At 34.3% G+C, this 72,089-nt stretch overlaps 4 protein-coding genes across 6 annotated transcripts; 2 read left to right on the top strand and 2 right to left on the bottom strand.

Moving 5' to 3' along the window:
• Window positions 1-8,524: 8,524 nt before the first annotated feature.
• LOC131635410 (reticulon-like protein B8) lies at window positions 8,525-11,376 on the bottom strand. Of its 2 annotated transcripts, none has more exons than XM_058906031.1 (6): window positions 11,152-11,376; window positions 10,194-10,385; window positions 9,910-10,090; window positions 9,673-9,814; window positions 9,047-9,116; window positions 8,525-8,867 (listed from the first exon to the last, which is right to left on the bottom strand). In XM_058906031.1, exons 2-6 carry the CDS (start codon window positions 10,366-10,368, stop codon window positions 8,710-8,712), a joined length of 726 nt encoding a protein of 241 aa, XP_058762014.1. In that variant the 5' UTR covers window positions 10,369-10,385; window positions 11,152-11,376; the 3' UTR covers window positions 8,525-8,709. The 2 variants fall into 2 exon arrangements, with proteins under 2 accessions (XP_058762014.1, XP_058762012.1); XM_058906029.1 differs by having other exon boundaries at window positions 10,194-10,389; window positions 11,152-11,372.
• A 6,382-nt stretch (window positions 11,377-17,758) lies between these two features.
• On the bottom strand, window positions 17,759-18,495 carry LOC131635416 (predicted GPI-anchored protein 58). The gene is made up of 2 exons (XM_058906036.1): window positions 18,001-18,495; window positions 17,759-17,899 (listed from the first exon to the last, which is right to left on the bottom strand). Exons 1-2 carry the CDS (start codon window positions 18,493-18,495, stop codon window positions 17,759-17,761), a joined length of 636 nt encoding a protein of 211 aa, XP_058762019.1.
• A 16,809-nt stretch (window positions 18,496-35,304) lies between these two features.
• On the top strand, window positions 35,305-37,475 carry LOC131635412 (oxygen-evolving enhancer protein 2, chloroplastic). Its single transcript, XM_058906033.1, has 4 exons — window positions 35,305-35,611; window positions 35,916-36,148; window positions 36,832-36,882; window positions 37,102-37,475. Exons 1-4 carry the CDS (start codon window positions 35,377-35,379, stop codon window positions 37,360-37,362), a joined length of 780 nt encoding a protein of 259 aa, XP_058762016.1. The 5' UTR covers window positions 35,305-35,376; the 3' UTR covers window positions 37,363-37,475.
• A 12,321-nt stretch (window positions 37,476-49,796) lies between these two features.
• On the top strand, window positions 49,797-53,218 carry LOC131635424 (WD repeat-containing protein 26 homolog). Of its 2 annotated transcripts, XM_058906046.1 has the most exons (3): window positions 49,803-49,953; window positions 50,754-50,851; window positions 52,079-53,218. In XM_058906046.1, the coding sequence occupies exon 3, from the start codon at window positions 52,105-52,107 to the stop codon at window positions 53,020-53,022; it is 918 nt and encodes a 305-aa protein (XP_058762029.1). In that variant the 5' UTR covers window positions 49,803-49,953; window positions 50,754-50,851; window positions 52,079-52,104; the 3' UTR covers window positions 53,023-53,218. The 2 variants fall into 2 exon arrangements, with proteins under 2 accessions (XP_058762028.1, XP_058762029.1); XM_058906045.1 differs by lacking the exon at window positions 50,754-50,851 and having other exon boundaries at window positions 49,797-49,953.
• Window positions 53,219-72,089: the final 18,871 nt, after the last annotated feature.

Raw genomic sequence — 72,089 nt, 5'->3', positions numbered from 1 at the left:
GATTGTTTGAATTAATGTAGGCTTATGTGATAATTGGAAGTTGTGTTATACGCAATGATTGTGAAACTTATTTAATTATGAAGTGTAATAAATTTGTTGGATTGTTGTGTACTATTTCCATTGTTCATATAATATGTATCTATTATGATGTGAATTCTCACCCATCTGTTTGAATGATGTTCATTGCGACATACGCAGTTTCCGACGAGTAGCGTGCTTGCACGAGGATTTAGCCGAGGAGCTTATTGATTATTTCATTTTGATTTAGGTAGTGAGTTAATGCTCTGATAATGTAACCTTAAGGTGTATTTGAACTCATGTTTTGGATGTTTTGAATACTGTTATCCTTATTGTATTTGACATGGTATTTTGGATATATTACGTTTGATGGCCTTGGTCCCTATGTACTGAATTTATAAGACATGTTAATGGTATAATATGGTCATTTTGGTTAATTATTATAGTATCAGATGTAATCATTGAATTATATTGAGAAGTTATATTCCGTTGCGTTTTGCATATTGTTGAAACATGAAGATTTTCAAATGTGTTATAAATATGATCAGGTGCATGTTAAATTGTATTTGTGTGTTTGGTTTTCAGTTGTTTTGGAAACAACACGTGAAGCCCTTTTGATATATTCTTTATTACTCTGTTATTATATATGAAATATATGGGGTTTAGAAAAGGGGTGTTACAGCTCGTGCAAAATTTGGTCAATGACTGCCTATTGAAAATTCATGTGATGAATTTCTCAATTAAACCAACTATAATGATCTAATTCATTTAGACCCACTAGTAGCTTTTGTAATCAGACAAATGGTAAGAATGGACTTAGTTATGTTGCTATTAGACTTGACAGAGTCAAATGTAATGGATGGACCTTTGGAAGAATGCAAATATATGTAAACTTCCTAAAAGTTTATCTAAACCTCACCCTTTATTTCTCTCCAATGAAATGGAAATATATGACTTCCCATAACTTCTTAATGTTCCTTAAGATGTGGAATCTGAATTATTCTTGTAGGAAGGTACATAAATTTGTTGCTTTTTATTGATTTTACTAGTAATGCATTTTTTCCCCTTTTTGTCGGTTTTAACAAAAAGATTCAAAAGAATCGTGGACCTAACGAGACAAATTTCATAATGTTTTCCTGTGAAATTTACAATGAAGAAGTAAGGAGGAAAATGGAACGCGGAGAACAGAGGAAAATTAGATAAGGAAGTAAAGAGTAGGAAAATCATGACACATTTATATACGAAAACCCCATGATTCAACAACCACTACTACGGAAAAAACCTTTCATAACATAATATTACAACGTCCCCCATGTTAACTGTGGTAATAACTCGTTTTTGGGTGCTTTTTTGTATTTATCAAAAGAAAATTTACTACGATCATAGTTAAAAACCGTAGTGAAACGTATCAGGAGTTACAGGATTCGAATCTCTGCTCCAACAATATTCCATTTATCGTCACAAATTGGAATTGTCCTTGTATATCACCACGGTTCTTTTAGTCAATCGTGGTGTAAAGTTTAATCATTTCATCACGGTTCGACTTATCAAATATGGTGAAAGGCGAGACTTATTTATAAGCGAAATTATCTCTTTCTCAGTACATAAAAATTGTTTCTCTCAAAATAAAATCCTAACATATTTCACTTTTCTCTCTCAAAACAAAACCCTAACATATATGTCACTCAACTCACTCATATTTATACCCCAAACATGTGTAGCAATTTTGTTTTCTTCAAACCTATGGCTACCTTAAGGTTTTTCTTCACCAAACTTATGCAGCAATTTTGATTTGTTTATCTTTTTATTTATGTTTCTGTTTTTGGTATGTCTTCACACATCTCATCTCTTGTTTTTCTCATAATTTTTTGACTTGCTTATGTTTCTGCTTGTTTTGACTTGTAGGTATGGATGGATGGGTTAATAAAAAAATTAACGAGGATGAAGTGAAAGTGAGCGCAGAAAACTTGTGTGAGCGTTGTAAGCTTATCGATTAACACATGTTTGTCGCTCTCACTCCAGCTTCATCCTCCTTTCCTTTCATTTTGGATTCCATTAGGGGACGGGTACGTTTCTGACATATTTTATAATTTGATGTTGTTGTTACATATAAAATTTCTATGTTGTTTAAGGCTTACCGTTGATGAATGATGTTGTTAATATTTGTTTTAGATGAATTTATTATATCTTATGTGGTTTACTTGTTTTTCCAACACCTTACCAAATATATAACTTTTCGGATTGCATTAGAAAATTGTAATATGATAGATAAAGTTATATTAGAAAACTAGTTACACGTTTAATTCTAAACAAGAATTCTTCAAACCATTATCTACATTTCGCTCTTTAATCATTAGAACATGGTTTAATGCTTCTAGTTCCTCAATCTCCCCGTCCTACACCTCTAATTTAGTTTGCAAAGTAAAGAATATGTTGCAAAATGAACTAGAGGTGAAGGAATGGGGGTTGAAGAACTAGGAGCATTAAAAAAAATTCTAATGAATAAAGAGCGAAATATGGATAAGAATCTGAAAATTTCTTTTTCAGCATTGAACGTGTAACTTGTTTTTCTAATAGGATTTAATTTGTCATATTATAATATTCTAGATCAGACTGAAAGGTTATATGTTTAGTGAGCATTGGCGAAATAAACATTCCACATAAATTATAATAAACTCAGTGTATATATCACAACAGTTGTTTAGATACATATAATCACCCCTTATGATAGTTAGTGCGCTTCTTGACATATAATCACGGTGGCACGACAATGGTGAAAAGCATCATACATATAACCACCTCTTACCTTACAACAGTTGGTCAGCGGTTGTGGTATCCCTTTTCCAACAGTTATGGTGTTCCTTTTCCATAGTAGTGAACAAAAGGATACAAAGGCACGCCAAAGGCACACCGACGAGATCTCAACTTTCTGCCAAGACAAAAATGCATTTTAAAGTTTGTTTTTAAATTCTCCTCCATAATCATTTCTAACTATTGAAATTTTGAAGTATTTTTCAACTTGTACTTGTTTGAAAAATACTGAGAACACAAAATTTGGCCCATCTTTGTGTTTAAGGAATTTTTCTGATGTTCATCTTCTATAATCATTAATAATGACTAGTCATAACCATTGATTGGAAAATTTTAATTCATTGGCCAAAATGGATATATATGGAAAAGTTCAAATGGTCTTGTGAATAAAACAATGTTTTTAGAGTGAAAAGAAATTTTCACATGTTTCTTTCTTTCACATGCCAAGCCTCTCACACTAGATTGACATATGCTCATTAAGTTATACATGAGTCCTTCAACTAAAATGATGTGATTAATAGACTGGAACAAATTGTTATCAAATATTCTAGAAGCTATGATTCTACCTTTTTGGTTTCCTCTGAAACCAACGCTTCCTTTGTTTTTCATATTGAGTCATTGAAACATAAGTATTTCACATGTCATGTGTTGCGAATATCCATTGTCCAAATAATATGAATGTTGTTAAAATTTTGTTTTTAAGTACTCAGGTCTTCCTGGGTCCTCTTTGGTAAGTTTTTTGATGTTTCTTGTATCCACATATTTTTAACATTGGACAAGTTCTTTGGTCATGACATTCTTTCAAACACTAAGAGTACAAAATATTAGAATCACAAGCTTAAATCATTTGCGTACCAACATATCCTTAACCTATTTTATTGTTCTTACTTACACCATATACTATTAAAACCACTGTGTGTGTCTATATATATATATATATATATATATATATATATATATATATATATATATATATATATATATATATATATATATATATATATATATATATATATATATATATATATATATATATATATATATATATATATATATATATATATATATATATGAGGAGGGATATATTTACTCCAAATCTTAATCATTAATTTTCATTAATCTAACGGTTTTAATTGATCATTTAATCAAATTATTTTTAGAAATATTTTTCTATATAAAAAATTAATTAAAATTTTAAGATTAATGATAATCAATGGTTAAGATTTGAAATAAGTCTTCCACACTTACTCTTGGAGTAAGTATATCTCTCCTTAATATAAGAGAACAAAACATTAGAATCACAAACTTAAATCATTTGCGTACCAACATATCTTTAACCTATTTTATTTTTCTTACTTACACCATATATCCTATTAAAATCACCTTATATATATATATATATATATAACTCTTGAAAAGTACCTTCATACTTTTTAGAGTTACACTCACTTGTTATAAAATATTGAGATATTTAATATATTAAGGAATCATTTTTAGTTTTCAAACCATCAATATCTTGTTACAAAGTTTAAATATGTTCTAATGACCTATCATAAATTTTTTAAGGCCTTTTTATTTATCAATCATTTTGTGAATCTTATAGAGTAGTTCATTTAAAGGAATAACAAGTTCATCACGAGAAAAGTTAGAAAATACATCATATTCATTTTCATCATCTGTTATATCATCTAGTTGCATATTAGAGGATATTGAAGCCAATAGAGACATATTTGCATTTCCTTCATTTTCATCATAAGATTGGTCTGATTCATTCTATATAGCCATGAGACATTTCCTTTTTCCACTAAGCACACTTCTCTTAGATCTATCATTCTCCAGATTTGGACATTTGCCCTTGAAGTGTCAAGATTCTTTGCCCTCTTGCCAGTTCTCTTCTTGTCTCTTGGATCTCTTTATTTCTTGATTTCTTTATTAGAAAATATCTACTTCATTATACTCCATAGACGTTGCACTTTTTTAGATATAAAGGGAGGTTCATTATCTTCAAACGTCTCATTAAGTTCCTTAAAATCTTCATCATCAGATTCGTCAACTTGTAGAGTTTTATCCTTGACCTTCATGCTTATACTCCAAAGCAATAGATTTTGGCTTCACTAATGTCATTTTTGGTGATTTCTATCTCATGAATTCAGAGCGAGATAATGAGATCTTCAAGAGCTAATTAAGAAACTTAAATCCTTTGCATTTTGAATGAAAGTTACCTTTGGTCTCCATTTATTTGACATACTCCTAAGGATTTTCTTTAAATGACATTAGTAGTGTAACTTCTATTAAAAACCTTATGTTCAAATACTAAAGTTTGAAATCTAAAAAATATAGTTTTCACGTCTTCTTCATCTTCCATTTTGAACAACTTTTTTCTGTCTTATCAAAGTATTTTCCTTTAACTATTTGACCTGTTTTTTAACTTCTTAGTTAATACATAAAGAATTATAAATAAACTTTATTGATGATTAAGTTTTTCTTTTTAATAGTGAAATCTTTCTCCATCAAACATTGGAGGTTTGATTGAGCAAGAAGTGTTAGTCTTTTCAGCCTTAATATATGTATGTTCATCCATTTATTTTCTCAAATATATATTGTTATATTCTCAAATAAAAGATTGAAACTTGAATGTCAATTAAATGGGAGAAAAACACAAGAAAAAAAGGTTTGAATTGTGAAGGAGTTTAAATATTTTTAAATGTTTAGAATCAAATTCAATTAAAACACAGATGTTGAATGTAAAGAGATAATGGAATAGGGATATAAACGGGGAACTTATCAGAGTTCACCCCACAAGTTGGAGTTACGTCTATTTCTCTCACACTTAAGAGATTTAAAATATAATTAAATTGACACTACTAAAAATATGACATTTGCATAAAAGATTTTACAACAGGTATTAAATTAAATGATGTAAAAAATATTTGTCAAACAATTTTACATGAGGTATTTATTTCCAATGATGTAAAAAATATATGAAAAAAATGAAAAATGAATAACACAATGGTAATATTGTAAATAAAATGGAAAAAAATAGGCGGTGGCAGAATTGTAAATAAAACAAAATTCTTTTATAAGGGATTTTACATCGGTTATATATATAAATCGATGGGAAAAATGTCATGCACAATGTAACCTTTATATTTGGCCTTGATTCTAACCGATGGGAAATGTACCATAGTGGGCCTTTACATCAGGCCAATACAAAAATCGATAGGAAATGTTAACAGAATTTTTTCCAAAAACTCTAATACTTCTTTGCTGTTGCAAATCTTTTCATTTCTCTGTTCTTCTTCTTCGTCGCCGTCACCACCCCGTTTTGCCTGCTTTCAAGCTTTTTCAAAGAACTCATTTCTCTGTTCTGTTCAAAATTTCAATAAATCTTCCTCCGAGATGTGAACAAGTCTGAACCGAATTCACTATACCCTCACCTTCATACCACACCATCAAAGCCACTAAAGTATATCTTCTAGTTCAACTAAATTATATTTTAGATTTCTCAACCACAAATAATTGACTCCAATTAAGTCTCTGGCTATGACTAATATCTTTATGAAAATATAGCCAAATAACACATAATGGTTTGTGTTTACAAATATTAGTCAACAGAGAATTTAAACAAAATTAAACACAAACACATGTGTTTAACATTTCAACAAAAAGTGTGTGTACGATAAAATCACTTAATGCTTGAGTTGATTCTTTCTTTCTTATTTTACTAGAGTTTTTTTCTCTAGATATTTGATTTTTTTAAGTTCTTTTCTTATCTTTTATTTTCTCTAAGTTGATTCTAAAAAGAATTGTTATATTCGTGTGTTATTCAATTAGGTGAATAATCCTAAGAGAATTTGAGAATGGAGAGAGTTTCCTTGATTTGAGTGTTATTTAAGGTTAATGTTAGAATTATATTTATTATGCTTTATGTATTATCAAAAAGAGGTTAATTCCACTACTTTCTACTCACACCAAAAATTGCCGCACACTACTTTATTTTATTTTTTTGCGCACAAGTTAGACAATATGTAATGTTGTTGACTATCTCTCAAATTTGAATTTCATTTTGTTGAGAGAGAAATCATCAAAATTATTATTCAAAGTCACCAAATGAAAGAATTCAAAAGAAGGTAACAAATTAATCTTCTAAAAGAAAATCAAAAGTGTTGATTTGTAGCGTTGAGTTGACCTTAAAATCGTGATAATGGCTTGAGTGGTTCTTTTCTAAAGGATACAAAGCGAGGTCTTCATGACATTTCTGCAAATGATGCTTTATCAAGATGTTTAATGATCAATGCGTTAGAAGATATCTTCCAGATTCATCTTTTGCCAAGACGATTATTAAATAGAAGTAGACTTTCACACTAAAAAATAAATTGCTAAGAATTATTTTAATAGCTCTCTGTACATGTAACACACATTAAATAATAAAATTATTCTCTTGCATCTTTTTTTCATCAAAATCAAAATTAAAGAACATTGTTCTTCAAACTAGTTTTGCTTAATATTCACGTTATTGGTTGTGATATGTTGGAGTAGTAATTTGAGCAACTCACTTTCTTCTTGTATGTTTCTGCTCAAAATGAGGATGTGTACGTGCAAAACACTCTAATGCCATTGTAAGGTAAAGTGTATGCACAGACCAACTGGTTAATTGTGTTAGTACGTAAGAGTGAACCTTTGTTTATATAATTTTTTTTATTTCTACAAAAATGATCTCTAAAAACATCTGTAAATAAACATGACTTTGTTATTGTAATTGACTTGAAAATAGGTGGTGACACCTACTAGTTTGAGTATGCTCCAAAACCACAACCACAATTATGGTATGAGCTCTGGTGTGGATTGTATTGTATGACTTTTTTTATACGAAAATGCTTTCAATTAAACAGAAGGAGGCAACTGCCTTAAATCTACAGATTCATCAGAGGGGATATCCCCCATCCAAGTCTTAGAACCATGAACATGACCAAATCCTACAAAATTATGGACTGGAACATTACAAGACCTACTAATAAACATAAAAGAAGCTAACACAAAAGATTCTAACAAACTCCTACAATCAGCAGCTATTAGTTCCAAGGCAGTAAAATCTTCCACAAAATTGAAACAGTTAATAGCATTAAGGCAATCGGGTTGCACCACAATTGGCATCAGCTTGAGGTCCTTGGCCAACTGGAGGCTTCAGCGTAATCCAAGCATCTTCTCCCAACTCAGCCAGTGAACCTTCCTCTTCCCCTCCTTCGACCCCACCAGAACTTTGCAATCATGTATTGTATGACTTAGAAAGGGGTCAAATTGGTAAATTTGGGACTTTTAACAATTTAGTTAGAAGAGAACTGTAGAACTGTTCCTCGCATGGGCCAAGCCCATTAAACAAACACACATTCACTATTTTTGTTTTTTTTTTTAAAGAAGCGAATTTGATTGTTCATGAATTTATTTCGGCACCAAGAAAGTGTATGGAAATCACTTGAAGGTAGCTTCTTGACACATGTCAAATTATTTCATTTGGGTAAGTTTTATGTAGATATTATCCGGATATAAATTCCGTTGGTGCAAGTTTTATGTGTATATTATAAAGATAAATATTGATTTAGAGACTATGAGAGCCTCATTTTGCCACTACAAGATATCCCTTTGTTCTATACCAAGACCCTCTTATCATTTCTTTGAGCACATCCATGAAGGACAGTTTGAGAAATACAATTTTTTTTATTACATTGAAAAACTAATTATTATGAGCTAGAATCAAACTCTGCATATAATTTTCACAGATGGTCAACATGAAATATCATTTACATAAATATCATATTCATAAGGAAGAAATATCTTCATCCCCCTAATTATTTCCATCAACCATTCATTTACATAACGAACCTAATCATGCTTCTTTACTTTGAGTTTTCCTTTGAGCACACCAGCATCCAGCTTTCTATAATTATGTTGCATCTGACCAATGACTTTGTACACGAATTCGTCAACTTCGTCCTCGTACTTTTCATACAGAACTGGAAGTGTATGCGCAGCAATAATACCTATTCGGATAAAAGATGTTTCAGTATTCAAGTATGTCATGAGTAATAATAAACTAGAAGCGAAAACATCGTTGAACTTCGAAAAAGGTTCCATCGATGAGAATGTTTGGTACAAATCAAATATAAACAACTATGCATAACACTGAATTATCAAAAGATGCAAAGAAATCTGATCTCACCAATATAGATGACAGTCAAGAAATTGCACCAACTCCCAATCACTGAACCAGCCCACAAACTTGCTACAGCCTGCAAGTATTTCAACCTGATCACAAATTCCAAAGACAAATATATGCAACATTTCTTTGTTACTTTGGCCTTAAGCCTCCACATACTTGGGCCGGCCCTGCTGGGCCTTAAACCCTGTAGGCTGCAATGAATGCAAGTCAAATGCTGCAATTAGGCGACTAGGGGCGGACCATAATGAAGACGGAATTTCCAACAATTGTGATGGATGTCAATATAATAAATATGGCGAAAATCGATGGAGTGTGATGTTATGATGGAGTCATACAACATACTGATAAGACACCATGGCTCAATGGATTTGACGGCTTAATCATTGGGCTCAAGTCACACACTTACTGCTAAAATTCTGGTTTCTATCACATACCAACTAAGAAAAGGTTAAAGAAGCGTTTTCCATGATACGTCAATAACAAGTCACAATTTAAAGATCATGTAAAAACATCAAAAGAAGAGAAATTGATTGAAAAACAAGCACTGAGGAAAATATGCATGTTTTAAGGTTAACTGTAGATAATAAATGGCTATATCAAGTAAATAAGCATAACTAGAAACATACAATGAGAAAAAGCTTCAAGTTTCCTTCACAAGAGATATCTTGAAGAAACTTCAATCCACGGTTAACCTCATTCCCGATTACAGTTGCAATATTAAAAAATAACTCTTCCGGGATAACAACACGGGGCACTTGAGATGGTGTACTGTCAACATAAATCACAAGTCATAATCAATTAAACTCATAAAGTTGAGAAATACATCCACAAATAATGAAAATATGTAAAGTTGCTCAAATCACCTGTTAAACAAACCAGAAGCATTTGACCATAGAAACTGCACAAGCATGCCGAGAACCAAGGCAAAGCATAGAAGAGAAATAAAATTATAATTGAGCCATTCAAATAGCACCCACACAATTGTTGCAGCACTTAAAAAACTAGCAGAGATCTTCTTGTTCCTCCATAACATAACATCCGCAGCTGTAACATTTATAACCAAAATAAAAGGCGACAAAAATTAAAATTCTTAATTGATGTCAGTACGTACATCTTATATTAAGTTGAGTATAAATAAATACCATACATTTGCCGCCTCCTAAAAGATGGTGTACGGGTTTCTCGCGTCCAAACAGTCTGTTGATCTCGGAGCTCACTGATTTTGATTTATCTTCCTCGAAGAATGATACTTTCTTTGGCCTGTCCGATAATGTATCCACAAGGTTGTGAAGGAGATTTTCCGCAGTGATTTTATCAGACATTGTTCCTGACTCCTGTGCTATCTAAGAACCAGAGTGAACATCGTCAAAAACTATAGAAAATAACTCTTACACCAAACATCAGGTTATCTTCATTAACAATCATTTACGAGAAAACCGATATGAAAAGTGAATACACATAGAGTTCAATTTTGTTCAAAGCCACATCATAAGGGATTACCATATTGCTAACTTTAAATTATGAACTTCTATGCTAAGGTTACTGCTCTAACCATTATTGTAACCAGAGTTAAAAATCGTTTCAGCCATCGAAGCAATCAAACACAAGTTAATTCTAGTAGGTCATAAATGAAACATATATAGCTAATACTTAATTTAATTTTTCTGTATTACATATTCATCAAATTTACCAAGGATATTCAAAATTTCATGATAGACATTAGGCATGATTTTGATCAGATATCACAGCGGTGGTTCGAATATGTTGACGTCCCTTTCTACCTATCTAGAATCGACACTTCAGATCAAAGTCGTGTCAGTGTCTGTGTCTGGTGTCCAAACATGTTAGTATCTGACACCGACACGACACTAATACAGATAGTTAATTCAATCAGTTATTTTAAAATTCACAAACATAACTTGTCCATGAATCCAAGTTATAAATCAATCAAAACCAGAAATTAAGATACAATTATGAAAACACAATCAGCAATAAGAATTTCAGTGCATAATATTCAAAACCCTTCAAAATAATTCAACACAACAAACACAATAAACGACCAAGAGAACAAGAAGAAAGAACACAAGAAAGTGAAATTGACTAACCAGAGAGTAAGAAGAGGCGGAGATTGAGAAGTGAAAGATGGGGTTGGTTGGTATTTGATTGAATTGAAAGTGTTAAGAAATGGAGAGAACATGTAAACGGTGAAGAATAACAATAACTGACCAAGTGGTCAACTACCAAACATACAAGTCACATGTTACTTGTTCTACCTATTCAATTCAATTTTGATTTTGGTCTCAAATGTTACAAAAGGGTCAACAATTTTTTTTTTCAAAGAAATAAAGGATCGTCAAATCATAAATTTATAATGACCCCATTATTATGACTAACATAAAGATTAGCACCTTTATGTCAAAATAAATAAAGATTAGCACCTTGTGTTAACATTTTAATCTTTCCGTTTTTGGAATCCACGTAATGATATATTTTTTTAAAAAGTTCTAAAGTAATTTTTATGGGAAAGTCTTTTTCTATCTCATAATTTAAAGAAAGACTCTTTGTAATTTCTAAAATGTTTCTCTAAAATCGGAAGTATATTTCTGGTGCGCATCATTTATTGTTAAAATTAGTTAAAAATCGAAAGTATATTTGCGGTTTTAAACTGGCACTATATTTCTGGTCTCCTAAAGAACAAGATGATTCTCAAAATCATCAAAAAGCTCATCCATATCCCTCTGTCTCTCCGTCGAAGGAGCAACTACAGCAGGATTCCGGAGAATAGTATGGGTGAACCCAAACTGACTCATCACCTCCTTAGGCATATAGACAGTCGTTTTGCGAATCCCGCAAGCCAACCAACCTTTAAACAGCGACGCATCGTCAAATGGTATCGTCTCACAGTGGTCTTCGTATGAAGAGAAGTGTACGTCCTCATGCGTCAGTCGGTCAATGTACAACCGGAACGAATCTATCGCCTGGTTCCCTCGGAAGGGGGTTGTATGCACAGGCACGAGGCTTATCTTCAGTATAACCCTCCGCAAGTGACCAACCCGAGATGCAGGGGAAATGTTGTAGGATCCATCCCTAAATTAAAAAAATTAAATAGTTAGCTTTCCGAATCAAAATAATTAACAAAGGCCACAAAGAAAAAGAAGTTATACCGTCATGAGCGACATGCTACCCATTATCTGCTTCGTATTTCACTTAATCCCTTCATCCAACTTCGTGTACAGTTATACCAGGCAAGCAGCCCCCCAGATGGTTGATCGTCTGTTGTGAAAAACGATGTCAAGAACAAAATATAGTAGGGAGTTAGGGAAGAAAATAAGAACACAAGAATTGGTTATAACTGCTATTCTTTTACTTTCTCTTAAAACAAGATTACAAGTTTATAAGAATAACAAATAACCTCTCTCACCCTAAATTAGGATTTGCAGCTTAGCAATAATGAGAGACTAGTATGCTATTTATAATAAAACCTAACATACTAACTAATGGGCTTTTTCCACAAGGCCCATTACACAAGCCAACTTAATAAACTAGCTAACTTAACAAATTAGGGTTTAAACACTAAAACCTAATTTAACATGCTAACAACCCTAGCATCTTCGACACAAGCATGTGAACAACCTTCGACTTCATGCTTAATCCTGTCGAACCAAGAAGCTACCCTTCGACCATACTAGAGTTTGATCCAATATTTCACAAATCTCCACCTTGGACCTAACTCTACAACGTCAAGGGAACAAACTAGCTTTCTTCATGCAACTTTATCAAATGCATACAGTGGAAAAACTTGTAACTCGGCAATGTCTTTGTGATCATATCAGCAGCATTGTCCTCAGTCGAAACCTTCAGCACTTGGACTTCTCCACGCTCAATTACTCCTCTGACGAAATGCAACCTCACATCAATGTGCTTAGTTCGCTCATGATAGGCTGAATTCTTCGACAGGTGTATTGCACTTTGACTATCACATTTAACAGTGATACCTCGACCTTGAAGTTTCAGCTCCTTTGCAAAACTTTCAAGCCACAATGCTTCTTTCACAGCTTCAGTTAGGGCAATATACTCCGCTTCAGTGGTTGATAGAGCAACAACCTTCTGAAGTGTTTCTTTCCAACTAATTGCAGTGCCAAACATAGTGAAAACATATCCAGAAATAGATTTTCTAGAATCCATACAACCTGCATAATCAGAGTCGACATATCCTTCGATTGCTGCTTTACTATCTTCATCCAAGGCTTCACCATAAATTAGGACCCTGTTCAGAGACCCATTTATGTACCTTAAAATCCACTTCAATGCTTGTCAGTGAGCCTTTCCAAGATTCGCCATGTACCTGCTTACAAGACTTACTGCATACGCTATGTCGGGTCTAGTACAGACCATAACATACATCAAAGAACCAACTATATTAGCATATGGGATGCTATTCATATAGACTCTTTTGACATCAGTACTAGGACACTGATCAATACTCAGCTTGAATTGAGGGTTTGTCGGAGTCACAACTGGCTTCGAATTCGACATACCAAACTTTTCGAGAAGCTTTCGTAGATATGCCTCTTGAGATAAGCATAAATTTGACTTCTTTCTATCTCTTCGAATGTCAATTCCAAGAATCCTGGAAGCAGCTCCCAGATCCTTCATATTGAACTCCTTATTGAGTTCAGCCTTCACCCTCATCACATCTTCGACATTGTTGCTTGCTATGAGAATATCATCCACATAAAGCAACAAAATAACAAATGAATTACCGTGTCGAAATCTAAAGTAAACGCATTGGTCGAACTGACTTCTAATGAAACTTATGCGTGCCATGAACTTGTCAAATCTCCTATTCCACTGTCCAGGAGATTGTTTCAGCCCATATAAAGATCTCTTTAGCTTGCACACATAATCTTCCTTTCCCTTTTCGACATACCCTTCAGGTTGCCTCATCAGGATCGTTTCATCTAAATCACCATACAAAAATGCAGTCTTCACATCCATCTGTTCTAATTCAAGGTCGAACTGTGCCACCATGGCAAGCAACATTCGAATGGACCTATGCTTCACAACAGGAGAAAACACATCATTGAAGTCGACACCTTCTTTCTGATTGAAACCCCTTGCAACTAACCTTGCCTTGTATCTTTTTGACGTCACTCCTTCAATTCCTTCCTTAACTTTGAAAATCCATTTACAGCTGACTAACCTGGCTCCAGCAGGTTTCTTAATCAGTTCCCAGGTGTGATTATCATGAAGAGATTTCATCTCATCATCCATGGCCTTCATCCATTCAGTCTTATTTCGACTACTTATAACTTCCTTATAATCTCTAGGTTCATCATCAAGAACCTCACTGGTAGAGATTAATGCATAAGCTATAAGATCTGCATACCCAAGTCTCTGAGGTGGCTTGATGACTCTTCTTGACCTATCTCTCGACAATAGGTAGTCATCAACATTTTCCTCAACTTCCTCAGCATCTTCTGCTTCTTCTTCGACTTCATTAGGGATATGCAATTCAGCATCAACTTGCTCCACCTCAACAGGAATCTCTACCTGTTCCAGCTCTTCTGCATTTCGACCATCATCATCATCAGTTTTCTTGAAAGCTATCTCAGCTTCATTGAAAACTACATCTCGACTGGTGATACACCTCTTGTGACCTGGATCTAGGCACCATAGCCTATAAGCTTTGACTCCTTCAGGGTATCCCATGAACATGCATTTCAGAGCTCTAGGTTCGACCTTGTCTTGCCTAATGTGAGCATAGGCTACGCAGCCAAATACTCTCAGTTTGTCGAGATCTGGTGGATGTCCCGACCAAACTTCTTCAGGTGTCATCATATCTAACGCTGTCGAAGGACATCTGTTTATCAGATATGTTGTTGTCCAAACAACCTCAGCCCAGAACACCTTCTTTAACCCCGCACTAGTCAACATGCATCTGACTCTCTCCAAAATAGTTCGATTAAACCTTTCAGCCAAACCATTTTGCTGTGGAGTACCTGCAGTAGTTCTATGCCTTGAAATACCACAGGCCCCACAAAAACTGTTGAATGCCTCATTGCAAAATTCAAGGTCATTGTCGGTTCTCAACCTCTTAACCTTCCTGCCAGTCTGATTTTCTACCAGAGTCTTCCAACTTTTGAAATTCTCAAAAGTTTCATCCTTAGTCTTCTAGATGAATACCCATAACTTCTTGGAATAATCATCAACTATGGATATAAAATACCTTGCTCCTGAATGTGATGGACACCTTGCAGGCCCCCAAAGATCAGCATGGATGTAATCAAGGGATCCATGTGTTCTTTGTTTACCTTTGTTGAACTTCACTCTGGAAGATTTTCCAAGTACACAGGGTTCACAAAATTTCAGCTTCTCGACTTTGTCTCCACCAAGAATATTTTGTTTCCCTAATTCGACCAGGCCCCTTTCACTGACATGGCCAATCTCATGTGCCAGATTTTTGTCTTCGACAAAGGTTTCGTGGATGCAACATTTGTCGAACCACTTACAACTTCAGCCTCAAGGGTATACAAGCCTTGTTTCATCACGCCTCTCAAGACTTCCTTCGACCCCTTCATGACTCTTAGGACATTTTTCTCTCCTTGGAAAACATATCCTTTCTTGCCGAATTCACCAAGAGAAAGTAGATTTCTCTTCAAATCAGGAACATACCTGACTTCAATCAACAACCTTATTGATTCATCATGGAGCTTGAATCTCACAGATCCAACACCTGCAATTTTGCAAGCTTTATTGTTTCCCAGCAGTACTGATCCACCATCTTGATCACATAATTCCTCGAACAAGTCTTTGTTTGGAGTCATGTGCCAAGTGCAACCTGAATCCATAATCCACTCCTTCCTAGAGTCACTGCTCGAAACCACAAGGACATCAGATGATTCGAAATCATCTTGAACAATGGCAGCATTGCCATTATCCTTACCTCCATGATCTTTCAGGCGTTCAGGGCACACCTTTCTTGTGTGACCTTCCTTCTTACAATGATAGCATCGAATGCCAGATGCTTCGCCACTGTAGGACTTCGACTGGCTTTTGTCCTTCTTCTTATCAAACTTACCATCCTTTCGTAAGAGTTTTCCTTTAACGGCCAAACCTTCACCAACTGTCGAAGGTTTATGCTCCTTTCGTTCGTTCAGGTCCTTTGAATATAGGGTTGATTGAACTTCTTCAAAGGTCAGGGACTCCCTTCCATACAAGAGAGTTTCTTTGAAGTGAGCATGTGATCGAGGCAAAGCGCACAATAGTAACAGCGCTTGATCTTCATCATCGATCTTCACATCAATATTTTCAAGATCAAGAATCAGCTTGTTGAACATATCCAACTGCTCAGCCAACACTTTGTCTTCAATCATCTTGAATGAATACAAAGCTTGCTTCAGGTAGAGTCGATTTACCAACGATTTGGTCATATACAAACTTTCAAGTTTCACCCATAACCCTGATGTCGTCGTCTCCTTTGATACCTGTCTAAGAACCTTATCACCAAGGCTCAACAAAATTACGCTGTGTGCTTTCTCGATCATATTCGTCTTCTCCGCTGCCGTCAATTCTGCATTCATGGTTGCCTCTCCCTTCAACGCTTCCAAGAAACCCTGCTGAACCAGTAGGGCTTTCATCTTCAAGCGCCACAAACCGAAATCATTCACTCCGGTGAACTTTTCAATCTCATACATTGTTGACAGCATCTTCTCCACGCTCACCGCACCAATTTATTGTGAAAAACGATGTCAAGAACAAAATATAATAAGAAATTAGGGAAGAAAAGAAGAACACAAGAATTGGTTATAACTGCTATTCTTTTACTTTCTCTTAAAACAAGATTACAAGTTTACAAGAATAACAAATAACCTCTCTCACCCTAAATTAGGATTTGCAGCTTAGCAATGATGAGAGACTAGTATGCTGTTTATAATAAAACCTAACATACTAACTAATGGGCTTTTTCCACAAGGCCCATTACACAAGCCAACTTAATAAACAAGATAACTTAACAAATTAGGGTTTAAACACCAAAACCTAATTTAACATGCTAACAAGCCTAGCATCTTCGACACAAGCATGTGAACAACCTTCGACTTTATGCTTAATCCTGTCGAACCAAGAAGCTACCCTTCGACCATACTAGAGTTTGATCCAATATTTCACAGACATGCTGCCGATTATCTGCTTCGTATTCCACTTAATCCCTTCATCCAACTTTGTGTACAGTTATTCTAGGCAAGCAGCCCCCCATTTGGTTGATCGTCTCAAAATCATCGAAATACCACACGTACATGATATCAGTGTAAGTGGCACAAATGTTCACAAAAATATGTGTGCCAACAAGATACAAAAGGTATGCTCGCATAGCATACCTCCTATGCATGGTAACCTGCTCGGCATCACCATCGGCCTCTCGTGCACGTTGTACCTCCTTCTCGAACACCTGACCAAATAACTGCACCTGACGTGACTACCTCGGGTTTTATCAATCTCTTCCAAGCCACTCTCAGGGGTATCACCCAACATCTCAACCAACACACCCAACACCTCCTCCTTACCGATCCTCTCATGATTCAAGAATCTCCCTATGATCGAAAGATGCAGCAGACACGAGACGTCATCGAGCGTGATCATCGTCTCACCATGTGGTATATGAAACGACGACGTCTCATGGTGTCACCTCTCGACAAAAGCGTTAATCATACCCTAGTTGGCCACGTTGTATCCACACAGGGCCAAATCTTTCAACCCAGTAGGCTCTAAAAGCTCATCAAACCATGGCTCTATAGAGGGTACCAGTCTACTGATCTTCCGCCCATGGCTAATGACCTTGAGTGTATCACGATCCTGCATAAATATTTTGACGAATTTAATCAACAAACCAAAATTCAAAATTCAAAAACAAAATCATAATTTAAAATGTAATAATTAAAACTCAAAATTCATACATGTCCCTCCCATATACGTCTAGCAACATGGTCAGGATAAAGAGGAAGAAAGGATAAATCAAACGGTCCAACTCCAAAAGCCTGAGGCGCCGCAGGCTGTATAGGTGCTCGCGGTGCAGGTGGTGCACGAGCCGCCTTTGGTGTCGTCTGGGTATGTGATGGAGGTTGGGATTGAGGCTCTGACTGAGGCTGAGACTGGGCCTCTGGTACCTCAAGTGTCGCCTGAGAACCTGAGGCCTCTCCTGCCTCAAATGCTGAAGGTGGAGAGGTGCGTCCGCGGGAGGACGGTGATGGAGAAGGATGGACTGGAGAATCTCGTCTGCTGTGGGAGGCCGGAGTAGTAGGAGGAACATTGGAAGATAAAGTTGTAGCTGGTGCATTCGGTACGGCCTGTCTAGATGCAAGAGGAGGCTGGGTTGCCTGACTCCTTTCTCTCTGCACAGAAGCGTGTTGTGTTACCCTGTTGTGTCTCAATTGAGATGCTCTGTCAGTCATTTCTCCTGTAGAATCACGGAAAAATGTTAACTCAATGAATAATGTTGTAAACAAACTTGAAAACACATAAGGGGAAAAACCGGAAATGCACTTCCAGTTTTGTTCTTGATGAAAACTGTAACGACCGTTTTTTATTTTAATTATTTATGTTATTGTGTGTTGTGTGAATTAATTGATGGTTATATGAATTATGTGCTTAATTGACATTATGTTATTTTATTGAGAGTTAGTGGTAAATAACATGAGTTAGTGAGATTATTAATAATAATGTAATGAGGCTAGGGATATTGGGCCTAAGTTAGTGTTAGTACGTGAGGGGTGCTAATTAGCGCCCATTAGTAATAATAAGTTAGTGAGGTTTAACAAAACAAGGGAATTTAGAGAATAGAAATTAGAATTTGCTTTTGGTGAAAGAAGAGAAGAGGAGAAAGCTAGATCAAATCCAAAGATTGAAGATTATAGTTGTCTTCAATCCAAACCTAAGGTAAGGGTGAGATTCTTTCATGATAAAGGATTGTATGGTGGTAATTATGGTGGGGTTTTGATTATATGTTGAGTATCCATGAATGTGTGAATTGAAATTATTAGGGTTTATGATAGATTTCCATGAAATTATGCTCTAAACATGTTTTTGATGATGATGATTATATGTTGAGTACCTTATGGACTTTTGCTGCCTTTACCCATTCCGGAGAGAGTTTGGGAAGACATTTCTATTGATTTCATCATAGGGCTCCCTTCTTTCCAAAGTAATACAGTGATCTTAATTGTGGTGGATCACCTATCCAAGGCTGCTCATTTTGGCATGCTACCCACTGCTTTTATGGATGTCAAAGTTGCTGAATTATTTTCTCAAATGTTTTGTAAGTTACACAGTATGCCTCCTAGCATTGTATCCGATCGTGATCCAATTTTTTGCAACTTTTGGCGTGAATTATTCACCTTAAGTGGAACTAAGTTACGCATGACAACAACATATCATCCAGAAGGGGATGGACAAACGGAGATTATCGACAAAGAACTGCAGTAGTATTTGCGTGCCTTCGTGCATGAGAAACCAAAACTTTGGGGAAAATTTCTTGTGTGGTCAGAATGGCATTACAACTCCACAATGCACTCTGCTATTGGTTTTTCTCCCTTCCAGATTGTCTATTGTAACGCCTCAATTTTATTTAAATTGTTTATCATAATTTAATAGTGTGACGTTGTGCATTTATATGCGTTGATGGGATTTTTATGTGTTGTGATGTCTTGGTGTGGGGTATTTATCTTAGAAATATAGAAATTAAGGTGTTGAGAGTGTGTGAGAAATAGTGTAGAGATGAGCGGTGCGGTGAGTAACTAATTAGCAATGTTAGTTAGTAATTATTCATTTAAATAATATAAGCTTAATATTATTTAGATTTAATAGTTAGAATTTAAAAATTATTAGTAATAATAGAATTAAATAATTATTTTATTTAGTATTATTAATATTATTAGTAATGTTGTTATTAATATTATTATTAGAATTAAGGAAAAAGAAAATATATTAGACAGAAGTTAGAAGGGATTGAGGGAAAATATAGAACACGTGAAAAGAGGAACAAAGAAGAGGAGAGAGAAAGCTATGGCTCAATGGAATATGAGAAACTCTATTGTTAAAGGCGAAGAAAGCTTGCTAGGAATTCCAAGGTTAGGGTGGGGTTTCGACTTTCTAAGGGATTGTATAATAGTTTGTATGTGGGATTTTGATTGCTTTGGTTGTATGAATTTATCCATGAGATTGTTGTTTTTGTATGTGAACCTAAATGTTAAATTGTTGACATGTTTGTGATTTAATTGGTGAAATTGATGGCATAGAATGAGTGTAATATTGTGCAATATGTATATATGAATTTGTGGGATTAAATAACATGTTTTGATATGCAAATTTGGGGTTTTGAGGTGGATTATGTGAGTTTCGTAGCATAAAAATGTATTTTTTTTACTCTAGTACAGTGGTAACCACTTACCGGTATATGGTTACCCGGTTACCACTTGAAAAATAGTGTTTCTCAGCATTTTACTGGGTGTACCTGGTTCCTAATATTTGGGTACCCGGTTACACTAGGAACGGGCAAATTTTCTTTTCTTCAAAAATTCATAACTTTCAAACCGTAACTCCGTTTGGGTTATCGTTTGAGGCATTAGAAAGCTAACGTTATATTCTTTTCAATAAAAATAGTTTAAAGTTATGAAAATAAATTTAATTTATGTGTAATGAGTTGTCTTGGCATCGGTGTATTACGTCGGTGTTTGTAGTTTTGTTAAAGCTTTGAAAATTTCGTAATTTTTTAATCGGGTGTCCGTTTGACTCATTATTTGAACCTACGAGAAGCTAAAATATTTTATAACCAATAAAAAATAATTTCAAATACAGTGAATACTTATTTATTAGTTTTCGATGCTTTTTCGTGTGAGATTTTTCATGTTATGTGAGATGGGTGTATGTTGTTATGTGTAATGATGTTGTATTGCTGTAATAATGTGACATTGTGTTATTGTTATAGAGCGTACTTGATGAATTGATAATATGCTCAATGGATGGTGATACCATGATATTATGTTTTTGTAATGTTGTTGTTATTATTGAATATAACATGATGAATTGATAACATGTGTAGTGAGTTGTGATACTATGATGTTACGTGGTTGTGACAATGTGTTATTATTATTATTAATTGTAACTTAATGAAGCAATAATATGTATGGTAATATATGATGAACTTGTGATATTTAATTGAATCTGTAATTATTCTATGGTGAATTGAGATTAATTGAATTGTATAACATTCTTGTGTGATGAAGTAATTTTAAGGGAGAGTTATGGTGAGTATGTGACTCACGGGTGATCAATGAGGATCGTGGTGTGCATAATGTTATTATGCTTATTTTTATGATGTTTCATGCATTCATATCATTATGTGTAGATGAGCTTAGGTGGGAATCCATGATGGGTGCCTAGTATTGTCCGGATTCTTGGGATAGAGTCATGTGGAGATATGTCGTAGTTTGGGGGAACGCCTAAGACTTATCCGGATTCCAATGGAAATCAGGTTCATATAATTGAACTGTATTGATTGTGTTGGTACCGCATGCATTGTGTCGTGATGGGTGAAATTCCTTTGCATACATAATTGAAATGTGAATTACACATTGAGAATGTGTGGGATGTCGTTATGTGAATTAATTGTGTATGTGATTATTGTGTTGTTTTGTATTACATAATTGTTATCATGATGGTTGAGTTGTGTGATTGGTGTATGTATTACATGATAATTGTTGATATGTGTGAGATGTGGAATGTATGAATTTGCATGATGATCTTGATATATACTTATTATAATACATTCTTTTATATTGTTGAGATATCTTACCCCTTCTGTTTGAATGTTGCCTCCACGTGGGTAACATGCAGGTAATCAGGAATTGTCTGCTATCAAAGTAGCTTAGAAGATATTTCTCTTCCTTTTTGTGTATGTTGAGTCGGCGTCATGCTCTGATACGTAACACTTGGGGAGATGAACGCTTAGTTTATTATGATGTTATTTTGAATGATTTGTTTGGAGTCTTATGAACTCCCTATTAATTGAATAAATGTTATTTGTTTGTTGGATGCTAATGGTTTTAATATGTATTAGGTTTTTTTGCTGCGTAATAAAAGTAACATTGAGGAATTATAAAGTTTGTTTTAAATCATCTGAAACTATGTTATGTATCTATAAATAATTGAGTAGGTTTAATATGTTTGAAAGTGTGACATCGTAATTGTATGTTTAGTATTTTGAAAAATTTACTCTGATTTTATATTAATAAATGTTGGGGAAATTAGGGTGTTACATCTATTGCAGAACTCCTTCATCTCTTCCCGGTTACATTAAAGGCTTAAGTCATGTGCAGGTCGTGGAAGAAACATTAGTTGGTCATGACATTATGCTGATATGAAACGTAAACCTTAGGCATTCAAGATTGGTGACTATGTTTTTGTGAAACTCGTGCCTTATAGGCAGATCTCAATTGCTGGAAAACATTTGCAGAAGCTGTCTCAACGTTTTTATGGTCCCTTCAAAATCATAGATCAATATGGTATGGTTGCTTTCAAACTTGAACTTCCATCCACTAGTAAAATACATCATGTTTTCATGCCTCCAAGTTGAAGCCATATTATGGACCTTCTGATGTTGCCTTAACATTACCTCCTGATGCTAATGGAAACCAACCAATTATTCAACCTCTTGCTACTCTTGATTGGAAAGACATGGATCTTGGAAATTCACCTAAAGTGCTAATTCAATGGGAAGGTTTATTTTCCGAAGATACTACTTGGGAGGATGTTGTTGTGATAATCTCTTTTTTCCTAATTTTCACCTTGAGGACAAGGTGGGTATCAAAGATCTAGGGGATGTTATGGGCCCATATATTGCACAAGCCCAAGTGATTAATGAAGAGGAGGATGAGACACTAGCTGCAGTATAAGAGGAGGATGAAGAAAGGTATAGCCCCATTGCTCAGATACGGGCCAAGCGCAACCATGTTAAACCCAAGTGGTTTCGTGACTTTTATCATTAGAAACCCTAGCAATGTTATTCATCATAGACTCTAGAATTTTCTATTATAGTGAGTCACTACAATGTAATATCTAGATTCCTTTTTGCCTTGGTTGTCATGAGCAGGCAGTACTATAGGTACCAAATGATTGCATTGAATAAACTATGATGAATTTACGAGAATAGCCTAGAGTAGTAAATGCTAATGTTTCCTTTCTGTGTTTGAATACTGCTTGCTGAGATACACACAGTTTGCTTGATATAATTGATTGTTTCCCTAAATTATTCCATTGCCACTGAAACCAAAACACACCACATAATAGTTTACCTAATTAAAAATGAATAAGTCGAATGTTACATGTACAAACTCGCGCTCTTACATTTAATGTTCCTACATAATTACAAATTGAGTTGACCTAATTGCATAGTTCTAAAGTATTATTTTTGTAGGGAAAAAACTTTAAATTTTTAATAAAAACATCATAATTTAATAATTTTGAAATATTAATTAATTATACTAGACAAATGTTACTATAAATGGAAAAAGAAATAAGGAATCCGTAAATCAAATCTTAATAAAGAAAAATTAAAATAAAAAGGTAAAATAATTTTACTAATATTGATGAAAATCACACTTAAAGCTAGTATTATAAACAATAAATATTTTTTATTTTTTAATAATTTTTTTTGGATGTTTTTTTATTTTATTTTGAGGACAATTCAATAAAGATTAAATTATTATTATTTTCATAACTTTTATAAAATGCACCTATCATGATAAACATTCTTTTCATATTGGTTAAAAACTTTATCATAACGAAGTAGTAAGTGTACATTTTGAGTTTCCTAGGAAATTATTATTGAATAGGTTCCACCCTAGGGATGGCACGAAGGGGTATATGGAACACGTGCTCACTTAGTGGAGGATAATAGTACAAACATACTATTAGAGGGTCGAGAACAAAGCATTTAACTTGTTACCCCCTAGTTGAATATGATATCCTCTTATATTTTAATAATTTTCAAAATGCTCATGGAGAAATTTGAGTTAAAATTCCGAACGAAATTTTCGGTAGTTCGTTCAAAATTTCCAGTATAGAAATTTTAGATAGTTCATTCAAAATTTCGGAAACATATATTTTAAAAAATTTGGTAAAAAATACAAGAGTTTTTAGTAAAAATTTCAAAGTTTCTGGTAGAAACGCACACATTTTGAAATTGCTGGTACAAAATTTCATGAGTTTTTATCGAAAATTTTAAAAATTCCTGGTATTGTTTTGAAATTTTTGATAAAAACTCATGAAAATTATGGTTTTTTATTAGAAAATTTGAAATTTGCGGTAAAAAATCATACTTTTTGAAATTTGGTAACTTTAGGCAAGAGTATAATGGTAAAAGCATGAAATATGAGGGGGGGGGGGGGTACCAGGTATAAGTGAAGGGGTGGCAAGTTAATTCATCTCGAGAAGAGAGGTACTGACTAAGTTCTTATATGGGTTACTTGTTGACCCAAATATCCGAGATGCGTATTTATGGATAACCATGAGTATCTGATAAGCATTAAAGGTATTAATTGTGTATTCCAAAAAAAATAGGCCAATATCATTATAAAATGAGGAGATCACAAGAGAGAACATCATCCACAATTTTTACTGAGAATAATGTGTGCAAATCATACTAGCTAAGCATCATTAGAGTTATCGATTAGTGTACCCATCGTGTGCATTTGACACCCATCCTAGGGATTGTTAAAATTGACTCGGGCCACACACTTCCATTCCAATAATAGTTTTTCCTCGTTTCACGACGACAAGGGTTGTTGTCAGTAACAACAACCATCAGCAAAGCAATTATTGAGTCGTCATAGCGACAATGCTCACGATTATGGAGAAATTACGTCGTCAGAAATGAAAAATTGTAGGGAAATGTACGAGGCCTATAGAAACAGCAGATGCGACCTGCAATCAAAGATTGAGAGGGTTTAATGGACCCTCAACCCTTTATGGTAAAGATCTTGGATGTACAAGTCCCAAATAATGTCAAGCTTCCCTCCTTGGAAATGTTCGACGCCAGAGTGGTCCCTAAAAACACATTATTTATAATAATACATAGATGACCACCATTGGAGCTATTGATTCCCTCAAATGAAAAATGATGTGGGAATATCGGAGAAGACAACCCTTTGTTGGTACATGAGCCTCCATAGGCTCAATATCACCATATACCAAGATCTCACAAGGAAAATGATACACCATATTTCAGCTAGCAAACATAGAAAGGTATCCACCGCCAACATCTTTAGTGTATGCCAAGGATACTCCGAGTCATCGCGAGTACTTAGCTCACTTTAACGATGAAACCATCAAGGTCGCACATCCCAATCAAGAGATATTCGTAGGGACTTTCCAGAATAACCTCAAGAAAGGACACTTAAACGAATCTTTAGCGAAAAAGCTAGCGTCCTCAATGGAGGAGATCAAGGTCGAGGCGAAATGCAACATAAAAAGGGAAAAGAGAAATACCGAGAAGAGAACAAGGGATGCATGTGATCGAGGAGTTGGAAAATCAGAGATCGATGGATAAAGAAGATACCAAAATGCGATAGAGGTTCATGATTGAGCGGTATTCAAACTCTCCTTAAAGCCCTTGGAACACTTCACTCTGTTAAACACAAAGAAAATGTGGATTCTTCAAGAAGTTTATCGTACGAAGGTTGTCCTTTAGGCATACCCACCCAAAGGAGACATTATGGGAAACAATTTAGATATATGGTGTAAATATCACAGAATAAGATCTCACCATACCGATGATTGCCATCATATGAAGCAAGAGATTGAAATATTAGTAAGGGTCGCCTACAAAAATATGTGAGTTTTAAAAAAACATTATCACAATTCTCCCCTCTTGTGTTTGAAGTCACTTGGGCAACAAAACCTTATCTACTTAAAACACTTTTAGCATCTTGAGGCATAGAGTTCTAGGACACTTATTATAATACGGTGGTAGAACTGATTTTTTGTTTTGTTATTTCCCAAAACATGTTGCGGTTAGCAAGAGTCACCACCGACTTTGATTTTATCCAATAAGGAAAGGCAAAAAGAACAGGAAAGACCTTTAAAGATTTTGAGTTCGAGGGGTAAGTTATACAAAGGGAAGTTGTTGTCACCCTTTGTATCCATGGTTATCCATGGGCTCTTAATTGCTTAGCTCACTTCATTTGATTGTTTGATTTGTGTGTGTGTGTGTGTGTGTGGTCTTTCCTATACTTTATTACTTTCTTTGGGGATAATACTATCCATACCATTTGTGGGTAGGTATTCCTATCCATTGGATGTGAAGGGACGAGCGAAGGGTCATCTATGGTCATTGAAGGCAACAGGGTAGAGATACCTTAGCAATTTAGAGGAACTATTATCATTTTTCCGAAGGTACTTCGAGGGACAAGATCAATTATTCATAGGCAACTCGTAGGGACGTCGAGGGACTATGATCTTTATTTGAAGGGACTATAATGATGTATTTAAGGTCATCTTTTGCTAAGGTACCTCTACGTTCGAGGGACATGGCCATTACAATCGAGAAGGCAACCAAGAGGGGATACCCTAGAGGTGTATGTGTGAGAGTGTGTTGTATTCAGTTATTCTTTTATCTTGGATTTAAAGGTGATCTAACAGTTGATTTTATCTTTTCATACAATCCTAAGGCATACATCTAACAAGTATCTAAAAGGTGCAGAAAGTAAAAGCAGAGGTATAGTTCTAGTTACTGTTACAAGGCCTTGGGAGAGATACATAATCATAAATCAACAATAAAAGGGGTGCGGAAAATAAATAGACCTAGACTATTACATCCCTTAGCAGTTACATTATTTAGGAAAAAAATGCAAGAATAAATCTATAATATTACATGGCCTTTTGTATGTCCTATAAAATTTTTCTAAGATTTAAATAGTGGACGAAATAAAATCAGGAGAAAATTAAAGATAAATAAGTGATTTTTAGGATTAGAAGAAAATCAGGATGAGAACTAATTAACCTAATTACTAATTAATTTAAATAATGGTAACCTAATATTTAATCGAGACGAAATAAAAATATGTACCAAATTTAAATCAAATAAAAAACCTAAAGAGAAATAATTATTTTTTGTATTTTTTATGATTAAAAACTAATTAAGCGAAATTAAATTTTGGTATTTTTAGACTAATTTTTTAATGAAAACAAAAATTGAAATAGTCCTAATTCTAAATTAACTAAAAGGCTTAATTCGGATTTGCAAGGGGACCAAAATTCTCAAAAAACTAAAATAAAGGGACTAAAATTCAGAATTTTAAAATAAGGGGACCAAAACTAAAAAAAATGATAATAGAGAGACCAAAATTGCAATTAAGCCTAACTTAAATTAGTTAATTTAAAAAAGTTAATTAAATAATTATCCTAGTCCTATTTTTTGTGATTTTGTTGTTTAATACTTAATTAAAAGACTATTAGTACAAAAGAGATTTAAACCATAATGAAAATAAAAACAAGAAAACTAGAAAAATAAAATGGCATGAGCTGGGATCGAACCCAGGTTTAGTGGTTCATCAACGTACTCTCTCCACCGTCTATGCTATTGGCCTTTGTTGATTATAAATCAAATAAGAAATAATAAATATGAAAATAAGTGCTAGTTGGGAAATTCAAAAGCAAGTCAACACTGGGCACACGCGTATGGGAGGGACGAATGAGAATGCGTGAAAATGCCACGCCACCGGTCAAAAGGTCATTATCACTATTCATCTCCTTCTTCTTTTTGAATCCAGAATCAACTACAGTTTTGCTACGCTTCTGCTGCGAATTTGCTACAATTATTTCGTAGCTATCTCCTGTAATTATTCAAACCTGCACAAATCGACCTATACAAAAAAGATAACAGGCCATATCCACTATATCAAACATTGCTAATTCAATGGTGAGATTATTTTTTATTGAAACGCCTTGTAGCCATGGACACGAAGCTTGGTCGTGATTATGCCTTAACAATGGCAGGCTACGATTTAAGGCTTAAGGTTCACATGTGATGCGTTGGACCTGCTCTAATTAACCTCTGGAACACATTAGCATCGTTAGTTCATGTTAAAATACAACAATAATTAAAATATAGAAATTTCAACATGGATGAAGATGATGATCATGGTATGTTCATCCTTAATGTTTCAAAGCATGTCTTTTGATCAGTACTTACTCTTTGATATCTTAGGAAGAGATTAGGATGGTTACTTTGGATTGAAGGTGGTTGTATTGCAAAATTTAGTACGCCCTAGTTCTTGGAACTTCTTAACAGTTTGGAAGGTGGCTGGAGCTAGGGTTTCATGGTCCTTGGCATTTGAATGTGTTATGTATATATATAGAAAGAAGAATTGGGGTAACACGTTTGAAAAGAATCATGCCTTTCATTGAAAAATATTTGATTTGATTTTTGCATATAAACTTTCCAATTTTGGCTCATTCTTGCTTGCAATATTTTTCACGTTTTCCCTGGCCCCCAAGATTGTTTTAAATTGATTAAAATATTTGGAAAATTAATCACATGATATTTAACATTTAATTTGTGATTTTACTTGATTTAATTTGAATTTAAATGAATAAATTCAAAATTAAAGAAATAAAAAAACCACAAAATAAATATAAATGGATTCATGAACTTCTCATAAGGTTTCAATCACGTTTGGAACTCAAAAATATAGGCCCATTACTCAAAAGTTCAAAATTATTCTTTGAGGTTTCATGTATTTCTCAAAATTTAACCAACTTCTACCAACCATACCTCTCACAATTTTTATCATATGGAGATGATCTTGTACTTTTTGGAAAGTTAAAATGTCTACTACAACCCCCTTTCGAACATGTTTTGCATGAAGAATTTATTTTGGTGATATTGGCTCTGACAAAAAATGGCTTTTTGTGGACTTCTAGAAGGACCTGTAATGTTTTGGATCCTATCTTTTAATTGAAGCATATATTGGGCTTGGGCCCAACATCAAAGTTGTAGAGAATTGAATTTCCTTGGGAATGAGCTTTGGTTGGGGAAAAACTGATGAAGTATGTGAAAGTTATGCCTGTTCAAAGTTGGGTTGACTTTCCTTCAAAAGTAACCAAAAACCCTAATTTAGTAACTTTTGATTTTTGATGAGTTTTGAGATGAATCATGATCAACCCTTGATCAAATTATGGATATGACTTCAAATGGTTGATGTTTACCAAAAATCTTAAGTTTTGACTGTATGTTGACCACAATTGACTTTTTGCCTGACATAGTTGACGGTTCGTCAATTAGCTGACTAATTGGGCAAACTTGTGATTCAAGGCTTGAAACTTGGTATGAGGATACTTTGAAGCATATGAGGCACCATGAAGTCCACTTGAGTCATGGGAGGCTCAATTTCCTTTGAGTAAATCAAAACCCTAGTTGTGGGCATATTGCTTAAGAAGGGTTTTGCCTGATGAAACCTTGAGTTTTCTTGAACAGTTGAGAATCTTATGAGCATGAGGAGACCAACTTGAGACAAATTATCTTGAAATATGGAGGGAAAATTTTGGGGTATAACACTTATCGTCTTCTAGATTAGACTTATGACTAAAATCTTCCTTGAATTTTCCTTTCGAGAAAAATAATAATTGTGATGTAGGTGCTCTTGCAAGCCTAACTAGGCTTCCTTTTCTACAAGTTTAATTTCTTTATTTTTATGCAAGTTATAATTCTTCGGTTAAACCATTTGAAATAATCTATTGTGATATTTAGGGACTTTAAATGGTCCTTCTCTTTCCGATGAAAAATATTTTTTAACCATTATGGATGATTTTTCTCATTTTACATGGATTTTTTTATGCATCATAAATATGAGACATAAAATTTTCTAACCAATTTTTGTTGGACACGTGACTCTCCACACAAAAGGGGATGAATTATGGAGGTTTGAAAAATATTGGTTTAAAATAAAATTATTTTGTAAATATAAGTTCGACAACATTTTGAATAAAGAGATAAGGGAAAAGATATGGCACCAGGATTTATAGAGGTTCGATCTAAATGAAGTGACCTAATGCTATCCCCAATAAGTGGGCTTGAGAGTTTCAAATATTACTTATGAGGTTTTAGCAGGTTAAGATCATGAACCCCCTTGCACTAGGAAAATGGAAGTTTCGGGTTAACTTCCAACTAAACAATGAACAGTGGGCTGAAGCAGTTAGTCTTCCTTCCAAACATGAACGAAACTTTGAGTGGTTAGTTCAAGCTTAAACCCAAGATTTTAAACAGGCTTATCTCGAACCAAGTTGGATTTTAGGACTGGCTATCATTCAAACCACAACAAGGTTTTACACGGGTTTACCATAAATCGAACCAGGGTTTTACACAGGCTGACGATAAACCGAATTGAGAATTTAAACCAGGCTAATCTCGAACCAAATTGAGATTTTACAGCAGACTGAGCTCAATAACTAATTATAATATTTTTCGTCGGTTATCTTCAAGAACCCAGAGAGATTTTCCTCAAGTGGCTCAGCTCACAAACCAAACAGAGACTTAAACTTAAATCCTAAAACAAAATTTTTAACGGGTTTAGCTTCGAGCCCAAATAAAGAATGCCTTGAGAATAAATATTCATTCAAGAGGAAAAATAACTCTCGGTGAATTTACAAGATTTTCCTTTACAAAACAAACTCACTCGCTTAAACACACATACCTTTTTCAAAGTGCTATGGCTAAATTTTAGTGAGAGAATGAGAAAAAATATTTTAGTGAGGGACTTAGGAATGTGAGAAGTATCAAATTTCTGGATGTGAAAAAGTAAAGTGAGAGGCCTCTATTTATATGCCAAAGGTTGGTACAAGAAAGAAAATTATCCATGGAAAAAATTAATGGCCCAATCAATTGGATCCTTGTCCATAATCGATTAGATGACCTAAATAAACAATTATAATTCCCATTTTGGAAACATTTGATAGAGAGTTATTATCCTTCATTAAGGCACTGTCTCAATCAATTATGGACTCATTTTCACTTTCCCAATAGATTGGGATTATGCTCAAATCGATTGGACTATTCAAAAGACATGTCCTAATCATTATGACAGTTTCCAAATTATCTAGCTAGGCAACTAAACATTTTAAAGGGATAATCTTTTAGAAATAGGGGCTTAAAAATATATTTATTTAATATGTGATTAAGCCATATTAATTTATAAAGGTTATCTGCTATTTGGCAAAAGATAAGTCACTTGGTAGAGAATGAGCGATGTGTTGTTATCATTAAAAATGGGTATAATGTAGATCTATGTGCTTGCAGGTAGACATGACAACAAAACTCGTACTTGATGGTACCCGCCCGAACCCACCCCGAGTTTGACGAGAAAAACCCGCTTGGACTAGGTTCGGGTATGAGTTTATGTTTTCCCCGGTTTTAAAATATGGGTATAGGGAGTCATACCAAACTCCTATTTCAGAAATCAGTGTCCAAGTGTAGTCTGATCAATCATGTCTATGTAATGAGGTACGGCCTCATCGTGCATACACATGCCCCCGCTTCTGTAACGTGAAAAAATGAAAGAAACTCCATTAGAATACAAAATAGTGAGAGACAGTAAATCATATTATTTGAAACCCTCGTAAACATGAAGGATGAATTTTTTCTAGTCATAATGAAATATTTTTGCTTCAATATGTACATTTAGAAATTGCAAGAAAGTAGTGAAATAGAAAAGCAAAAAGTTAAAAGCTTCCAAGAGATTGATATATGGCCACAATATATATGAGATGTAACTTACTTGTAGAATGGAGTTAACTTGCAACAAACAAACACAAAAAATATCTCAGTAAAGCCACATCATTGATAACAAATAGCCTTGAGTAATTCTAAGGAGGAGAATAAACCTGACATCTCCTTGGCATAAACATAAACATACAAAATATTTATATATTAATCTAGGAAAGTTTGTAAAAGAAGAAATCTTCATAACCATGATCCATGTTCTTTTATCATTAAAGTCTTACGCAGCAAATCTCAAGTGATTTTAATATATCTCAAGTGATTTTAATATATCAGATTCCACCGAATCTTCATAGCAAATCTTCACACATTCAAATAGTACCTTATATCTCAAGTGATTTTAATATATCAGATTCCACCGACGCCTGCATTGTTGAATATGAATTTGCATCTATATCCTGAAAAACAAACCATTGAATCATCAAATCAGCCACAAAGTATCAATTACCATGCATAAGTACTTTTATAACAAAAACAAGCAAAAGGGTGTCTCCAAAACATATAAAAATCAAAACATTATCAACGAAATACATCAAATACAGCAGTTTGAGAAAAAATAAAAATAAATTCAACGAAAATCACAAAGTCAAACCATAAAATCACAAACAAAAATATGCCGACCCTGCAAATTCAAACCGACCCTGCTTCAACTCTTCACATAACCTCGTCAATTTGCCAAAACAAAAATAAGGGCAGCGTTAGAACTTGCCTGAAATATCACATAAACTAAAACCGTATCAAAGACTTTGAAATCAACGAAAAAATTATGGATTAGGTTTTTCAATTTCATATATATAAACTGAAAGTGAAAAAACCATACCTCAACAATCTACTTCGTCATTGTTAGAGAAAGAGAAAGATTGCCTCAAAAGAGATGGAAGACGGAAAAACAAAAGAGAAAAGGATGGTGACGATGTTACCGAAACCGATTCACACATCATTCTTGTTTTGGTGGGATACAAAAATATCATATGATGGAGAAGAGGATGGTGACGATGTTACCGAATACAGAATCTCAACGATAGTGGAAGAAGATGAAGATAGATATGGTTGAGGAAGAGGAGGAAGAACAAGAACCTGTGCGCAGAGAGAGAAAGAAAAAAAAGAGGATGACAGAGAGAGAAAAGAGAGATGCAGTGAGGGTACATAGGGAGTCAGAGAAAGAAAATTTTGAATTTTGAATTTTTAATTAAAGGTCTCATTGGTTAGAAACTATTTGACATCAGCAACCCATTTAAAGAGAGGGATCAAATGCATAAAATAGTAAACATATAACTGAAATAGAAACAGATGACATCATTGGTTAGAAAAAGTAATTTTAGGACATAAAATACCCTCAATTTGGGGAGGTGGAAGATGAAGAGGTTGAGACAAATATGGATTTTCCAGAACCATTGAAGCTCTTATATGGTAGATTGTTGGAGGTAAGAGTTGAACCCATACCCTCCCCTTTGCAATTCCAGTGTCGAACCGCTAGGCTGAAAGTTTGGTTTGTGTTATTTGTCCATTGAATGGTATTACATGATATTTATAATATACTTATAGTATATTTAAAATATTGAAATATTGATAAAATATTTATAATATATTTAAATATTCAATATTTAAAATATTGAAATTAAATATATTTAAATATTTTAACATTTAAATATATATATATATATATATATATATATATATATATATATATATTATTTATTTATCTAAATATTTAAATATATTTTTTCTTTTATTTATTTATTTATTAAAATAGATAAATATTTTAATATTCAACATTTAAATATATTTCAATGTTTTATTAATTTATTTAAATATCTAAATATATTTAATTTCAATATTTGAATATTTAAATATATTTAATTTCAATATTTTAAATATGTTTAAATGTATAATTTATTCATATTTAAATATTTTATTTATTTATTTAAATATATCCGAATTATTTAAAAATATTTAAACATATTTAACTATATTTAATTTCAATATTTGAATATTTAAATATTTAAATATATTTAATTTCAATATTTGAAATATATTTCAATATTTTATTTATTTATATTTCAATATTTAAATATATTCAAGTTATTTAAATATATTTAAATATATTTAATTTCAATAATTGAACATTTAAATATTTAAATATTATTAAATATATTTAATTTAAATATTTTATTTATTTATATTTCGATACTTTATTTATTTATTTAAATATAGTTAATTTTAATATTTTAAATATATTATAAATATTTTATTAATATTTTAATATTTTAAATATATTACAAAATATTATAAATATATTATAAATGTCATGTAATAATACATTGGAATTGTAAATATAAAGAAATTATCCTAATAATACCATTCAATTCAATGCATTGATAATAAAAAGTCAAACTCTCAACCTAGTGGTTAGGATAATAAATTAAAAAATGAGAGAATCTTAAATATATTAATAAATTAAAAAAAAAAATTTAAATGTTAGGAAAATTCATAATACATTTTTTATAGAGAAATTTTCAAAAAACGCTCATGCCCATTTGGCAGAGAGAGAATAGGTATTAATCCTAAATCTTATAACCGTGATCTATATGATAATAGCTTTCAATCCAACGGTAAATTTTAGTATATAGTGTGAAGAGTTATCAGATGTGTCATATTATTAAATTTGACACATTGGTGTCATATATATATATATATATATATATATATATATATATATATATATATATATATATATATATATATATATATATATATATATATATATATATATATATATATATGAGGAGGGTTATATTGACTCCAAGAGTAAGTTATAATAACTTACTCCACATCTTGACCATTAACTCTTTTCAATCTAATGGTTAAAGATAATAAGGAATAGTTTTCTCTTTCCACATTTAATAATTTATTATTTTTAACCATTAGATTAAAAAGAATTAATGGTCAAAGATGTGGAGTAAGTTATTGTAACTTACTCTTGGAGTCAATATAACCCTTATATATATATATATATATATATATATATATATATATATATATATATATATATATATATATATATATATATATATATATATATATATATATATAACTCAATTTATAAAAAAATAGAAAAAATATATTAATAATCAGTTTTTATTTTTTCGTGTTATACTAAAGTGTTCATAACATTAATTTTTCACAAAAAATAAAGTACTATGATTAAACCCTCGTGAACATAATGGTAATGTCTTCAAGTACACAAGAAGCCAAAAACAAAATAAATGTGCAATATGCCATGTGGAACCAATCACAGCGCTTACAACCTTATCCCACATCACAAATGCAATCAAATGTTACCACTCATCCATTCCAAAATCCAATATCCAAAACCAACCACATGCTCATTGCCACATCAGATCCACCATATCTAAATCCAATTCAAAGTTCACAAGCCTTTACTCTTAGAGTGTCAAATTCACAAGAAAAAAAAAAGAAACTATAGCAGCATACTCTAAGAAAAATGGCATCTACACAATGTTTCTTGCACCACCAATATGCTCTTACTACTCCATCTAGAACCTTATCTCAACGCCAAGTTGTTACCACCAAACCAAACCATATTGTTTGCAAGGCACAGAAACAGGATGATGTTGTTGATGCTGTTGTGTCTCGTAGGTTAGCACTTTCTGTTCTCATTGGTGCTGCTGCTGTTGGCTCTAAGGTTTCTCCTGCTGATGCTGCTTATGGAGAAGCTGGTATCTTTCAAATACTCTTTTATTAATCCAACCATTTGATTAGGATATGAGTCATCTGATCTCTTGTCAAACGGTGGAGATCCGTGAATTTTCACCGTCTGACGAAGATCAGATGACATGTAGTTTTACTATATTTACTTTGAATATAATTTAGAGTTTACGTGACTGCATAGAATCCGAATTGAATCAACTATATCTTTGACATGATGATCGAAACTCATGAATGTGAAGTGAGTTTAAAGTGATATATTTTCTCATTGATTGTTGAGAAAATGCATTGTTTGATTGATTATTTTGGTTTCAGCTAATGTGTTTGGAAAGGCAAAGACAAACACAGACTACTTGCCATACAATGGAGATGGGTTCAAACTGTTGGTGCCAGCAAAGTGGAATCCAAGCAAAGAGAGAGAGTTCCCTGGTCAGGTTCTTAGATATGAGGACAATTTTGATGCAACAAGCAATGTTTCAGTTTTAGTCCAAACAACTGATAAGAAGTCCATCACTGACTATGGTTCACCTGAAGAGTTCCTATCTAAGGTTTTGAAAAATTCTTAAACTTTTGCTTCTTTTCTATGTATACTAAAATTTTGATAAAATCATTAATATAGATTTTGTTATGTTAATACATTATTTCATATTCAACCCTGCCCGATGGAGCTTGAGTTTTGTAACTTGATTATATATGGTCTAATAGTCTAATGGCCGAAATTTCACCTCATAAAGATGAATGAGTGGGATGTCGCGAGTTTGAACTTGCACCTCACAATCGAATGTCTCTGCACAGCTATCAACAGAGCTGGTTTAATGAGACTTGTGGACATGTATTTTAGTATATATTATTTGCCTCAACATGGACAATATGCCGAGACAGCTAATACATTGTATTATATCTTTATTTTCCTCCCTACGTAATGTATACAAGCATTATCCCCGTAAATTCAAATTCCTAAATCCGTCATTGGTTGGCTGCAAATAAGATTGACACTAGTAGGAGTAATCTATGGATTTCATCCGGTAAAAAGAAGTATTTTTTGATGATTTTCGTAGTGAATGGAAAAATTTGTTGTTATGTAAGGAAGGAATGTGAATTATATAAACCAATAAATGTGCATTGATTTTGAGTGAAACTTCCGATATTCAAATGAACAATGCCTTTGAGTTTTAAAGGCAAAAACAACATTTCTTTGTTGAAATTGAAGATTTGATTTTCCTCTTTGCAGGTGAACTATTTGCTTGGAAAACAAGCCTTCTTTGGACAAACTGATTCAGAGGTAATTTGTTGATGATTTATAACTACCATGGATTAAAACAATTGAAGTGATTGAATGTAAACCACGTCTACCGATGCCAAATTGATGTCAGACATTGACATGTGTCAGACACCAACATGCCTTTGGTTTTAAGTGTCTGTTGTAACCTCTTGCATTTGCAGTTCATCTTTCACTAATTTGCCCAATTCATCCAACTATTTCTTAACTTGAATTCCTCAGGGAGGTTTCGATACAAATGCTGTAGCTGTTGCAAACATCTTAGAGAGCTCAGCACCAGTGATTGGCGGGAAACAGTATTACAACATTTCGGTATTGACAAGGACTGCTGACGGAGATGAAGGTGGAAAGCATCAGCTGATTACAGCAACTGTAAATGATGGAAAACTGTACATTTGCAAGGCTCAAGCTGGTGACAAGAGGTGGTTTAAGGGAGCAAGGAAGTTTGTGGAGGACACAGCAAGTTCATTCAGTGTTGCCTAATTAAGAACTTTGGTGAAGGGATGTTATTTTGCATGTAAATCTTATTCTTAAGTAAGCAAGCACTTGGAGTTTTAATTTATAATGGCTTTTTTAACCTGCTTTTTGATTAAGAATTTCAAGTTGTTACAAGCCTTTTAAGAAGCACTATAATCTGAAAAATCATTTGATGGAAGTAATCCAGCCTCTTAAATGGATAAAACTTAAATGTGTGTCAAAGATTATCTCTTAATAAGTGGTTCAAGTTTTGTCTATGAAATGGTTTGAATGTTTTATTAGGAAGTGTGTTGAAAAGTGTGTATTTTGTTCTTTAGTAGTGTTTTTGAACAAGTGGTAAAGGTTGATCAAAATATGTTCGGAATATGCGACTCATGGGGATGTCTATGGAGTCTGATAAACAAGTGGCAACTAAAATAGATATGCACATCATGCATTAATGAAGAATAGAAAAAACTAAAAAACGAGAGTTAAATTTTATTTTTTTAGTTTTACAGGCCAGGCTGAAACTAATATATGGGCCCATAGGAAAGGAATTTGTTAGAGTGAATTTCTCTAACAAACAATAGTCAAATAATTTTAGACAATTTCTTTCTATCCTCATATGGGTGCAAACCCATCCTGAAAACCTCCAAAATATTTTTCGGAAGTGTATTTCCGAAGACACTCATTTCATATTTTTTCTAATTTTGAAAATGCATCTCCGAAATAATTTTTTTTGGATTTTTTTGGATATACATCTCCGAAAATATTTTTTTCTAATTTAAACGTTGAATTTAAAATGTCAAGTCTTTTTCGGATATGCATATCCGAAAAAACTCTTCCCAAAAGAAATTTCGGATATTGATTAGTTCGGATATGCATATCCGAAGTATTATTCCAAAAAAAAAAATTATTTTATTTTGAAAAAAAATATTTATTTATAATAGTTTATATGGTTAAAAAATTATATATATATATATATATATATATATATATATATATATATATATATATATATATATATATATATATATATATATATATATATATATATATATATATTTTCACAAATTTTAAAAAATAAAAAACCTATAATAATAATAAGATCATTTTATACATTTTATATGCGGTTAATATTGTTTATTGGAATTTATGGAATTTATATGGTTAATGTGGTTTATTGGAATTTAATAGTAATTACCTTTTAATGGAATTTAATAGTAATTATCTATAATGATTATTTTTTAAATGGTATATATTTAATATGCGGTTAAATATTTATGCAGTTAAATTATAAAAGTAATTACCTTTTTTTTAAATTATAAAATTAATTTGTCACAATATTATGCGGTTAAATATTTAATTAATTATATATCTTGATAAAAATGATATATATTTAATTATATATCTTGATTAAAATGGTATGTATTTAATTATATATTTTGGTTAAAATGGTATATATTTAATTATATATTTTGATTAATATAATTTATTATATTATAAATACAATTGATTCACCTTGATTTTAATTTTTTAATAAATATTGAGTTTTTTCGGATATGCATATCCGAAAAATCCCAAGACCAAAAATTGGGTTATTTCGGATGTGCATCTCCGAAGACACATGTTTTATAAAAAAAAAGTGTTTTCGGAAGCGCACATCCGAAATCACCTTTTTTTTAAAGAAAAGATGTGCCTTCAGAGATGCACATCTAAAATATAGGGGTATTTTAGAAATTTAACTGCGGGTGAAGGCATATGGGTGTAAAAAGAAATTGTCTAATTTTATCCAATAAAACGTTTAAACGGTAACATCCTTCTTCAAACTAGAATGGATGTTTAACATTCCTAGTTTGGTAGCCAAAAGAGTATAAGGTATCTTGTATAAAGGTTTAATGAACAGGTCTTCCACTTGATTTTTAGAGTTAATTGACATTAGGTGGATGATTTTGGATTGAATTTTGTTTCGACTAGATGACAATCTAACTCGATGTGTGTTTGTACGATCGTGAAAAACAAAGGTTGGTTGTTATGTGAGTAGCCCTTAAGCTTGTCATAGAAAATGGTGACAAGTTTAGAGTTATGAATGTAGAAATCTTCCAATAGGTATAACAATCACTAAGCCTCATAGGAAGTGTTGGACAAGGCTCTATACTTTGCTTTTGAAGAGGATTTGGAGATCACTCGTGGCTTTTTGCATTTCCAGCTGATGAGGCTTGATCCAAGGTAAAAGTTGAAACCTGTAGTTGATCTTCTTGTAGTTAGGCAGACACCTCAATCTAAATATATAAATCTTGTTAAAATGATATTTGAATCTTGCTTAAATCATAAAATGTTAAAATGAGATTTGAATCCTTCGGGTTCTAGATGATTCGACATATTGTCATCAGTTCATCGTGGACATCATGATATTTCATCTTTAAGTGGACCGTGGAGGCCACCATGTCCAGTATCGTTGTAAAGGGCCTACCTAGGATGCAGTTATAGACGCTCTTACAAGGGACTACTTAAAATTGCAGATTAATTGTCCTGATGTCCTTTCCTTCTCCAATGGTGACCATTAGTTCGATGAATCCCACGGGCGAGTAATTGTATCGTTAGAGGCTTGTAGGTCATATCCCATGTACGGTGATAACTTTTTCCTTTTCAGTTTGAGCTTCTTTATGAGGATCCAAGATACATCAAATTTGGTCTTAGTTGTGGTTATTACTAAGAGAAATATTCCAATCGAGATTCCGCCAATCATTTTGCTATTGCAGAATCTGAGGATAGGTTTCTCCGATTTCCCTTCAAAATTTATATCTCATTCTCTACTTACTTCCATTAGCTTTGCGATTCTTCTTTTAATGGTGCCCTTGAGTGAGTTTATAGGCTTGGGGAGACCCCCAATAATGAACGTGATGCAATGGTGTTTGCCTTTTCAGGCTTGTTCTACTTCACTGCTACTTTATTTCTTTCCTTTGGGCCCGCTTGCTGCCTCTAGGGTTTTTTAAGAGATCATTTTTCTCGACGAGGGGATCATTTGTTGATTTCTCTCTTTCCTTGTCATATTTTAGACTACCTTCCTAATATTATCAGGTGAGCCTCCCTTTCTTGATCAATTCTTTGATTGTGTCCTTCAAATGGTGTTATGGCTATGGCCCTTATGACAAAATCTCATTTTGTTAGTCCCGAGTGACTCTTTTACTGTATGAGGTTTCTTATTCCAACTTCTTTGAAGTTGGTATTTGCACATTCTTGTGAAATTTTCTCCCTTTAAGTGTCCAGGAAAGTATAAGAAGAGAACTTGGCTCGACAATGCTTGTAGTCTATCTCGGGTCTCTAATTGTTTCTTAGGTTTCTTATTCTCGGGCCTTTCTCGACCTCTTCGGCCAGTAGTTATTCTTCATAATTAATGCAGGGTTGGGACTTAACTAAGAGATCGTTTAAGCTACATGTTCATTCTAGCACTAGCTTCTCACAAAGCATAAAGCCCATTCTCAATCCCTTTTTGAATATCCAACACTTTAATTCATCATTCTTTCCTCATACTTCTTATGCTACTTTAGTATACAGATTAATGTACTCTCACAAGGTCTCCTTTTTCTTTTGTTGAATCCTTATAGGTACAAATATGGTGGTGGGTTGTCATTTTCAAGCAGTGAATTGAGAGGTAAAATAATCATAGAGTTCCTTCCAGGATTCTCTCGTTAGGGAGGGCATTAAACCACGTCATTTAAACTCCTTTGAGGGTTAACATGAACGATTTTCATTTCAGAACCCCCAGACATGGTAATATTCGAGCCTGATGTCTACATGGCCGATATGCTACTCTAGATCTCTTAAGCCATCATATTTGGCCAACTTTAAATTTTTTCAAGAGATTTTGGGATCCTTTTATCGAGGATGTGCTTAGATAACATTTTCCTCTTCCTTTAGAGAGTCTACAATTTGATGTCATGCCTTTCGTCTCTTTGGGAGTAGTGTGAGTGGAACCATGTTTTGCAGGTTATTGATTAAGCAAGATCACTTGAATATGCTCTAAATAATGACAACTAGTCCTTGACGATAACAACTAAAGTGCAAGCATAACAATCAGTTAAAGTGAAAGCAGGCATAGCTAGGGTTTAATGATCACTGCAAAGATCATTTGACGATATGTAACTCACCTAGAATAAATCTCAAGCGTCATCTCCAAGAAGAATTCAAGCTAGTATCTATATGACTGATTTATATGAAAAAGTCTTCAAGCTTCTAGGTATGAAAGATAAGAAGTGTGAAAGTTCGCCAAGTCACGTATGAGAGAACAATATGTTGTAAAAGCTTAAGGGGTTTCTTGTAAAGTTATACGCCTAACCACACACACACACACATTAAAACAAGTTTTATAACTTATTTTTCTTAACAAAATATTTCTAAAATCGTTTTAAAGTCACGCCGGTTGAATCGGGAGCTGTCAAAAAAGTTCTTGGCAACTCTTTGTATTGGCCAATCGATTAGCACTTATACCCAATCGATTGGGCCAGTGCAAAAATGCTTCGTAGACGTTTAGAACATTTTATTAATGAATGATGATGAATATATATCTTTTCTTTTACTTTTAAAACCCTAAACAATTAATTTTAGGCCAACCAATTGATTGGAGCATGATACCAATCGATACCCAATCGGTTCGAAGGCTCAGGCTGTTCAAAAGCTTTCATTAGTTTGAGATTAGCCTGTATTAAAAAATGAAGTTAGTTTGTGGTTATCATGTGTAAAATCTCAGTTTAAGCTCAGTCGAGTGAAAATATCCTAGGTTTGTGGTCATCTCGTCAAAATCTCGGTTTGATTCCTGAGTTCATCCCGTATTAAAAGCTCACCCAAGTTTGATATCATCCCATTTAAAACCTCAGTTTAGCTTGGGGACTAACCGTTTCAATTTTGAAAATAAAACTAACTGCTTCAATCAATCATTTGGAAGGAAGACTCGTCGCTTCTCTCCTTGTTCAATGTTTGGTTGGAAGTTAGCCATAAACCTCATTTTCCTTCTATAAGGGGCTTCGAGAGTTCAACCTACTAAAAACTTTTAAGATTTATTGGATACTCTAAAGAAAAAATCTTGGGTAGAGGATTAGTTCTTTTATTTTTTTACTGAACCTCTATAATTCCTAGTGTTATTTCTCTATCCATTAACTATTTACTTTCCGTATTTTATTTTATGCTGCTAATTTTTAAATCTTTTTAAAGTGATTTTAAACTATGAAAAATGATCCTATATTTTTTTCAAACTACCATTTTTCTAAAACCCACAATTTACCCCACTCTTGCGTGTGAAGTCATATGTCCAACAATATGATGGCAAGTGGTAGGGATGACAAATCTCTGGTGGGGCGTGACTACCTCTTATTCCCTCAAACTCACATGGCGGAGTATGTTGTTCTCAACATCAGGTGCGATCCAAGGATCGGGGAACTGCCTTGCATGAAGATATGGTATTAACAAATATCGATTCTAGCTCAACTCCCTAATTGTCGTGCGAGGCTGCCTTATGTGTGAATTATGTGGATGTACAAGGTTATAAACACTTTTAAGAATATCGTTATCCCCTTGCATACCTATATTTTCTTGTACTTGCTGGAGGCTTTAAGTAATTTCTTGTTCGTGAATCAACAATTGCAATAAAGGTTAATTTGAGGTATGGCCTTGGAGTGGCATTGAAAAGACTGGAAAATCATAAACACTTGGAATATGGTTTGGCCGATTGTTAAAAGGAATATACTAGAGGAGAAAAGGAAGAAGTCATCAGGACATGATCATCCTCGACCATAACAGGAAGCAAAGTCTCCCTTGTAAGATTAGGAGCTTTGATTGTTGTATCGGCCACAAGGGCGGTGTTGTGTTGAGCAGATGATCGAGTATCTCTTAATGTCACCATTGCTTCACGACTTTTAGCATTGATTCGAACTCGAAATATATCAAATATTTATTGAATTATGGTGAAGAGGCAGTGGTTTTTCGTGGAGTTTTGCAGGAGTTAGATGTTTGTTTCCAAATATAGAGCCATTGTTCCGTTCTGGAACCATAAATAGGTGATGACAGACTGAGGTACAATTTAGGTGCAGTGGAGTGTGCTTTTGATGCAGAGGAGCGAGATGGATATGCCAAGTTATCACTCCAACGTTCAAATCAATAAACAAATAAAAAACGCAAATTAGAATATACAAAAAGCGATATTATCTATTCAGTATTTTGATTTAATTCTGCTAATAAACTATTAAAAATATTCATTCAAAGCAAAAGAAAAGCTAATCCTGCATACTTATTCAACAAAGTATCCATCTTTTAAAAAATATTTGTATTAACTAATGATAATTAGTCATATTTAATTCATGTATACCCATAACCTTATTGATAAAAAAGGAGTTGCAGTTAGTTGGGTATATATATATTTGTGTGTGTGTGTAACTTTGTACATATATAAACCAAAACATCATAATTCGTTGTGTGACTGTTAGTTGGAGTTTTCGATACTATGGTATCAGCAAAGGAAAGAAAATATCTTTTAAGATATTACGAGTTTTTCGACAAAATAATATATTTGTTGAAATACTGTCGAAGTCACTTTTGTAAGGAAGAAGTGTTGGACATGAACTTAGAAATATTTGCTAAGTCTTATATTGGTTCGACAAAGGGAGCGCCATTCGACGAGGAAGTTTGGATTTGAATGAAGGGGTAACTGACTTTCGTCCTTATCCATTTTTTCCAAAGGACATGTGGAGCCTCAGGGAGAAAGGGAGACATGCCGAGCGAAATGTGGTGTTTTATAAATGAAATGCCGTTGAGAACGGTTATTTCGAAGTAATATATATAGTAGTGTTAAGATTCAGGGTGTTCATTTGTGTACAAAATCTCACTAAAATTCAAAATATCTACGTGTTGAGAAAAGACTCTACTGAGAATGTACGTGTAAACACTATTTTTATCTTTTTACAATTTTATAACTTATTATTTCCAGAAATTTACTTTCAATTATCTTTATTTTGTTTCTTTACAAGTTTATGTTATCACTTTAAAGAATCACTTAGATAAAAAACAAATGTTATCATAAAATCATGAGCATTGTCGAAATGTTCTTCATTCTTAAGAACAAAGTTTAAAATAAAAAACACATGTCCTAGGATCAATCTAGTCGGTCCTGTGAGTAACCAAAGATTCTTGTTTTTGGAGGACTAGTGCTTGTTTACCAATTTTCACGGTAAACAAATTGGCACGCCCGATGGGACCTGTGCTTGGAAATATTTGATCTTGTAAAATCAAAATTCTTCATTATTTTCTAGTATTTTACTTTGTTGTATGAGACTTAGAAATGGAAAATTAGGCACAAATAACAGAGAAGTACCTAAAAGAAGATACGTCAAGGCAGATGTTACAACATCTATTGATAGACAGAACAGAAAAAATCACACCAGATTGTAGGTATGCAGAATTAAGCTATAAAATGATAAAAACACAGACACCAGTTAAGATAGATGACTCAACATAAATCAAAATGTCAGGACAAATGTCTTGACATCATCTGTTGACATAAGACACTTTCACCAAACAGAAAATCATGCAAGATTAAGAAGCAGAATGGTAAATAACACAGGAGATTATTAACCTTGTTCGGTGCAATATCACCTACTCTGAGGGCTACCAAGCTAGGAAGAAAATTTCCTATAATAGTATTAGTTTAAAGCCTAAACAGTTCCATTTTACGACTTATCACCTAACCACTACCCCGTGTAACTTCAACATAGATATGAGAAATCAAATCTTACTTCCAATCACCTCAGTGATAAAACAATCTCAACCCCAATTATTGTTTCAAAACAAGTCACAATCCTAATGATAAAACAAAATAGAAGATTACACTTTCAATAAATAATACTTAGTTAAGAACCTTAACTAAGAACAATACTTGATCTTGCTTAAAAACTTCAACCAAGAACTCAACTCCATGCTTAAAAGCTTTAAGAGTGAGAACAATAACTTGACGACAAGTCAAGTAACAATCAGTCTACCACATGGTATCAAAAGATACATGGGTGACTTAAAACAGAAGAGACTCTCAAAACCAAAAATTTATAACCTTCCCCTAATTTTACAATTGCGAAAATACTTAGTTACATTAGGTCTAGGATTCTCTTTAAATACTCTTCAGCAGTCCATGGGCTTTGAAATCTTCACCCAAATAATACTTAGAACAAATTTTCAAGTTTCCTAAATTGTCTCAGTATCCAATTTTAGAAACTTTAATCTTGTTGGAGATTTGATTCACTTGTTTCAGATTAAATCTTATTGACCTGCACAAATCATTGGGATATATCCAAAAGAAATATCACAAAATTAAATCAAATATGTCAAGATTTAAAACAACTTGTAATGATGTGTTGGCTCAGCATGTCACAACATCTGTCAGAACATTTGTCTTCTATGCAATCTTCACATACTGTTGTATCAGCCTGATCAAGATGTTATAACATCTTGCTCAACATCTGTCATGAACCATATTTTAGCAAAATTGTTGTCAATCCTAAAACCATGGTACTAACAATTAATTTAATGTCAGAAGTGGCTATAGAGTGTGTGTAGAGCGTTTGGTCAATGGAGATTATTTAACAGTCTCGGGTAACAGGAAATGATTGTGGAATCTATCTATCCCCCGAAAGTAAAAACCTTTTTTGTGGATACTAGGAAAGAATTTCCTTCCTCATCGGGAGAATCTCTGGAAAAAGAGATAGATTATTTCCTTTTTGTGTTTGTTGTGCTCGAGATATTGAGAATTATTGGCATCTTTTCCTTCATCAAGTATTCAATGGTAACCTCCCCCCACTGGTTCTTTCAAGTGTAATATAGATGGTGCCACATTTCAATAACAAGCTTGCTCAAGTATTGGAATGTGTGTTCGAGATGATCTGGTCATTTTGTTATGGCTAGAACAGATTGGTGTCACATGAATCTTCAAGCAGTAGAGTGTGAAGCTTGGGGTTTGTATAATGCGCTACAATAGATTGTGGCAACAGATTTTACAAATGTCATTTTCGAGCTAGACTATAAAAAAAATGGTAGATGATATTCACCATGTAACTTATGACTCTATTATTTATGATTTTAGACATATTCTAAATATACACAACAAGTTTATGGTTGTATTTATTAGGTGACAAGATAATGGTGGTGCTCATGTTTTGGCAAGGACGTTTATCTCTTATGTTCCTCGCAGTGATTTTCATTATCCTTCTGAATGTATGATAAATTTATTTGTTAGTAATATAAATTAATTTGGTTTGAGTAAAAAATATTACATGTATATCTATTTATAACATGTAATCAAAATAATATATATATATATATATATATATATATATATATATATATATATATATATATATATACACACACACATGGCAATAAAACTCAGATTCACGAGTACCCACCCGAATCCGCCCGAAGTTGATGGGGAAAACCCGCTTTGATTAGGTTTGGGTTTTTCCCGATTAGAAAACATGGGGATGGGTAAGGTAATAGGGACACTAGTACCCACTCCGAACCCGTCCCCGAACCCGCCCCGTTTATTTCAATATGTACATTATTATTTATATTTCATAATTTATATTATTAAATATGTGGCTAATATTTTAATAATTTGATTTGTATTTATTATTTTAAATATTTGAAATATATGTATGAAATTTTTTGAGATTGTTTTATTTTGTTATTTATAATGTAATTTGATTTTTGAAAAAGTAAATATTTTTATTAAAAAAATTGATTTTACGAAATACATGGTGGCGGGGCGGGGATAGGGGTGGAAATAGGCTAGGCTAGGCTAGGCTTTAGAAGGCCTGAGCCTGGCCTATGATAAACTTAAAAGGCCTAAGGCCTATCATAGGCTCAGTTTTTTGGCCTGGCCTGGCCTTTCTAAAAGTCTGGCCTGGCCTGAAAGCCTATTTAAAAAACCTGTATCTCATTAAAATTTTCAATTAATTTATATAACTTAAGAAGTCTAGTAGGTTGGCCTATATATACATATATAAGTGAACCTATTTATCATTTGTTATATATATATATATATATATATATATATATATATATATATATATATATATATATATATATATATATATATATATATATATATATATATATGGTAGCCTATTTAGTTTTTTTTCCTAATATATATGCATACATGAACCAACTTATTTAACATATCTCTAATATATATATATATATATATATATATATATATATATATATATATATATATATAAATATAAATATAAAAAAAAATATATATATATATATGAAAATATAGGCCGGCCTATAAGGCTTCATAGGCTTTTTTAATAGCCTAAGCCTGGCCTATTAAATAAAATAGGCTTTTAAAAAAGCCTAAGCCTGACCTCTATATTAAATAGGCCTGGCCTGGCCTAGGCCTATGTAGGCTGGGCCGTAGGCCCCTGTAGGCCGGCCTGGCCTATTCCCACCCCTAGGCGGGGATACCCGAACCCGTTAAGAACGGGTTTGGGTTTTAATTCCCCATCCCCGTTTGGGTTTGGGGCGGATAACGGGGATTGATTGAGAATTCGGATTTGGGTTTGAGAGAGGTAAAAACCGTCCCCGACCCGCCCCGTTGCCATGCCTATATATATATATATATATATATATATATATATATATATATATATATATATATATATATATATATATATATATATATATATAGGCAAATAAATAAAAATATATATCCTATGAGTACACTATTAAATAAAAAAAGAATCTAAGTATTTATATAATTAGTTTAAGTGACACTACTCTTAAAAAAAATAATATTATTTACTACTAGAAATTTACTACTATATATTATTTCATTTTACTACTAGAAATTTGATCATAAACAATATTATGCACATGTAATATATTGACTAGGAATTTAACTCAAATTAAACACTAGATTACTCAAATTTAACTCCCAACTACTCAATAACTTTACTCTAAACTATTTTATAACTCAATTGACAAGGTTGTTCAAAACCTTTGTCCTAAATTATAAAATCTGCCAACATTGTAATTTGCAAGTTTTTCTAATAATCCTCGCCTCCAACTCTAAAATTGTCAAATAGACTCAAAAATTGTCTCCCTTCGCAATAGATTTTATCCTAAAGGGCTGACACTTCTTGTTGATGTTTAGACCATTTTCGTTCCATAATTTCACACCCCTTCTTATAGGTATCCCTATATTTTGAAGGATTGCTCATGGCCAAAACATCCCCCACCTAGCAGCATTTACGAAGAATAAAGAAGCAGTCTGGTAAGTGTAAAAAAATGGAATTTGAGAAAAGCTCCATCTTTTCTGCTTCAGGAATATTTTGAGCGTAGGCAAGATCCTTTTCAAACATCGTAGGAAGCGCTTCCTAAGGAGTGCGAGGAATCCGGGAAGGAAGAATAACCGACAGCTTAAGGACATAATAGAACATGGAATGGGCTTTTAGAGTACAGGCTTCACCAGCACGAAGCGTCTCCTGAAATCATCATAGCTCTCAAAAAAGGCTAAACCGTGAAACTTTTGGTCTAGCACGAAGAGCCCTAGATCCCAAATATTATACCTAGAAGTATGTATTATGGCGAAAATATGGAAGAACAATTGGCATACGGGTTTCCAAGATTGATACTCGGTCCAGAATTGGAACACTCTTATATAGGCCTAAGCACTGAAGCTGTGAGGGGGCAATCTTCAAAAACCTCAACAACTCTATTTTGAACTCGAAAAAGGGCAACATTAGATTTATCCAAGTGAACAAAAAAACATAGAAAGGCATAAATAATGCGCTTGAGCCAATTGACACCCTTCGGTTGAGCTCTACGCGTCAAATGATCCTTAGCCTCAACATCACTTGGATCCCGCCATAAATAATGTGGTAAGTTTTGATAAAAACTTGGGCTTCTTCTGGATTCAAGGCAGCGATCTCCATCTCTAGTGTAATTAAAAATCCTACTTAGGGATCCAACATTTCTGATCACCTCTTAGGAGGATAAGAATTCCCTTTAGAAATTCAACTTTTTGATTGCCTCTTAAAGCAAAAAAAAAATCCCTTGAAGATCCGACATTTTAATCGTCTCTTAAACGGCAAAGATTTTCTTTAGGGATCTAACATTTTTATATAACTATAGTTATTCTAATCAAATGTGTCAACTTTTTTTTATTAATATAACTATAGTTATTCTCTAGGACTCTGGAATATGTAATTTTAAAATTTTCAAAATTTAACAAATAACAAAAACTACTAGAACGTGTCTTAATAAATCTAAAATTAAATATTTTTGTTTAAAATTGAACTCAAAGAATAATAGATTAAGGAATATTAATAAATAAAATAACTAAAAGAAAAAAATAAAATAAAGAGCAATTGAGTAGAATAATCGTCCAAAGTTTTCTCTATATATATAGAACTCCCACTCCACTCTTTTCCTCTGCCTCGATAACTGCATAGTAGAAAGACGAAGAGAACGGTTTGAGGCCAAACAAAATAAGAAAGGAAGAAGAAACAACAGAAGGTCGAATCGGCTGCGGTTTATTCATCTGGCTCCGGCGACTTTCATATCGCTTCTCTGGTAAGTAGGTTGATCATTTTCACCACCGTATTTTTTTTTCTTTTGCAGTTCCTGGATTTTCGGTTTTCGATTCAAATTGTCATGTTGCACATCCTTTAGATTATGAAGTTGTGATTTTTGTTTGTTAAATTAGAAAGTTGAATTTATTGATCTCAAATGATGTTTGTTATCAATTTTGGTGTTGTTCTGTAGGGTTAGAGATTGTAGTGTGTTTTGATGCTGAATATAGCTTTGTGTTTCTAGTGTTTACTTTAAGTGGTTGTTGATCATTTGTTCATTGTTGGAAGGATTTAGGGTTTAGGAAAAAACTAATATATCACATATTTTTTAAAACCCTTTACCTATGTGTAAGGCTATGTTTGCGAGTTAGGAGATACAGAGGAGAAGGCTTCTGAGAAGGAGATTTGAAAATAAATAAATAAATGATAATATTAGATAGAGTGATGGGATGGCACTTAGTGTATGCAGCATCGCGAGTTAACTCGTGAACTTGCCCAAGTTGATGTTCTAATCACATGCCGGCGTGCTGAATCATAGCCAAGATCATATGGATAAACTCGGTATTCTGTTTTTAAGGTTTTTTTTAGAAATTTTGTGAAACGGGTCTGGATATGGGCTGGATTTTATTAAATTCCTATTTATTATTTATTTTAAAAATGGAAATTCATAAAGACAGGATCACAATAACTCCTTTTAAAGAAAAATATATCATATGGTGCCCCTATACTCAACCGTTACTAAAGTTATTTCAGCTTAAATTCTCTTTCTTCATTCTTCTTCCTTATTATTGTGAGAAACAGAATAATTTCCTCCAACTCTTGTTCAAGCTCCCTCTTTCATTCAACAAGACGTTGTCGTCTCTGACGTTGTTGACTCACCGTTTTCTGAATTGATTCAGGTTCAAACTTCTCTCTTCTTCTACCAATAGTAGGACTTTACGATTCACGATTTTTGAATCCTCTATCTATGCTGCGTAAACTCTCGTGATTTTGCGGCCTATTGTAGAAAAGATAGTGGAAAATAGATTTAGATGATTTATGCATGTAGAGAGAAAACTGATAAATTATTTGTCAAATAACTAAAGGTAGAGGAAGATTTAGAAAAACTACAAGAGTGTGGTTTTAAAAAACGTTCGCGTAAAGGTTTTCGCGATTTTGGTCGGTACAGGTGTCGCGACACTGATTCCGGTCGTCGTGGTGTGAATTAACCACAATTTGGTTTTTAATATAGAAAATGGTGGTATTGGTATTTGTATTGGTATTTGCCAAAACCGTTTTGGATAAAAGCTTGGTCTTAGATAGACCTGGATAGAACAATGAATGTTGATCCATGTAGCTGACCACTCCTAGTGCGATAAGGCTTGTTGTTGTTGTTTCACATTTTTTTAAAGAATGATTTTGTATAGAATGATAAATGAATATTTATCATTAATATATTTTTATTTTTTAAAATATTTTAACAATATAGATTATAATTTAACAATTTATCCAAACTCTCCAAAACCTTCAAAACTCCTCCTTCAATATAATTTATAAATTCTCCAAACTAAGGGCTTTTGTATTATGATTAAAATTAAATATCAAAAACTCTCGCCCTTAAGTCTCTCTATTCTTTTTATTCCATCTTTCTCTTCAAACTCCCAAAAAAGCTTATCATTTTATTCTGTTTATCAATGGAAAATAAGAAGTTTTTAAGTTGGCAATTGACATAGAAGACAGTTGCAATTAGACAGTTTAGTTTTCTTATATCTACGTTAGCAGTTTTTCAACACTACTTCCCATTTCCTTGTTGCGTAACATGCTAGCATATGGCCCAAGTAATTCAAGTAAACAAGAATAAGAATTATTTATATTTCAAAACAATAATTGCTTCATAGCTATCTATAAAGTTTAACTGTCTTTAATGCAATAAATTACACATTTTCAGTCAGCATAATCAAAAGCATTTTTCTCATCAAACAAAGATAAAATACACTACGAAATTTAAACAGCAACAAGCTTCAAGGTTATTTATTTATGGTGGTAACACCAAATAAGTGTTTCAAAATGCATTGTTGAGTTCTATGGTATTTGATTATTTAGTTATGCTGTTCCTGTGCAGAAATTTATCTTACCTATTTTTGTAGGGCATTTTGTTACTGGTTGTTATTTGATGGAAAGTGTGGAAGATAAAGAACCAGCTTTGAAACGAGCAAAATTGTCTTCTCAAGAATTAGTCAGTCTCTCTAACGGTTCAACTTCTAAGGTGCGTGTTGTATGTTCAAGTGACATATCAGCCGAAGGGGACGACGAAGATGTTGCTTCAAAAGGGGTCTTAAAAAGAGGGGAGTTTGTAAGGATGATCACGAAGGCGTTGTATTCTCTTGGTTACATAAAGAGTGGGGAACACTTAGAGGAGGAGTCTGGCATATCTCTGAATTCGTCTGCGGTAAATATGTTTAAGCAGCAGATACTTGATGGTGATTGGGACAAAAGTGTAGCCACATTGAATCAAATTGGTCTAGAAGATGAAAGCATTATCAAGGCTGCCTCAATTTTAATATTAGAACAGAAGTTTTTTGAGCTTCTTGACGAGGATAAGGTCATGGAGGCATTAAAGACATTGAGGACTGAGATTACACATCTTTGTGATGACAGTACTAAAATTCGCAAACTTTCTTCATGCATGTTGTCACCGTCTGGCCAAGGAGCAAGGACTCGGTCAAAACTGTTGGAGGAACTACAGGATCTGATTCCCCCGACTGTGATGATACCTGAAAAGAGACTGGAACATCTTGTTGAACAAGCCCTCATCTTGCAACGAGTAGCTTCCTTGTGTCACAACTCATTGAATAAGAAAATGCCATTGAATCCAGATCATTACGAAGGAAAATCTGAGATAACTTTAGATCAATTAGCTAATGCTTCTGCTAATTCTGATAATAATGATGAAATGGTGACCTTGACCAGAGCAGATTTTGAAAAATTTGCTACATGTTCTGTTAAATTGGACAGGCTAGAAGAAGACTATAAGAAGTTGGTGAGCATGCTTTCTGAAGTCGTGAACCTGCTTCGAGTTCTTCCTCGGTAGATTTTAAATTCTGTTCATGTTTTGATTTTTATCAATGAATTTTAGATTTTATGATATGTGATCTTTATTTTTATATGTACTTTTTGGTTGGATGCCAAAAGGAATAGAATATTGAATTGAACCTTGTATACTTTCAATGCCATTAGCTAACTCACTTATATAGTTATATGCTCTCATTTATGCCCAGAAATGTAAATGCCTCTTCTATCAAGTTTTTCAACTTTTATATATTTTTCCAGCTACCAAAGTTGTTCATTCATTCCAATGCAAAACACTATTAAAAGATCACTTAAGGTACAAAATTAACTTTTAACATTTGAATATTAAAGTTTTCATACTCACCAGAAAAGGTGGTCCATATATATTTTTGTACATTTTAGAATTACACAATATTATAAATTATAAATTTGATAATAAAAAAACTATATTGTTTTTTCTCTCTTTTCAATTACCAAAAGTAAAATCCAATATATCTCAAATCTATTTTAATTATTTTCAGTTTCAAAATTTATAAATAGAACATAATTTTAAAAAACAATTTAAAAAAACAATTTTATAAAGGCAAGCTAGGTGGTGTGTATTAGTAAGATCAATAACTAAAACACTAGCTAGGTTAGAGAATCATTTGGTGAAAGACAAAGAAGAGAACAAGAGAAGAGGAGATAGAGACAACCCTAAAAAGAGATCTACACTCAAGGTAAGGGTGAGATTTCATGTTATTATGGGTGTATATGATGTATGCAATGGGTAGGATACATGATATAGGAATGGGTATTTCAATTTCTAGGTTTTGAATGTTTAGGTTTTGAAATGGAATCCATGAATTGTGTTTTGAATCTTGTTTTGATAATAGTAATTGGATAATGTTTTGAATGCATTGTTGATGTTGTTTACATGATGAATGTATGTTGTACAATTGGTGAATAATTTAATGCGTTGAATTATTGTGATATGCTTGAATGTTAAGATTATATGGATAATTCTTAATCGCATATGTTTTGGTAATTGTATATATACATGATGCTTGAATTTAGCGAATGTATATGTTATTTTGGTGATTGTTGAGAATGAAATTGATCGGCTTGTATGCTATATGTTATTTGTGATTTGAAAAATGCTATGTGAATGCTTTATTGGTGATGTATGCATGTGGTGCAACATTTTGGTGGATAATTTGAGGTGTGCGAATTATTGTGATATGCTTGGATGATTTACGTTATGAGATAATCTAAATTGCATATATGGTGAGTCTTGTTGCACATGCATTCATGGGGAGATTGTACTCCGGTTTGTGGCTTTGATCCTAGTGTGGAAACAGAAGTGGTGGACTATATGTTCATATTGTGGTTTGGATCCTAGTCCGGATCGGGAGTGTGGCTTTGATTCTAAAAATGAATCGAAAGCGAGGTGAGCTTGATGTTCACGATGGTACCACATGCATGAGTCGTATTAAATTGCATTGGAGTCTGTAGCAGTGAAATTTGTGAGACTAGAGTCATTGATTGACTTAGCTCATATATTTTAAACAGAGTCGTCACCGCGCTTTATTGTTTCCAAAGGAAATGAGAGAAAGAGCGAAATAAAACTCACATAAGTTTTTAAAATCAAAACTAATAAATTTATCAGAGATTTGGGTACGGGGGGTTTGTTATGCAAGAGGAAAGTTTTAAGCTCCTCTCACATCTACGGTACTCCGTAGAAACCTTTTTGAAATATTTATTATTATTATTATTATTATTATTATTATTATTATTATTATTATTATTATTATTATTATTATTGTTATTGTCATAAAACTGTTTTTTTGGTTTTTTTTTTTAAATAGAGTGGGAGGATGAGAAAAAAGTTTTTAAAAGTGAGCTTGATAAGACATCGCTTCTTAGGTCTACGTACCCCTTAAGTGCAATAGAGAAGTCAGGGCTTTTGTAGTTCCTCTTAAAAGGAAAATAAAAGAGCCAAGAGGCAAAATCTTTTTGGATGTTGAGCTCTAACAATACTCAACGGGTTTTTTTAAAAAAATGTTAAGCTTTAACAATACTTAAAAAAGGAGCCAAGCCTTAACAATACAAGGCTAGGGTTTAATAAAACAGGTTGGTTGAGCTTTATCAATATAAAATCAAGGGTTGATTTAAAAAAAGGTTGAACTTTTGCAATACAAAACCATTTTAACAATAGGGGTGCAAAGATTTAACAATACTATGCACAAAGTAAAAGAGTTTGGAAAAGAGATTGAGTACCTTTACAATTTTAGTCAATACCATTCTCATTCTTTTGGAGTTTTAGGCAACATCTCAAGCAACCATCCATGATGAATTTATCAAGTTTGTGTGTGTGTGATAACATGTGCATCATGGATATCAAAGGTGAGTTTAACAAAATATCAATGTACAAACTCAAGGATAAAAGTTTGATGAATAAAAGGAGTGACATACCTCAATATCAATTCATGTATGAATGAATATGATGATGGATGGATAAATATCTCATGCATGTGGGTTAGTAAACAATGTATACATATACAAAGATAATAACATAACCATAGTATAAATGTACAAGGATGTAAATCAACAAGTATATGTACAAGTATATAAGTAGGGGGATTAAAGCTACAAGTTATATTAACATGGTGAAGCTTGAAGATCACAAATCAAAATTAGGGTTTTGAGTTTTGTTTTACCTAAGTCTAATTGATTTTAAAAATTGATTAAAACTTAATCCTAAAAGAGGATTCACTTAAGGGAACATGTTATTATCAAGGTTGACTTAAACCTAACCCTAATTGGTTCACTCAAATTATATAAATTTTACTTGGCGAGAAAATATTAAAAGAAATGATTTTAAAAGCTTTAAAAACACAAAAGACTTGTTTTTGATTTAATTTAAAAATGATTAAATAATAAATATTTTTGGATTTTTAAATTATATTCATAAAATAAACAAGATAAATGAGGGATGTACAAAAAAATCACTTAAAAATAAGTTGATTTACTTTTTTAAATAAATTATCAAACTGATGAACTAAAACAAAATAAAATAGTGGCAAAAAACAAGATTTGGCCCATAGAAGGTTTGAACCCACGCCCCTGATGTCACCAACATAAAACTTGACCACTGGGCCAAAGCGCTTCAATTATAAGTTAGACACACTGTTATATCCCAAAATTTGCCCGCATCTTTTTTTTCAGAAGACTTCTATCTAAAAATAAGAGTTTCATATAATCTTGGATTTTTATTCCATAAATATCCTGATTTTATGAATACTCGGTTTTTAGAATTTTTCTTATACGGTATTTTGGCTCGCTGTTAAATTTATTCTTACACAAACGCCAATTACTGTTTATCATTTCACACACGCTGTTTATTTGAGATTTATTTGCAGATAAATAGTACTGACGCAATTGGTACAGAATTAAATCTTTTTGCAGGCGCAGAGTCCGGGGATTCAGACTGTACTGGTAACAAGTAAATTATTATTAATTTTTGTTTCCCACTAATTTTTGTACTATATTCTATTATTTTCAAAATCTTTTCCTTTCTTTTCAAATCTCTTTCTTTCAAAATCAAATCCTAACTTTATTCTACACATCTCTCTTTTCAAACCCTACCATACACTTTCTTTCAAATCCTACTACCACTCAAATTTTCCTTTTTGTACGGAATCACTTCATTCCCCAACGTCTCTATCCTTCTTTTCACTCTATAAATACCTCTCATTTTTTCCATAAATTCTCACATCAAATTTCAACTCATCCCTCAAATTTCTACCTCCTATTTATTTTCTCTTCTTCCCCGGCAAAATGGCAAAGCGGATAAAAACGTGTTTTCTTATGGTCATCACCGTCGTGGTGGTAATCATGTCCTTCTTCTGTCTGCATAGTCCTGAAAAATCAGACCTGGGTTGTTTACACTCCCAATCATCTATATGTTATTATTTGTAGCATGGGTTATTAATCGTCATTCTTAAAGTTTGTCGTATCTTTTGTTTTCAAATAATGAACCGTTCATTTGTCATACTGTTCATTATATTATGTAATATTTGTACTGTCAGTATTAAATATCGTACTATCTATCGTACTGTTGTTCAATTATTAAGATAATATTTTGTGTGTTTTCTGCCAGTTAAATATTTATTTTTCTGTGCATTAAATGTTTTTTCAGGGTTATTATCGGTAATTTCGTTCGCGTACAGTATATATTATTTATTTATTATGTCTGTGTTTTTCTAACAACTCATGTAAATAAATTTTCACCATTAACATAACAAAAAAAACAAAAAGAAAAAATTAACTTTGACTGTTGAATTTTCACTTTAACTGCTACTTTAATGCCTGAACAGTCAGTTGACAGTCAAACCCGCTGATAGTGCAATTCTCCGTGTTTTGTACCATCAATCAAATTAATCTTTTGCATTTCAAAATTCCAAGATTTTTGTTCTAGAAGTCTTCTGAATATCACATGATTAGCAGAGACTCAACACTGCACAAAAATCAGATACGCTTAACTGTCTCCTACACGAACAGTCTCTAACTAGGGTTTTTTGTTTTTTCAGGAGAACAAGTTTTTGAGACTTAAAATGGATTTCATGGACCTCCATATATCTCAAAGTACCACCATACAAATTTTCAAACTTCAATTCGCTCAGACGCACAGTCAGCAACTTAAACAGTCAACAGACGACCAGTTTGACCGAAAAGTCAACAGACAGTCAAAAATGAAATTTTTTGTCAACATCCATATTTTGTCAAAAGATTCATCATTTGATCATTGGTTGATCATAATTCATCAAGGAAAGATCAAAAATCAACAAAACCCTAAGTTTCAAAATTAGGGTTTTCTCCTAAAAAGTTAACTGAACTTTGACTGGTCATAACTCTCTCATCCTTCATCCAAAAAATTCCAACCAAAGCTCATTTTGAAGGAAATTAAATTATCTTTCAAATGCAATTGGTCCCATGGTCATTAGATTCACCATTTGGAAAATAAGAACCAAGACATTACAGGTCATTTTTAAAGTCAACAAAAAGTGGTTTTTTGTCAAAGGCCATAACATCAAGATAACTTCTCCAAATGAAAAAAAGTTTCCAAAGTGGCTTGTAGAGGACATCTTGAGGTTTCTAAAAAGTACAAGAACTCCTTCATATGATAAAAATTGAGGGATTTATGCCTTGTTGAAGTTGGCTATTTTTTTGGAAAATGCATGAAATCAACATTGATCAAAAGTGTTTTTTTTCCAAAAGAGACCAAGTTCCCATGATCCAAACATGCTTCTAACAATTCTAAGGGACTCCCATGACCAACATAAGGCCCATAACATTTTATTTCTTTTTGGTTTAATTTTATTACATTTAAGATTAAATTAAAAAGAAATGGTGCAAGATAATGTTATGTAGCTTTGATCTTAAGCATGAGTCATCAAGAAACATTCAAAGTTCTGCCCCAAAGAGATGGTACAGCAGAAGATTGAAGAAAAATGAGCCATGGTTGCTTGAATTCAAAGCTACATATTATTAAAAAAGTCAAAATTCAACAAAAGCACTTAATGCTTCTTAGCTTAGTTTTTAAGTGCTTCTCTGCCTATAAATGAAGTAGAACACTTCATCAATAAAAAGAGGGACGAAATTAGAACCTTACTCTTGCTTGTATCACTCATAAATCAAATTGAAATTCTCAAAGAAACTTGAAATTCAAATTTTTAGTTTAAGTCGTTTTTAATCCAAACTAAACACTCAAATACAATCCCCAAGCATCACTGAATCTATTCAAATCAGTTTCAAGCTTTGAAACTCAAAGAATCGAGCACTATACCTCACGGTTTGCTCAAACTAAAACTTACAAAAATCTCATCATACATGCATGTTTAACAAGATGTAGACATATATTTGAGTTTAGTATGAGGTTCTGATCATTTCTGGAAGTTTAATTGAGGTTTGGGTGCTTGTACACGAAACCACCATTTTAGGGTTCTTCATCTCAAAATTAGGGCTTTTCAAATTAGGTAAAATTACAGGTTCAAAGAGGTCCCATTGAATTCGTATGGACCAGACGAGTTAAACCATGGCATCGCGCCAAATTTCTATTGCGTTTTGCTTGTATTCGCTATTTTGCAGGTGTAATAGACTGGAGCTTTTTACACCACCTGCAAATGAACGGTGTAAAAGAACATGACTGATGAAGAAGACAAGACGTGGCGTCCTCTGGTTGGCCAGAACGCGCGCGTCTTTATTTTTTAATTTTTCTGATCCAGTGCCTTGCAGGTGTGTTACGCGCCATATGCTCTCACTCCAACCACCATCAGATCACGCCAGCTGCTCATCCTACGCACCAAAACACGCTAGTCCATGATATGCCCTCAGACCAATCCACACAGGATCCTTTATTTCTATTTTATTTTATTATTTCATAATTGATTTAATTTCACTTCTAAAAATGATTAAAAATAGTTTTAAAAAGCCAAAAATTATTTTAATTTCACTTCTAGGTTCAAAAAATGTTAAATTATTTTATAACATAAAAATATTTTATTTTTCTTAATAATTAAAATATTTTATTTAATTAATTAGTATATATTTATATATTTGCTTTTTAATTATTTCAATCAATCAAAAAAATCATAAAAAAATTGTTCTTTATATTAAATTTAGTTTATATATTGTAGACTAATTTTGTACATATTTAGAATATTTTTCTCTTTAAGTTTTAAATATCTGTGTAATTATTTGCATAATTATATGTTATTTAACTTAATAATTTCAAAACAACTTCAAAAAATCCAAAAAAAAATTAGTTTTATTTTAAAATTAATTAAGAAACATTTAATTATATTTTAGACTTAATTTTTAGGTTTAAATTTTATTTCCACCTTTTTCTCATTTTAATTAAATTAATTATGCATTAATTCTAATTAAAATCAATCATACAAAAATCCAAAAAAATACTTCATTTTATCTTATTGCAATTTAAATTCTTAGATAAAGTGTATAGGTTGTCAAATTCATGTAAATAGCGTAGTTTACATTTCCCGCACAATCGATGTAATAGCGTAGATTTACTTTCCGCATTTTACATTCCCGCATTTTAATTCCAGTACATATAAAACTGCGTGTATGTCAAAGATAAAAAACTGAAGCGTTAGGTCACTAACTTCAAAGATAAAATATCCGAATCAAAACACAATCACACTTGCACCTCTTAGGGTAATCCCTCTGTTACTCTTTTCAAAATCCAAATTCTACTGTTTCAAATGCAAAATCGAACCTTTGTTTACATCTGGTAAAAGGAGAATTTTCTAAAGGAAATAGGAAAAGACCTTATAAACTTAGGGTAGACCTCCTAATTGCTTGCTCAAATCAAAACAAACAAATGTCTCATATATCATTGTTTTTCAAAATAAAACTTTCAAAAAAAAAGACAAAACTTGGTATATATCCAAACAAGGATCATTACGAAGTTAACGTTCTTTTTTTAAAAACATCTTTCGAAAGATAAAACACTTTGTATACATCCGCACAAGGATCATTATAAAGTTAATTCACAAAATGAATTTTAAGACCACATACAAGCATTTCAAGGCAAGACAAATGATTTAAACAAGTGAGCTAAGCAATTAAGAGCCCATGGATAACCATGGATACAAAGGGTGCTAACACCTTCCCTTTGTATAACCTACCCCCTTACCCAAAATCTCTTAAAGGTCTTTTTCTGTTTCTTTTATAAACCTTTCCTTAATTGGATAAAATAAAAGTCGGTGGCGACTCTCTGATTTTCAAAAACACAAAAGCAAAAGAAGAGTCAGTTCTTATATCTCTCACGGGAGGTATGGTAAAAAACCGAGGGCGACAGAACTGGCGACTCTGCTGGGGACTTCTAAAAACAAAATGTTTTCAAAAGGGGTTACCTTAGAGTTTAGATCACTTCGAAGTTTTCAATTGCTTGACTTGATTGCGCTATTTTTTCAAAGGTTTGTTTGGGTACTTGCTTGTGTGAAAGATTCTAACCCGAATCTCGAGATACCTTAAGTATGTGACAATAGACCAAGGAAACTGTATGGCATGTACCGATACGGTTGATCTGGTAGTCACCGTTAGTGCGACACTTTGGTTTATACTGATATCCCTTGAAAGCGATCAAGGAGTATGTTAGGCTTCCGAAATGTCATTAAACACTAATTTGTCTTAGAACCTTTTAGTTGAACTTGACTTATGGCCTATTAAGTGACTAGCTTTGAAATTGATCGAAGTTAGTTATCCTCGAGGAATATTTTGATCGGCCGTCCGAGCGCCGTATTGAGATGTTGTCTCCAAGGATCATAGAACCCGAATACTATTCTAGGACAGGTTTTAACCAACTCAACTTCAGTGGGGAGGGTATCACCTATTGAACTTCATGCAAGCCTTTAAACCTAAGGCTATTGTCTGATTTGTTTGTGTGTGCCACATGTTTGACATCATGACATCATAAGCATCATAAGCATATCATTTTCTTACTAATCATTTCAAGGATCGAAGAGTTTACCTTTGTTCTGTTGTTACAGGTAATGGCTCCCGCTACCAGAGATTACATCCGAATCAACATCTCAACAATACCATCTGAACTTAAGGACTTAATATCAGAATTTCCCAGGAATGCTCAATTAACCGAAAAGCACGGTCACCTACTCCATTTGGTTACCTCAAAATTTGAAGAAGACATGATACGGGTCTTGTTCCAGTTCTTTGATCCCGAACATCATTGTTTTACATTTCCTGATTACCAGTTAGTACCCACCTTGGAAGAGTTTTCTGAACTAATTGGATTACCAGTTCGAGATCAATTACCTTTCACTGGTTTAGAAAAGATTCCAAAACCTGAAATCATTGCTGCTGCCTTACATTTGCGAAAGTCGGAAATTGAGTCCAATTGGGAAACAAAGAGTGGAATCGAGGGTTTGCTTGCTAAGTTCTTAATGGAAAAGGCTCGATTACTACTAAAAAACAGAAGTTACATAGCTTTTGAGGAAGTTGTGGCTCTTTTGATCTATGGGTTGGTTTTATTCCCTAATCCCGACCAGTTCATAAGTGTGCACATCATCAACATTTTCTTAACCCGTAACCCGGTACATACCTTGCTGGGAGACATTCTACATTCTCTACACACTCGTACCATGAAGAAACGAGGAACTCTTATGTGTTGTGTACCACTACTGGCTAGATGGTTTACATTACACCTTCCCCGATCTAGGGATGGCAAACAGACCCAAACCCGCGGGGCCCACCCGCACCCGAACCCGAGTCAACGGGTGAAAACCCGAGTTGACTGGGTTCGGGTGCCACCCGATATTTCGGGTGTGGGTTTGGGTAGTGTGAAACCCGCGCCCGAAACCCGAAATCACACCCGAATATATATATATATATATATATATATATATATATATTATAAATATAATATATTATATAATATATAATATATATATATATATATATATTTTATGGAAAGTTGTAAGAAAATTGTAGGAAAAATATATTTTATGTATTTTGTTGCGGGTTTGGGTTTGGGTTTGGGTGAAAAAACCCAAACCCAACGGGTGTGGGCGTGGGTGTTATTTTGTCACCCGAATAGCTTTTGGGTTTGGGTTCGGGTTCGGGTGGTAATTTCGGGTACGGGTTTGGGTAGTATAAAACCCGCACCCGCGGGCACCCGTTGCCATCCCTACCCCGATCAATGTTGAGAAATGAACAAAGGATGCAATGGTCTCGCAGGATTATGTCTTTGTCTCATTCAGATATCCGGTGGAACAACTTCTTTCAAAGAGACATCACTATCATTGACCATTGTGGAGAATACCCTAATGTGCCACTTCTTGGCATCAAAGGAGGCATCACTTATAACCCCTCTTTAGCTTTGCGCCAATTTGGATATGCACGAAGAAACAGTCCTCACGACATGATTATCCGTGGCATTGTGTTTGATTACGAAGATGATTCCCAAAGACATCGACGAAGGTTTATACATGCGTGGGGTAGTGTCTATAAAGTAGAAAGCAAAACTTTAGGGCAATGGAACTCTATTCCTATGGAGCCTTACCTCAAATGGGCGCGTGCTCATGCTCAGAAGTTCATCATGCCATACCCCGCTATTCTACCTATGACTATTGAGCCAGAAGTCGAAGGGGACAAACCTCGAGTTATTCTACATCCGGACATGCCAACTGACCTGGAAGAGCTGCAGAAATCTTGGGTTCAACTAAAAGAGGAAAGAGACACCTTCAAAGCACACTGTCAAGACTATGAGAGGAAAGTGTTGGATCTCACCAGACAACTCCAAGAAGAACAGCAGATCAACACATTCCTGGGTGCAAAGAGAAAGCGTCCATGGGAGACCTGAGGAATCCTTCATTTTCTTTATTTCTGTTTTGTAAGCCCGAAAGAGGCAAATAAAAAAAAAGAAATAATTTGTTTAACTAATAAATGTTTGTTTCTCCTTTGTTTTAACAAATCTAAATTCCAAGATCCTTGAAAACATTGCATATGCATTTCATTCATAAACATTGCATAACAGGTTCACATGACAGGTTTCTCATCTCCTCGCTGTTTATTTCAGTTAGAAGATATGGATTCCGAAACAAGCGTCAAGAATCTCGAAGCACAGAATGCCCAAGTTCAGGTAGCAATTCTTGAGCTAGCAAAGGGGCAACAAGAACTGAAAGCCCTGATAATCAAGAAGAAAAAGAAACCCAAAGGATCTGTAGGTTTAAGTCACCTGACAAGAAAGGTCAAAATCCCAGTCAAAAGGCCCAAAAAGGCACCGATCCCTGAAATAGTCGGTGAAGGTGATCAAGAAGACAACCACAGCAACCAGGGTTCTGCCAAACCCTCTCTCTCTTCTAACGAAGAAACCACAGCAACCAGGTATTTTTTGCAAAGTATGATGGAGTTTCTTGCCCAAAACTACAAAGTGGAAAACGGCATTCAAAGTGGAAAAATTCAAATAGGCTCCTCCTCTGGTACCACAAAGAGGCCCATCAGTGGGAGAAATGAAGTCAATACAATGCATAGTCAGAAAGGTCGAAAAAGTGAGCATCACCAATCTGTATGGGCAGTTCTGATCTCCGCATCTGCACCTCAAAAAGATCAACAGCCGAAGTATACGCGTCGACTAGATACACCAAGAAGAAATTTCACCATAATCAATATGCCAATCTCTCAAGCATTGCAGCACTTGTTAAAAGCAGATCTGATCATATTGAAAGATCCTCCAAAGAATGTCAACACTTCCTCTCCAAGTTATCGCCCTGATGCCACATGTGCATACCATTCTAACTGTCCAGGACATGACGCAGATCATTGTTGGGCCCTGAAAAATAAAATACAAGACATGATAGATGCTGGGGAAATTGAGTTTGATCCTCCAGAGACTCCAAATGTCATCACTGCACCTATGCCAAAGCACGACAAAACCGTTAATGCTATCATAGACACTGTTTATATCTATGATGTGAGAGAGTTGTCAACTCCGCTCCTTGAAGTCAAAAGAAAGCTAATCCGAGCTGGTTACTTTCCAGGTTGTGACCCTGATTGCTTTTATTGTGCACACCTACCCAATGGTTGTGAGAATCTGAAAATAGGAATTCAAAAGTGGATGGATCGCCGTATCATTATGTTTGAAAGGCTCCCTTATATGGACGATTTATGCGAAGTCTTTTCAAACGGGATGAGAATAGAGGACGTCTCAGTGGTTTCTAACATACCATTGAAAATCCCTACCAAAGCTCCTTTCAAAATTTCTGCTGCACCCAAAGTGGCATCTGTTATCATTACCAGTCCGACTCCATTCCCATACTCCTCAGACAAAGCTTTCCAATGGAGTTATGACACTAATGTTTATATCCATGGAGTTAAGCAAGATACCTTGATTGAAGAGGCCATGAATTTTACTACACCGACTGTTGATAATATTGTGGGTACTAGTAAGATTACGAGAAGTGGAAGGATCTTTTCACCAGAAATTTCTCCAAATGTTGCTACTAATCCAGTCCAGGTCCCAGTTCCTAATTAAGATATCAACGCTCGAGGCAAAGAGCCACTAGTTGAACCAGTTCAAGTACCGGTGGAAGTCACTGTTGAAGATCCATCAAAGCAAGAAATGGAGGAAATATTGAAAATCATCTGCAAAAGTGATTACAATATTGTCGAACAACTGGGGCACACTGCTTCAAAAATCTCAATGTTGTCTCTTCTAAAGTATTCAGAAGCTCATGCCAAGACCCTGATGAAGTTCCTGAAAGCTGCACATGTACCACAAGAGATTTTAGTCGATCAATTTGAAAATTGTGTTGCCAATCTAACAATGAATAATGGTCTTGGTTTCTCTGATGTTGATCTAACCTCTGCTGGAAAAAATCACAATAAAGCCCTACACATCTCTATTGAATGTAATGGCACCACTCTATCTCATGTGCTGGTAGATAACGGCTCCTCTTTGAACGTGTTACCAAAAGCAGTACTGGAAAAGCTTGACTTCGAAGGAATTGTGTTACAACCAAGCGATGTTGTGGTAAGAGCCTTCGACGGGTCAACAAGAACAGTGTACGGAAAAGTGAATCTCCCAATCCGAGTGGGCTCTCAGATCTTTGATTCTACCTTTTACGTAATGGAAATTCACCCAGCATATTCCTGTTTACTAGAACGCCCTTGGATACATGGGGCAAATGCTGTAACTTCTACCCTACATCAGAAGTTGAAGTATCCAGTAAAAGGCAAGGTTGTCACAGTTTATGGCGAAGAAGAATATGTGGTTAGCCACCTGAGCAACTCCAAGTATGTTGAGTTGGATGACGAATTCATCGAAACTCCCTGCCAATCTTTTGAGGTGGTCTCTCCAGATGTCTCTACTACCAAACATGTTTCTGCTACTCCTGCTACAAAAATAACTCCAACTATGGCTTCTCTCAAAGATGCCAAAGTTGTGATCGAAGAAGGTGGTTGCACAGTATGGGGACAGCTCCTCGATGTACCTTACAAGTCCGATAAGCTAGGCCTGGGCTATGCTAATGGAAATCAGAAGAACGATCAAAGTCCTCGTTCTGGAGGATTAATGTCACATTTCATCAGCCAAGGAGTGAATGCTATTGAAGACGATGGGGTGTTCTTGAACCATATTATTCAGCCATATCCAAATGAAGTTCCACCTGTTTCCATGGAAGTTTGGGATACTTTGGGAGAACCAAGCGGCAGGTATGATTTTCTAGTAAAGTATACCACACCTCAGAGTTCTTTTATTGCTATGGAAGACATTACCCCGACTGGATGGGGTGATCAGTTTGAAGATTGCAAAAGTTTCACAAGTTCCATCACTGAGCAATACCAAAGTCCACCTAGTCCAAAAGAAGTTTGGGATACACTAGGAGAACCAAGTGGCAAGTATGACTTTATGGTGAAGTATTCTGCTCCCCTGAGCTCGCAGATCGCTATTGAAGACATCACCCCAACTGGATGGGACAACCATTTCGAAGACCATATGACATTCACAAGCCCTGACGCTCCTGAAGAAACATGGGAAACACCAAATAATGAGAATGATTTCCCAACACAATACACTGCTCCCCAGAATGCACAAGTCTCCCTTGAAGACATCATTCCAACTGGATGGGACAATCTTATCGGGTATCTCGCTCAGCCAACAGAGATATCTCAGCCTGGGCTCTTGTATCCAGCAGAGTATCTTACTTATCCCGAAGGATCAACAGCTCATTTCCCCACCAAAGAAATCAATGCTGTGGAAAATGAAGAAGACAACTGCAATTGGAGCAGCTGGATACTCCCTGCTCACAATAATGGATTGAACAACTGGGAAGCTGAGGATGTGATCTCCTTTGATCAGGAGTAAATGCAATTTCCTGTTTTCGTTGTTTATATGTGCAAAGATAAAAATGGTTCCTGTACTATCGAACCATGAACTTGAAAGCCGTGTGCCTTGCCCGAAGCACACTGGTCCTTTTTATAAGGGTTTGTCATATCATGATCATGTTCATTCAATAAAATCATGGGACGTTTGCATATTCAAATTTTGTGATCCTTTTTCTTTCTTTACTTTATTCATTTTCAAATAGCTATGTGTTCTTACACACACCCACATAAATAAATGCAGATTCACATTCACTCTGGATCCTGTTGATAACGATTCTGCTATTGCCAGTCATGACTTTGAAAATCCGATCTACCAAACTAAGGACGAAAGTGAGGAAGATTATGAAGTACCGAGGGAACTTGCAAGGCTATTAGAACAAGAGGAAAAAACTATACAGCCGCATGAAGAACCAATTGAGGTTATCAACTTGGGCAGTGACGAAGAAAAGAAAGAAGTCAAGATAGGGGTTGATCTAGAAGACAGTGTCAAGCAAAGACTGATTCAAATGTTACAAGACTATGTTGAGATATTCGCCTGGTCCTATGAAGATATGCCTGGCCTTGACACGGATATTGTGGTTCATCGCCTGCTGATCAAAGAAGGTAGCACTCCAGTTAAGCAGAAACTGCGGAGGAGTAGGCCCGATATGTCAAAGAAGATCAAAGACGAGGTTGAAAAGCAATTCAATGCTGGCTTTCTGAAAGTTGTAAGTTATCCTCCTTGGATAGCTAACATCGTGCCTGTACCTAAAAAGACGGGAAAGTCAGAATGTGTGTAGACTACAGAGATCTGAATCGGGCAAGCCCCAAAGATGATTTCCCTTTACCTCACATCGATGTACTAGTTGACAATACTGCACAATGCAAGGTATTCTCCTTTATGGATGGATTCTCAGGGTACAATCAAATCAAGATGGCACCCGAAGACATGGAAAAAACAACCTTCACAACACCCTGGGGAACCTTTTGTTACAAAGTAATGCCCTTTGGTTTAAAGAATGCAGGAGCAACCTATCAACGTGCAATGGTAGCTATGTTCCATGATATGATTCATCAGGAGATGGAGGTTTATGTCGATGATATGATTGCAAAGTCCAACACCGAAGAAGAACATCTGGGTCATCTGCACAAGCTGTTTGACAGACTCAAGAAATACAGGTTGCGACTGAATTCGAACAAGTGTACCTTTGGAGTAAGATCTGGTAAACTCCTAGGTTTCATCGTCAGCAGCAAAGGTATTGAAGTTGATCCTGCCAAGGTCAAAGCCATTCAAGAAATGCCCATACCCCGTACTGAGAAACAAGTCAGAGGATTCTTGGGACGTCTGAATTACATAGCCAAATTTATTGCCCATATGACTACTACTTGTGTGCCGATCTTCAAACTGTTGAAGAAAGATCAAGTGGAAAGATGGAATGACAAATGCCAATTAGCTTTTGATAAGATCAAAGAATATCTCCAAAAACCGCCAATCTTGTTACCACCAGTGGAAGGGAGACCTCTGATAATGTACCTAACAGTGTTAGAAGATTCAATGGGGTGTGTACTGGGGCAACATGACGAGTCTGGCCGAAAGGAGCATGCAATCTACTATCTTAGCAAAAAGTTTACCGATTGTGAAACAAGATACTCACTACTCGAGAAAACTTGTTGTGCCTTAGCATGGGCGGCTCGCCGACTAAGACAGTATATGCTAAACCATACCACTTTCCTGATCTCCAAAATGGATCCTATCAAGTATGTGTTTGAAAAACCTGCTCTCTCTGGAAGAATAGCAAGATGGCAAATGATCTTAACAGAGTATGACATCCAGTACACTTCACAAAAAGCAATCAAAGGAAGTGTAGTAGCTGATCATCTGGCTCATCAAGCAGTGGATGATTACCAAGCATTGAACTATGACTTCCCAGATGAAGACATTATGCGAGTTACCGACTATGAATAACCAGGACCGGAGGAAGGACCCGAGCCAGGATCCCGATGGACTATGGTTTTTGATGGAGCCTCTAATGCGCTCGGCAATGGCATCGGAGCTGTGATCATTTCCCCTGTAGGAGGTTATACACCATTCACTGCCAGATTATGTTTCAACTGCACTAATAATATAGCCGAGTATGAAGCATGTATTCTGGGTCTCAAAGCTGCAATTGATCTAAGAATCAAGTTCCTGGAGGTCTACGGAGACTCGGCGCTTGTAATTTATCAAGTCAAAGAGGAATGGGACACGAAGCACCCGAATCTAATTCCATACAAAGAATATGTGCTGAGTTTGATGCCTTACTTTGAAGAAATCACTTTTGAACATATCCCGCGCGAAGAAAATCAACTAGCTGATACTCTAGCTACCATGTCATCTATGTTCAAAGTCAGGTGGGACAATGAGGCGCCAATGATCACCATTTACAGACAGGATGAACCAGCCTATTGCAATGAGATCGATGCCGAAGGAATGGAAGAAAAACCATGGTTCCATGAAGTAAAAAGATATCTCGAAGCTCAAGAGTACCCTGAAGGGGCATCCATTAACGATAGAAAGTTTCTAAGAAGATTTGCTGCTAAATTCTTTCTAAGTAATGGAATCTTGTACAAACGCAACCATGACTCGACTTTGCTTCGTTGTGTGAACAAGAAGGAAGCGGAACAGATTATGGAAGACATACACGATGGTGCTTTTGGTACTCATTCAAGTGGACATACAATGGCTAGAAAGATCTTAAGAGCAGGTTATTACTGGTCTACCATGGAGACAGACTGCCATCGTCACGCCAAAACCTGTCACAAATGCCAGATATATGCCGACAAAGTACATGTACCTCCGGTCCCGTTAAACGTCCTGACGGCTCCTTGGCCTTTTGCAATGTGGGGTATTGATATGATTGGAGAAATCAAGCCTACTGCCTCCAACGGACATCGTTTTATCCTGGTAGCTATCGATTACTTCACCAAATGGGTAGAAGCAGCTTCATTTGCTTCTGTCACCAAGAACGTGGTGGCCCGATTTATCAAGCACAATCTCATTTGTCGGTATGGCATCCCTGAAAGGATCATCACAGACAATGGCACAAATTTAAACAACAGAATGATCACTGAACTCTGCACACAGTTCAAGATCAAACATCATAATTCCTCTCCATATCGACCAAAGATGAATGGCGCGGTGGAAGCTACCAACAAGAACATCAAGAAGATCATACAAAAGATGACAGTAACCTACAAAGACTGGCATGAGATGTTACCTTTTGCTCTTCATGGTTATCGCACGTCAGCGCGTACTTCAGCAGGGGCAACTCCATTTTCCTTAGTCTATGGTATGGATGCAGTTCTTCCAATTGAAATTCAGATTCCTTCCCTAAGGATTATGAAAGAAGCTGATCTAGACGAAGACGATTGGATTCAGACTCGGTTGGACCAGATAAACTTGATTGATGAAAAGAGGCTCGCAGCTATTTGTGATGGTCAGTTGTACCAGAAGCGTATGATCAAAGCCTTCAACAAGAAAGTCAAAAGTCAGGCATACTAAACCGGTGATTTGGTTGTCAAACGTATCATCTTACCACAAGGTGACCCCAGGGGCAAGTGGACTCCCACTTATGAGGGACCGTTTGTAATCAAGAGAATATTCTCCGGCGGTGCCATGTTGCTTACCACTATGGATGGCGAGGATTTCCCACATCCTGTAAATGCGGACATAGTCAAAAAGTACTTCGCTTAAAGAAAAGCTCGCTAAGTTGAAAACCTGAAAGGGCAACTTAGGCAAAAAATGAGCGTCTCGGTGGATTGAAAACCTGAAAAGGCGATCCAGGCAAAAATTAGAGACTAAATAAATACTATCCCGGTAGGCTGAAAACCTGAAAAGGAAGCCTAGGCAAAAGTTAGGGAATAAAGTGTACAACTATGTTCCGTTTGGCTACCTACTCACCTTCAAGGTTCAACACATCAAAGACACCGATCAGTCCAATTACTTTCTTCCAACAAGTGAGGGATGAGATGCTCGAAGACAGATTGGCAATAGCAGAGTTGAAATTTGACTGGATTGTTTTCACATAGCTATTTCTCTTTATATACTTTTCAAAACTTTATGACAATTTCCTGCTACTAGGATTGTTGTCTCCTTGTACTAATCAGCCTATTTTGGCTCTTTTTCAAAATCAATGCAGCTCATGCTCAAGATCAACATTTTCACTTTTTCTGTTTTGAATACGTAAACGTCCCAATGATAATTTTGAATGAACATGTGCATTTGAATATGATTGATGTTTACAAGAAAAAAACAGGAATAGCATTCAGGTAATGTCCCAATCATTTGGACATCATCTCGAAACCAGCATCAGAAGAAAAATCCCCAACAGAGATGCATTTCTCAGCAAATTCCTCAATGAGATTTTTATCTCCAACAAAGTGATTCGAGAAATATTATTCCCCAGCAGGGCTGTTCAAGAGTGCTATCCCCAGAAAGTGTGGTCTCCACACCAGGACTTGGTCAAATAGTGCATCGGAGGATTATGCATCTTCCTCATTCCCATTTTAAAGGGTATCAAAATTAGAACTTTCAAATTACCTTTCATCCCCAGGCGGTAGTCAAAGATCCTTCAACGGAGCACCTTGGTCCTCAAAGAAGGTCCCCAGCCGAGTGTACTCGAACAAGACGGCAAAGATCTTCAACGATCACAATGCCTTCATTTCCAAATGGCTAGCAGGGATTTATTTTCCCAAACAGAAGCTTGATACGCTCAAAACAGCATGCATCATGCATCATACATCATACATTATACGCATATTAGTACACAGCATATAATGTTTCGTGACAAACGCATACATAACATGCATATTTCTCCTTTAGTTCAAAAATCTCTTACATTACATACATCATAACATTGCATGTCACTAACTTGATTTTTTCAGGCGGACGGATATCTTCAGCAAAGATGTTCTCAATCACATGGAGTGTTCCCCTGAATTCTATTCAAACGAACAGTCCTCTCAGATATAATCAGGACAAAGATTCATTCTGAAGAGATCTCTCTTTCCAACTCAAAAAACAAGCAACATAGATCTAAGTCGATACCTTGGACGGTTCCTTAATGATCTACCTTCAGATCTAAGTCGATACCTCGGACGGTTCCTTCACGATCTACCATCAAAGATCTAAAACGGATACCTCAGACAGTTCCACAACGATCTACCATC

This window comes from Vicia villosa, unplaced genomic scaffold (genome assembly GCF_029867415.1).
Source record: "Vicia villosa cultivar HV-30 ecotype Madison, WI unplaced genomic scaffold, Vvil1.0 ctg.001480F_1_1, whole genome shotgun sequence".
NCBI classification, from domain to species: Eukaryota; Viridiplantae; Streptophyta; class Magnoliopsida; order Fabales; family Fabaceae; genus Vicia; species Vicia villosa.
This window is presented reverse-complemented; position numbering and strand designations above follow the sequence as displayed.

Bases quoted from the DNA above. Each gene is read 5' to 3' on its own strand.
- LOC131635410 (XM_058906031.1), bottom strand. From the start codon at position 10,368: ATGTCTGATAAAATCACTGCGGAAAATCTCCTTCACAACCTTGTGGAT. The intron at 9,815-9,909 runs GTGATTTGAGCA...TTATGTTGACAG, and splicing joins GCTTCTGGTTTGTTTAACAG to TACACCATCTCAAGTGCCCC. The intron at 9,117-9,672 runs GTATGTTTCTAG...AAATACTTGCAG, and splicing joins ACTTGAAGCTTTTTCTCATT to GCTGTAGCAAGTTTGTGGGC.
- LOC131635416 (XM_058906036.1), bottom strand. From the start codon at position 18,495: ATGACTGACAGAGCATCTCAATTGAGACACAACAGGGTAACACAACAC. The intron at 17,900-18,000 runs GTATGAATTTTG...ATATTTATGCAG, and splicing joins GACGTATATGGGAGGGACAT to GATCGTGATACACTCAAGGT.
- LOC131635412 (XM_058906033.1), top strand. From the start codon at position 35,377: ATGGCATCTACACAATGTTTCTTGCACCACCAATATGCTCTTACTACT. The intron at 35,612-35,915 runs GTATCTTTCAAA...TTTTGGTTTCAG, and splicing joins TGCTGCTTATGGAGAAGCTG to CTAATGTGTTTGGAAAGGCA. The intron at 36,149-36,831 runs GTTTTGAAAAAT...TCCTCTTTGCAG, and splicing joins CTGAAGAGTTCCTATCTAAG to GTGAACTATTTGCTTGGAAA.
- LOC131635424 (XM_058906045.1), top strand. From the start codon at position 52,105: ATGGAAAGTGTGGAAGATAAAGAACCAGCTTTGAAACGAGCAAAATTG.